Source organism: Leptonychotes weddellii, chromosome 8 (genome assembly GCF_054177405.1).
Source record: "Leptonychotes weddellii isolate Sample4059 chromosome 8, ASM5417740v2, whole genome shotgun sequence".
In the NCBI taxonomy this organism is placed as follows: Eukaryota; Metazoa; Chordata; class Mammalia; order Carnivora; family Phocidae; genus Leptonychotes; species Leptonychotes weddellii.
The window spans coordinates 80306915-80378792 of NC_138376.1; the positions used below are offsets into that span (position 1 = coordinate 80306915).

At 43.1% G+C, this 71878-nt stretch overlaps 1 protein-coding gene across 3 annotated transcripts; it reads left to right on the top strand.

Moving 5' to 3' along the window:
* The first annotated feature begins 25059 nt into the window (after window positions 1-25059).
* Window positions 25060-47908, top strand: PRDM1 (PR/SET domain 1). 3 transcript variants are annotated; one of them, XM_006739232.3, is made up of 7 exons: window positions 25060-25856; window positions 27462-27701; window positions 34232-34351; window positions 37697-37949; window positions 42835-43934; window positions 44387-44515; window positions 44896-47908. In XM_006739232.3, the coding sequence occupies exons 1-7, from the start codon at window positions 25815-25817 to the stop codon at window positions 45466-45468; spliced, it is 2457 nt and encodes an 818-aa protein (XP_006739295.2). In that variant the 5' UTR covers window positions 25060-25814; the 3' UTR covers window positions 45469-47908. The 3 variants fall into 3 exon arrangements, with proteins under 3 accessions (XP_006739295.2, XP_081684856.1, XP_081684855.1); XM_081828730.1 differs by lacking the exons at window positions 25060-25856; window positions 27462-27701; window positions 34232-34351 and adding an exon at window positions 34370-36604; XM_081828729.1 differs by lacking the exons at window positions 25060-25856; window positions 27462-27701; window positions 34232-34351 and adding an exon at window positions 37040-37480.
* Window positions 47909-71878: the final 23970 nt, after the last annotated feature.

Below are 71878 nucleotides of genomic sequence, written 5' to 3' on the forward strand. Positions count from 1 at the left end.
AAGTGGGGGTGACAGAGGGAGAGAGAGAGAGAGAAACCTCAAGCAGACTCCCCACTCAGCAGGGAGCCCAGTGCAGAGCTTGATCCCAGGACCCCGAGATCACCACCTGAGCTGAAATCAAGAGTTAGATGCTCAACCAACTGAGCCACCCAGGCACCCCAGGTCACTCTACCTTTTTAGGAGGAAGATGGGGATCTAGCAAAGGAGACTGGAAGCAGTGACCAGTGAGGTAGAGGGAAACAGGAGAGTATAGGGCTCAGAAGTCAAGTGAAGAATTTTCTCAAGGGGAGCATGATTGTGTCAAGTGGTGCTCAGAGACAAGCAAGATGGGAACAGAAAATTGCCCATTCATTTGGCAAGATGGAAGTCATTGTGAATGTGAAGAGTGACTTCAGTGCAGTTGTGGGGGTAAAAGCCTGATTGCATGGATTGGGGGGAGACTGGGATGAAAGAAAGTAGAGCCTGTAGACATAGATAACTCTCTTGAGTATTGGGGATTGGGGTAAGTATGACAGAAGAGGGACCATGTAATTGAAAATTATAATGCAAGAGAGGATAGCTCATAGGCTAGAAGTTGGGTAGTAAGGGAAATCAGGACAGCAGGTAAATATGAAAGAGTGAAAAAGTAGGGCAACTGCTCATTGAATTGGAAGATCTGATGTGATCTGAGGAATTTTTGGAGTCAGGATAATAAAGTCAATATAGGAAGACTGGAGAGGAGGAGATTAGAGACAGAGGCTTGAGGAAGGCTGCTTCTTGTGATTCCATTAAGTGGACTGTGAATGGGTGGGAGGGGTGGGAGATGAAGGGGGAGAAAAGATCAGCTGATGTCAGAGGTAATAAGAAGTAACAGTAGTGAGGAATACAGGGAGCCAGGTGTAAAAGCCTTTAGTCATGGGTGCCTGGGTGGCACGATTGGTTAAGCGTCCGACTCTTGGTTTGGGCTCAGGTCATGATCTCAGGGTCGAGCTTTCACGTCAGGCTTGCACTCAGCGCATAGTCTGTTTGAGATTCTCTCTCTCTCCCTCTGCCCTTCCCCCTATACTCACTCGCTCTGCTAAATAAATAAATAAATCTTTTTTTTTTTTTTTTAAGTCTTCAGTCAGTAAGGGGAATAGACCAAGAGTTCTGTGGATGATGGCAATGAGCAGAGGTGCAGCAGATGCATGATGTCTTGTTCTTCAGAAGAAGATCTAGAAATAGTCACAAGAAGCAAGAACCCCAACCCCTAATGCTATGCCCCCTGTTCCTTTTTTTGGTTTTTAGCCAATGTCCAGATTTAGTCAGAAGAGTTAAAATGTTCTACTAGCCTGTACTGAATGTCTTCCAGCAATTCATATCCACCCTGTCCTTAAACACCTGGCTCAGGAGTTACCACGCCATCCAGAACGTCCCTGGCTTTCCTTCTGACTGAAATCATCTGCATTGGACATGATAATTATGTCCCATAGCTCAATGTTATTTCAAATATGTCTTCCACTGTGCAATTAGATTCTAAGTTCCCCAACTTCATTCAGCCATCGTCAGCAACAAGTAACTGTGGTATAAAGACACACTACTTCTTGTTGAGTTTGAGAGTCTTAATAAGGAAATTGAGGCTCAGAGATATTGAATGATATGCTCGAAGCTTTCACGTAATTAGAGGCAGAGGCCTTCATGAATTTCAGAGGCAATGGGACACCATAATGATATCCAACAGGCAAATTCAGCCCTGGCCCATCCATGATCAGTTTCTACTTTAGAGAATGGGCTTAGAACATAGACATGTCCAAGGAGCCTGGAAATGAAATGGATAGGTTCTAAAGCTCAGTTGCAAGATATATTCAGGAGAGGATCTTTCCTGATATAAAACTAGCCATCCCATATCACTTTGCTTATCAGATTGGCAAAGGTAATAGCTGAAAAATGCAAGGATAGGCAAGAGTGGGGGGAAAATGGCTGTTGGTGAAGTTGTAAATAACAGGGTTAGAGAGCAAGTGGGACATAGCTATTAAAACAGAAAAACTGTTAACCCCCATTGTCCACATATCTTGTTTTTATAACTCTCGGGATGTTGGTAAAGAAGTTTTTGATTATTTCAAATTTGAAGCTAACTATAGAATCTTAAAAATAAATTTTGCTACATATGTTGGAACACATCATTGTAACATACAGTATGTCTTTTTATTCTTTAGGATCTAATTACCTAGAGTAATTTTCAATATCTTTGTCCTGTAGGGTTCATTTTTAATTTATTTTTCTTCTCATAGAGAAGGAAAATGTGTAACCCCTTCTTTCATGAGGTTAATCTACTTGAAAACTCATATCTTGAAACTGACTTTTCCACTGATTTATACTGCAAAACAATTTGAGATGCATTTCCAATGCTCCAGATACCACTGCTGGTAGAGTTGCTGATGGGAGTATGGAAAAGCAGAATCTCACCAGAGTAATTGTAGTGCAATGTATACAAAAAATATTGGCTGCTCCTGGCCATTTCCAAGAGGGAAACAGCCTTGATACGGAATTATTCTGATGGGAGGTATTCCTGTATAGAAAAGGTTATGAATCGATTTCAGACCTTCTACACTTCCTCTCCCCTCCCCCAACACATACACTTTTTTTTAATTGCAGATTTTGACTAAATCGTGACTTGCTGCTACTCACCTTACAACAGCTGGTTAATAGAAGGGCTGCTAACGTGTTAGGCCATGTTGATTCTCCCCTGGTTGCCCTAAGAGGATTTAGTTGGGGGTGGGCCCTGGGGTTGAAATGAATAATCACTGCTGGCTTCTGTTTTTAAGAGTCAAAGGAAATGGCAGGCCCCTTTCCTTCCACCCTCCCCCCCCCAAAAAAGAGCCTAATGAAGATGGATGAATTCCCTTACCCCTAAAGGGTGAAGAGGATGCCCTCCGTCTGCAAAAGGAATGGCGGGGTGACTCTTGGGTCCCCGCAAATGCAGTCTTTTCTTCATGATGTTTTCCCAGGGCTTTCTTTCTGTGGCCACTGCTCAGCTCTTAAAACCTCTACCTCCAGGTCAGGCTGAGGTCAATGTAAACCAACTCAACACCTCCTTTCCAGATCATTCTTCAAATGGCAAAAAAAATTGCCAGGGGAAATAATGTGCTTGGATTATCAAAAGCTGCCTTGTACAAGTATTTGCACTCCCAATATTTTCACATCTTGGCTACAGAGCAGGTAGTCTTGACACCAACTAGTCTGATCTAAAGTTGGGAGAGTTTTTCTGATCTTAATCTATATTCTGCCTCTACATGTCTCCCACCCCACATCCAAGAAATGAACAGACACATTTTAAAGGAAGGACAGGAATTACTAACATGTCAGGCGTGAGTTTTCTATACATTTTCAGGAATCAGGTGTGTTTACCTGCTCTGTGTGATACATTTTTTTCTCTAAGACATGATTTCATGTATAAAGATAATGAATCAATTTAGCAATTCCTGGTTCCTTGAAAAATATTTTCTAAAAGTTAGAAAAAATACAAAAGAAAGGCATTATGATCAACCGAGAAATATTTATTAGTCAATTCTGGAAATTCCATTTTAAGTTTTCTACATGCTGAATCAAGCTCTTGATCAAATCGTTTGTTAGTCTGAGATTTAAAAGGTGGAGTGAGGATAAGCTGAGAAGAGGAGAGTGGGAAACAGAAATGTATCAAAAAGCTTTTTTGTTATTGTGGTTAATTTCCCTCTCGTGGGCTAGTCTTATTTAAAGTGAATTATCTTCTGTCCTTGTGTCAAGAGTGTGGCTGGTGGGGATTTAGTGTATACTATGTTTACTTCTACATTTTAACAGAGCACAGTGTACAGGGGGCTTTGTATTTAAAACTGTCTCAGAGAACTCACTTGGCAAAGGGTAGTAATGCCCTCATATTAAAATTTTACCCCAAATCCAGCAGGGATGGACCCGACTGCAAGAGGAAGTACATTTCTCTCAGATGAAAGGGAGAAATCACTGTCCTGTCTAAAAATAGCACTGTGTTTTCCACCAGTTAACATCAGCGGGGGGTAGGATTAAACAGTAGTTGTCTAGGAGAAAGAGACGGTAATTGAGTGTGACTATTTCTTCCGCAAGGCCAGCCAGGGTGGTGAAAGTTAAGTATTGTCATGCAGATAAGGCCCAAAGGAGGCTTGCCTCAGTGTCTCTTTGGCTCTTCTGCACAGTGTCCTCTGGAGGTGTTGAGCCGTAGACAGACGAAACCCAGGCCAATTCACAGGGCTCCGACCGCGATCACTCCCCCCGGTTGCTGGTGAGATGCTTCACTAGCAGGGAAGGTGTCACTGGCTGTTGAAATACAGGCGGATGGTTTTACAATGGGTCCAAGTACGGAGAGCTGAGGAGTACTTAACAAATGATTTGAATCTGCTGTTTTGAGGAACACCTGAGTCATTGTCCTCCTGTGTGAAACTGGAAGAAGAAAGCGGTGCAAGAGCGAGCCCTTGTCGTCTGAGCACGTGCAGGTGGCACCAGGGGACCCTGACCTCTGTGTGCAGGAAAACCCTCTGTCCAGTTTTCCTGGCAGTGTACGCGTAAGTTGGGGCCTGCTATTTCAGATGTCCCCAGAGCTGGTTCTCCTTCATGAGGAGGAAAGAATGCTCACTTAGCCAGAGTTCTCACAGATTCGAAACAAAAGCTTGCACTGATCCAGAAACTGTCCACTGGGGTGCAGTGAGAGGGACAGCAGAGGGAAAGAGCCTTCGGTGCCTCCCAGGTTTGGGTAGGTTCTCAGCCCAGTCACTGAACTGCTCTTGGGGCAGTTGCTTCACTGAATTGCTGTTTCCTCACCTGTAGAAGAGAGAAGACACTCCCTGCTATTTTTTTTTTTAAACTCATCTTTAGCAGGACCTCTGCCAGCCATAGCTGCTGTTTATGTGACTAAACTTGCACAGACTGCAGGAATGGTCAAGGACTCCCATCCAGTTTATTCTTATCTCCAGAGTGCCAGGAGGATGTCTATAGCTTTAGAAATTTTTTTGTTAAACTTCTATGTCATTTATTCAACGAGTAGTTTTTGAGTATCTACTGTGTATAGACCTGTCCCCACACAAAGCAATCTACAAGAGCTAGACTGCAAAGACAGTACGTTTTCGAAGAGCGTCCTATAATTTCGCTCCTTTTACAAAGCCTTGTGTTGTTATGCTGAAATGAAAGGTGGCTGAAAGTCTTGAGGGAGGAGATCATAACCAGCAGTCCAGTTTTTCTCATGTGCATTGTGAGCATCATGTATCATCAGCAGCATGTTCAGGTTATTGTGGTTATGTGTTAAGAGGGCTACACTTTTGCTATGCAAATAGTTTTCAAAAGTGTGTTTTTAATGACTACACTAAAGTTCATATGTGATTAGGCTGCCTGCCCAGTAATGCCATGTCAATATTGTAGAATATAATTATAATGTCATCTGTACTTTATCAGTTTATTTTAAATAAAAACCGGGTCAATAGACCTTCAGATAAGAGGTTAGGATAAAAGAAGATTGAGACTTCATTGCTTCCATAGATTGAGCCCAGGACTTCCAAAATCAGGGGCCGCTTGATAATCCTAATGGATTGACTTCCAAAATTCCTTGGATTTGCCCTGCTGGACTTGTCTCTCTAGGGCTTAGCTGGATCCCTGCGGATAGATATTATGGTTTATATACAGTAATTCCACTTAGTCCAGCTGTAAATTTAAGTCTATTGTATTACTATAGCATTGAAAGGCAGCCTTGCTCATACCCATGGAAAGCTGACTCTGTCTTTCAGGCGTATTTAGCAGAAAATCAAGGATTTTCAATTAGTTAGCTGAGAGACCCTTGGAGAAACGCCACCCTGTGTAACCACACATTGTCTGTGGTTTCCACTTGCTCCTTCCAAATGGGACAAATGAAGAGATTCTGTTCATGGTCATTAGTGGGCAAGCTTTGGTGGGGGCTTTGTTCGTAAATGGGGGCTTTATCTTATCCCTGCTGGTTAAGCCCCTCCATGCACTCCTCACCTGTCATATCTGTCATACATTTAATTCATCACACTGTTGGACAGGAGCTAGCTGATCATGTCGAAGGTGGGAGGGAGCTGGGAGAAGGGCTTAGTTAAGTAGTCTTAGAACTTTACCATCAAAGATGATTACCAGATTTTTAAAAAGATTTTAAATAAAATTTTAACGAAATAGGCAGTTTTATGAAGGAGAATTTTCTGCTTCATCATTGTCCCTCAAAGCAGGTTGCATTTTAGAATCCAGAATTTCTGATGACAACAACAGAATCGCTCTGATTTTAGGAATCCAAATTAAAAATGTGATAGGTGTTCAAAAAAATAGCATTCTTCTGCTCCTCTCCTATCTAATTTTTAACTTCTTTTCTGATTATAAAAGTAATGTTCATTCTTAAATATTTGAAAAATGCAGAAAAGAAAAAAGTGCATAATATTTCCACCCCCTAGTTACAATTGATTATTAATATTTTGCGTATATATTTCTAATCTTTTTTTTCTGGAGATACACACACACATTTTCACTAAAAATCATTATAGTAATGTCAGCTATAAATCCAGATATTTTCTCCATTTTAACATATCTTCTGCAACACTCTTATTTATTATAAAATAAGGACATGCTTATTGTAAAGTATTCTAACCATATGTGTGGACATTTTTAAAGCATATTCTATGTGCCAGGCCCTTTTTTGATGTTTCATGTGTATTAACTGACTTAGTCTTATAATCTCCCAATGAATTTAGTGCAATTATTATCTCCATTTTGCAGATGAAGATTTGAGGAGTAGAGAAGGTAATTAAGTTGCCTAAAGTCAGACAGCATGTAAATAGTAGAGGCAGGATGACTTCGGAGCCAATTCTTTTAACCACTAACATGAACAACCTCATACAACTTGTTTGTATAAATTATACATTTAACCTATTCTATATCACTGATCATTTGGTTTGTTTCCAATTTTTCAATATTAGAAACAGTGCTTATGATCAATAACCTAGTATATAGTTCTCTGGGGGTATCCACAATTACCTCCTTAGAATAAACTCCTACAAGTGTAATTTCTGTATTAAAATGTATGTGAGTTTTCTTCCTCAAAAAGCTAGACAAAGAATTACCATATAACTCAGCAATTCTATTCCTAGATATATACCCACAAGAATTGCAAACAGGGACTCAAAACAGATCCTTGTCAATGTTCAGAGCAGCGTTACTCACCACGGTCCAAAGGTAGAAACAACTCAAGTGTCCATCAACAGATGAATAAACAAAATGTCATATACAGATGGTATATGGATAGATGGATATGGCAGATGAATAAACAAAATGTGGTCCATCTGTACAGTGGAATATTAGCCATGAAAAGAATGAAGTTCTGACACATATTACATGTGGATGAGCCCTGAAGACATTATGGTAAATGAAATAAGCCAGACACAGGAGGATAAATTTTGTGTTATCCACTCATATAGGAACCTAGAATGGGAAAATTCATAAAGACAGAAAGTAGAATAGAGGTTATCAGAGGCTGGGGGAGGGCAGTAGAGAGGAGAATGGGAAGTTACTGTTTAAAAGGTACAGAGTTTGTCTCAAGTGATGAAAACATTGTGGAACTAGATACTGGTGATGGTTGTACAACAGGGTGAATGCAATTAATGCCACTGAACTGTTTAGTTAAAAATGGTTAAAATGGCAAATTTCTCTTAACTATAGAGAACAGACTGATGGTTACCAGAGGGGAGGTGGGCGAGGGATGGGTTGAATAAGTGATGGGGAGAGCGCCGGACGGGGCGGGGGGGGGGGGCAGTGGGAGACAGAGGGAGAGGGAGAGAGAGAGAATCTTAAGTTGGCTCCATGCCAAATGCGGAGCCCAGTGCGGAGCTTGATCTCGTGACCCTGAGATCATGACCTGAGCCAAAATCAAGAGTCAGCTGCTTACCTGTGCCACCCAGATGCCCCTAAATGCAAAGTCATTTAAGTTTGCTTTTATAGAATCCTCTCCCACTTCAACTCATGCATTGCTTTAAAGCATGACTGAAGTTTTTCTCTCCCATCCATAGTCATATAATTGAATGCTGTTATTGAACACGCTGTACCAAGCTGGGGGTTTGGGCCAAGAGATGGATATCCTGGCCTGGAAACATAGTGCAGTCTTGGGGTAACCTTTCCAATTCTAGCTAGATATGATGATAGCCTCATGTCACCACCTGCAAAGAGAAGACAAACAGGCATGTTCTTTTCCCTCAAAAAGAAACTGACATTATCTTCTCTAGTTTGTGTTCGGGTGAAAATAGGCAGTTTCTTTAGGAATTTGTTCTTGATGAACTTTCTCCATTTGGAGGCTGTAGTATATCCCCATCTTTGGCCATGGTTTTGTCAGCATAGACAGTGCCTTCCTCAACAGCAAGTGACTTTCCATCACTTACTGATCTTGGTGCCTGATGGGCTGGCAGGTGGAGTTGCAGAAATCCCACAGGCACGTGGAGGTAAAGACTTCAGACCTGGTACCAGTTTTGCCTCCACCAGCTGCCACCTCTGGGTGGGTCACTTAGCCTCTCTCATAAAATGGAGGAGAAGATGATCTATAGGGGCTCTTCCAGCATCTAGAGTCTACGAGGTGGTTAGTAGCTTAGCATAGGGTTCAACCAATGAAAAAACTTAAAACATACACAAATCCAGTGACTCGATTATATAAAACTTTCAATAGCGTATGTTTAAAATAAACAAAATAACAGCTCCTCCTAATGCATAAAAGAAGATGCTAAAACTGCCTTATGATGCAGAGTTTCTTTTTAATCAAGGTTATCTGAAATTGCATATAGACTTATGCAACTCCAAAGTGGTGTTAAGAGGGGGAAAAATGGAATCATCTTTAGAATTTAGGGAAAATATTATAGGGCTTTTCTTCTGGTAGTGATAGATAGCTAGAATGCCCTTTTGTAACTGTATCACTCATGGAAAGAAAGCAAACTGGAACCTGAGTAAAATGCCCAATTTGTAAATTCAGATCACATGTCTCTTAATGATGTACGCAGTGACATTACTCTTCCTTAGTCTGGCAGCCCCTCTCCACTGTTCTGGTACCCTGGAGGAAAGAGAGACCAGCTTCTCAGATACTCTAAATGACGCGTGCCAAACACGTGGAAGGTAAATCCCCTAATTCAGTCCGTTCTTCCAGCATTCCCTGGCAGACAGCCAAGCTAAATATTTCTGCTGGATAAAAAAAATGCACTCTTGTGTGCTGCACTCTTAACGGGTTGTCTGACTTCAGTGGAAAGGGTTGCCTTCGCGAGCAGAACGGGAAAGAAGGAATTGGCTTCTAAAGCCCTGTGTATGTTTTTTCACCTTAAAATTTTCTCTAAGCTATTTATGGGCTGTGATTGGATTAATTTATGCTTGAAGGAAGGAGAAAAATGGGAAAACAGATTTAATGCAATTCTTCCATTTCACCTTCCCTCAATTTGTTTTTAACAATTATCTTTTCAGATTTCCTGGGTATCTGTCATTTTGTGTCTATTGCATGTTTTTTAGCTAAATCAATTTTCAAAGGCTGTCACATTTGGTTGACTAAGAGGCCCAACATATGGACCAGTGGGTGTGTGTCAGATGAGGATTATAATTAATTGTAATTTATGACCAAACTGTTGACTTCATTAAGACTAATTAGAGGAATATAATTGGGAATCAACATTCAGATATCCCTTCTAATTGTTTTAGAGTTTTTCCTTTTATATTAAAGACAGGGCATTTTTAGTAGTTGTAAAAAGAACACAAATGAAATCATGTCATAGCAGTTTTGCATCCTGCTGTTTTCATCCAGTGGTATATCACGGGCATTCTCTCCTATCACACTTATTTAAAAACTTGTATTGGCCCCTAAATACTCATATCATGTGGCCATATAATAATCTATTCAGCAATTTGAGTCAATTTGAATATTCAGACTATTTTTTATTTTGTCATAAATTGTACATAATACTACAATTCATATGTTTATGTAACATTGCTCAAATGATTTTTTTGTCAGTGTATTCCCACAAGTGTAATAATCTGATCGAAAGTTATGAATCTTTAAGTCTCTTGGTATATATTGATAAAGTTCTTTCCAGAAAAGATATAGCAACACAGTATAGTTTGTAAATATCTGGACATTTAGATTTAGCTTAAAATTTCAAGAGTTTCCATATTTTAATATTTTCCTCTATGTAAATATTGGTGGCGTCACTAATATTTGAAAAATTGCCCCATGGCATAGTGCTTCTATCCTTAGTTCATTTCATAAACATATTTGGGACCTGGCTATGTGCTAAGCACCATGTGATACCCCAAAGAGTAGCTTTTGCTGTTTTCAAATATTTATTCTTCCAACAATCTCCAGACCATTTCTTTAAATAATCACGATTTATAATGATAGGTTTGATCTGTCTACATTAAGAATGCATCTTGATATGACCATTCATTCATGTTCTAATTCAGAGAATGATCAGAATCCAGTCTGATAAGAGCAATAACATAAAGAACCAACAGAAAATTAATACACAAAGATGATAGTCCTGACCCACTTTCAGTAGGATGTAGAATTCTGAATTGATTTTCTTTTTTTTTTTTTTTTTAAAGATTTTATTTATTTATTTGAGAGAGAGAGAATGAGAGAGAGCATGAGAGGGAGGAGGGTCAGAGGGAGAAGCAGACTCCCTGCCGAGCAGGGAGCCCGATGCGGGACTCGATCCTGGGACTCCAGGATCATGACCTGAGCCGAAGGCAGTCGCTTAACCAACTGAGCCACCCAGGCGCCCCTGAATTGATTTTCTACCCATCAACACTCTTGGTGGTAGTTTCTTTCCCAGCCACCATATTCATCCACAACTGGAATTAGGGACACAATCTGTGGCCATAGACCCAAGCCAGCCTAAGTGACCCCTGTGAGTACAGAACTCATGTCCTTGACCTCACTGACCCAGTTCTTGGCTACTCTTAAGAGACAGATTGTCTATTACCCAATGATCAACCCAAGCCATACGTTAAGTTGATGTTCCTGTGAATGTTCCACAACCAACCATAGTACATTTTCTTTGCCAGGAGAGGATTGGGGAACATAGTACTGTAAGTATAGATATAATCTAAAAGATGGGCAGGCCCCTGATTAAGTAAAGCAGCTGGTTCCAAACTTGGCAGTACAACTGGAATCACCCAAGGATCTTTTAAAAATTAGCATGCCCGCTCCCACACCAGCATTCTGCTTTAATTGGTATTAGGTGCTACCTGGGCATCAAAATATTTTAAAACTCCCCCAACCATTCTAGTAGACAGAAATGTTTGGGGACCACTGAAGGCTTTGGGGGATCATGTTCCATTTGCCAGTGCCCTGCCTGGGCTTTTGCATTATGTGCACACTAAGTCCTAGGCATTGATCTTTACCCCCTGTGAGGGGAAGCTCTCCTTCATACTTCTTAGCTACTTCTTTGGGGATAGGAAGAGAGGTGACAAATGAGGAGTAAATTCACGTTCCAAAAGGTAGCTACAACTAATTTAACCTGGAACTTACTCTGCAGGTATACTTTGGGGAGTAACATATGGGATTTCAAATTATAAATGAGGTAGTTCTGGGAATTGTGGCCTTCTATGTCTTCTCTGCACTGAAGCACCTCACACAGTTGGGTATGTCTCATCTGCAATTCAGGGATTTCACATTCCCCAAACACAACTCTCCTCCCCTGTGTCTGGAATTTGCATGTTGGTTCAGTGCAGGCAGGAAGAGAAGGGAGAAGGAGAGGGAGACTTGGCTTCCTTCTTCTTTCCCGCAATTAGTTAGTCACACCGTCAGTCTTTTCTCTGCAACTCAGCCCTCATAAAAGTCAAGACCAGATAATCAAAGTTCAGTGTGTCCCATTTGGGAGCCTCTGCCCAGATGTGTGTGGGGCTTCTCCTGTGTCTGTGGTGTGGTTTGCGTGGGGGAGCTGCAGGACAACCTTCTAACCATTTATGTTGCGAGCCCTGAGTAAATGAGAACAGAAACATGGTGGGGTGGGTTTAGCTCTTCCCTGGAAGAGGGATGGTTTCAATACTCCTCAACCCACACAGACTTCCAGGGGATGCTTTGAAGGAAACCTTCTGCCAGCAGGCCTTTGAGCTTCCCCGGAAGACGTAGCCTGTTTCGTGTACAGATTTGACTCTGGTGGGCCAGGGATGCTAAAGTGTGTGGTAGAGAAGATGAGAACGGGCTGCTGGCTGTTGTCCTCACCAGGAGCCAGCCAAGAGGAGCAGACATCTTAAATAGCAGTGATAAATGAATTTGTGTGCCTGTGTGCACGTATCCGTTCTGAACCCACCAGGTCTCCCCATTTTCTTTTGACTGCGTGTGTGAAGGGCAATCTAATATCATAGCATATCATGTCATTTCTTCAGTCTCAGCAGTGATTAAGCTGTTCTATTGTCCTTGTATTTTGGTCGGCTGAACCGTGATAAGGAACTATTATTATTATTTTTTAAAGATTTTATTTATTGGGGCACCTGGGTGGCTCAGTCGTTAAGCGTGTGCCTTCGGCTCAGGTCATGATCCCAGGTCCTGGGATCGAGCCCCGCATCGGGCTCCCTGCTCGGCGGGGAGCCTGCTTCTCCCTCTCCCTCTACTGTTCCCCCTGCTTGTGCTCTCTTGCTCTGTCAAATAAATAAATAAAATCGATTTTATTTATTTATTTGACAGAGAGAGACACAGGGAGAGGAGGAACACAAGCAGGGGGAGTGGGAGAGGGAGAAGCAGGCTTCCCGCGGAGCAGGGAGCCCGATGTGGGGCTCGATCCCAGGACCCTGGGATCATGACCTGAGCCGAAGGCAGATGCTTAACGACTGAGCCACCCAGGCGCCCCAGGAACTATTATTTTAACTTCTTGTTTTGCCTAGATCATAAGTGGCTTAGTATCATGATTGTTTAAAAATTATTTGTCATTTTGAAGTTTGTGTAAGAAGAGAAAGTATTAAAACTGAGTAACTGACTTCAATGAAGATACGTGTTCGGGCCATAATCAGTCATGTCCATGGGATCGCAGGTGCAGTGGCCATCTGAGGAAAGAGCCTTGGCTCTAGGATTGACCCTGATGCACACCCCACTCCCTTGTCTACGTCCTTCAGGGCCCCATGTGACTTAGAATTCAGAATTTTTCAAATTTTAGGGAGGTAATACTGATGCATAATACACTCAGTGAGGTGTTGTTCCTCAAACATTAGTGTGTCTGCAGCAAAAAACAGCACAGAGGACACTCATTGAGGCAAAGACGTAGTCAGTCTCTGGTGGGCAGCAATGGGAGCCATGCAAGGTTCTGGGGGGAGGGAAGGACTATGGGAAGGCCGTAACCCAGAGTTATAGTTCTGGTGGCAGTGGTGTTGATGAAAATTGCAAAGGAGTGGAACTGGAAACAGAGCAATTAGAAGGCTATTGTAGCATCTTAGTGCTGAGAGTTGTTGCTTGGTAGTGGGAATAAAAAGTGAAATAACTTACTTTTCAGGGCTTTTTGGATTTGGGGATTACAGATAAGGTGTCCTGGGCCTATACTAGTAACTAGGTGACCAAAAGAAAATTACTTTTTCTGTCTGGGAGTCAGTTTCTTCCCTTAGAAGATTAAGAAATTAGGTAAGACTTCTAGGGCTTGTTTAACTTTCCATGGACTGAAGCTCCTGAATTTCATACTCAAATTGCCGGCTGCTCACAACATTCTGCATAATAGCTTAAAAATACAGTAATAATGTGTGTTTGATCACTGATTAAATAAAACATGGTAAACTATATGCACTTTGGAATACTCTATGGCAATCAAAAATGATGCAGACACGGGAAGATGTTCACAGTAGTAAGTGGAAAAGTAGGTTATAAGACATTGTTTATAATATGATTCCATCTCAAAAAATGATACGTAAGACTCTATGCCAAAAGGTTAACAATGATTGCTTTCTTGGGGTTCACTTGGTAGCAAGGAATAATAAACCCACTTAAACCATCTCAGGTAAAAAGCCTTCTGCTAAGGATTTATGAACAAGGCACATCAGATCATCTCCTGGGGGCATCTAAAAGCAAATGCAATAAAGCTGCTGTGATATTTTAAGAAATATTCATTTCTTTTTAATTTATAGAAATTTTACCGTGAACACTGATTTCTTATGAATTAAAATAAAACAGTAAAATTTATTTTTAAATGTAGGTTTTTTTTAGAACTTCTAACTACCAGCTGAATATTTTCTTTATTGGCATCACTACTGATTCAATTCCCAAGTAGAAGCTTAAGAGACATCTTGCTTCTGATTTGAGCTCTTTTAGTAACTATTTGTTGTTAAATTTAATAAACATCTCATACTTTTTGAAAAAAGTATGTATTTTTGTACGATACCATCTTAATTAAAATAGGTTTTATAGCTTTTATAGTACATCCTTTTACGATTTAGATCAGAATGTTTATTTTATGGAGTCAATATTTCAAGTTTACTAGCTATTAAAAATAATTTTTCGTAGTTCAGAAGAAATGTGGACAAAAAGAAAAAATTGAATATTTTAATATCACAGCTCATCTTGGTTCTTACATTATCAGCTGCTTCAAAGCAATTTATTAACCCAAGTAGGGTAATTAGAAGAATTCAGTTATTAGCTGACCACCTAAAAATGCTTAACTAACCTCATTAAACCAACTTGCTGTATGTTTTTATATTCTTCTTGTCCTCTGTATTACACACTGACTTTATATCTCCAAGTCTCTCTAGCTGGTTTCTCTCTAATATTTCTGAACATTTCTGCTTTATATTTTCTGATTTGTATACTTAGCAAAAGTTGTTTGTGTTTGTTCCCGAACTTGATGATGCTAGTTGTAATTATGTAATGTAATTAAATATTATGTAAACCAATGAACTATAAATATTAAGAGTTGACTCCTTTAAAACCAAGCAGAATTCTTTGGAAAGATGATAAATAGTATTTGAAAAATTCTGTAATTGAAATAGATGTGGGTGAGCCAATGATAAAATATTGGAGGGGTGGGAAATTAATAAATCTAGGAGAATTTTACACTCAGGTTACTTGGACTAAGTAAGGCAATCTATTATGGGAGGGTTTATGCAGAAAAGACACTGGACATTGAAGAAGGAAGAGGTTCATTCTCAGAGGCCTTGGCCCTGCATCAAAGACAGAGAAGTTGACATGCATTGATATATAGTAAGTTTCAAATACAATATTTCAGATTAGTATTTACCATTTTTATAAGTCTTATTTACCTGTTTGTATAATTTGTTAAATTTAGTCCCAGTTGCATTGACTAAGAAAGCACCAACTGGGGGTACCTGGGTGGCTCAGTTGGTTAAGCACCTGCCTTCAGCTCAGGTCATGATCTCAGGGTCCTGGGATTGAGCCCCACATCTGGCTGCCTGCTCGGTGGGGAGGCTGCTTCTCCCTCTCCCTGTACTCATCCCTCCAACTTGTGCTCTCACTCTCTTTCTCTCTTTCTCAAATAAATAAATAAAATCCTTAAAAATTTAAAAAAAAAAAAGAAAGCATCAACTGTACTATTGACCAAATTGGAAAGAAAAACTAACAAACAAAAGAAAGGTAATTTTGACCTTAACAAGCTAATTTTGATCAGAACAGAACTTGGTTTGTATCAATATCTCTTAATATATCAACAAAGAAATTTTTTCCAAAATCAAATTTTTATAAATTGAGCCATATTTTTTAAAGCAAAGACAGTTTGCTATTTAAAGGAATCCTTCAGTGGCTCATTTCTAAAGCAAACAATTTTCAGAACTCCTCATTTCCTAGACTATATTAGATTTCTAGAAGCTAAAATAATATTCTAGCCATGGTTTTCACTCTGGCTCTTCACCCAGCTCTATACATTTTGAGACAATTGGATTTTTATTTCCAGTGATCAGTGTCATTCAGAATAAAGACATAATACTAAGTAACAGTGGCAAGCTTATATATAGCCTTTATTAACCATTACATGTCCCTGGCTCTAGGTCTTTTCTCTCAGAAATGTTTGTTTTCCTGTGGTATTATCGTAGTTTTAACACACTGAGAATCTTACTACTGTCAGATGCTCATCAGAAATGGAAAGGAGATCATACTTTTTTTATTGCATGTAGGCTTTTCCTTTTCAGGTATAGTTGCAGGAAACTTATTTTTCCTTCATCACCATGTTCTTATTCCCCAAGTCCAGGGAGTTGGTGTAAGACTGTCATAAAAATCACTACAGGTAAAATTAAAGTATATAAAATTCCAAATATATGCTTGAAATTTTATGTGGCAGTAGCATCGAAGAATAAGCAAAGCCTTGGAATTGTGCTACATTTTTTTAGCGTACAGAAAAAAACTACGGTAATAGTGCCTATGTCAAAATTAGACTTGAAATCATAGTATTTTTGTAAAAGGTATTCAGGAAATTGGTTGGTATTACATTTACATCGATCTTCCATTTGAAAAACACTGAAATTCTGTTTATTTATTAGAAAAAATGAGGCATTTGTCTCAATCATTTAAAACTCTAACACTGGGAAAATAATCCAAATTAGATTCTTTAGATCTAAATTAATATTATATGAAGAAGGCCTCCTGCTTAGTAAAATGTAGCTGAAATGTAATGGTAATTTTAGACGGCATTACTTAAGACGTGGAACTGTGTCTCCTAACCACACATGGATTATATGCAAATGGTTGCATAACTTATTTGTCTTTGTTTTCAACTGCTTTGCACATCCTAAAACAATTTTGCAATCAGAATTATCAGCCCACTAAGCAGCATGGAGTTTGTTTTGTTAATTGCTCTTGTTAAATTTAATTACTGTGGGGTGGAGTGGCTGTGTAGGGGAGGAAGGCCCAAAGACCCGCAAGGGAAAATTTTAGGAAGAGGTCCAGTACTGGGATGTGCACATCGAGGAGAGTGGACAAAAGCAGACTCCACAAGAACTATGTAAATCACTTCCACTCGGAAAACTGTTATGTTTGTTTTTGTGTGTGAACTGATTTTCAAGTGCAATTGTTAGAGGTAGGTTCCTCCCTTCCCACATAAATATGCACGTTTTTAGGACTGTGGCTTCTACCTGGGAACATTTTTTTTTTTTTTAAGTTCTCTGAACAAGTGTTGAGCAGCAGTATACATTTTCTCTAAGAAAAGAGAAAGTATCTCCAGAGCCTACGTAATGCCTCATTCACAGGTGGGACCGAAGAACTATTTTTAATCTGTTTGTTCATCGCACATTAATCAACCATCTAATACAAGCCAGGCACTGCACAGAGTGCTGGGTTTTCAAAGATGCCTGGAATTGTTCACAGTTCCACTAAGTAGCAGACTGCAGAGACAGATCCTCATTGGGGTGCACGGGTTCTCTAGTAGAACATGAGAGGAAAGGGGGACACACCAGGAAATAGAGCCTGGAGACCCAGCCTGGACTGGAAGCCAGGTGCCCGCGGCCATGCCTAGCACTGTGACCATCTTCCAGCATCTCTGAGCAAAGCATGAACTTCAATTACCCAGTATTGTATATTGACCATCATGCTGGTCTTTGCTGGTTGGGACTTTGGAAATTAAAAATGTTTCAAAGAAGGTCCAAAATCATATGAATGAATGTGTAAGCTTCATACGCATAACGATTCGAAGAAGAATTTCTCACACTGTGTTTTCATTCCTAATGGCATTTTGGAAAACCTTCTCTCCTAAGAAATGGAAGAACAGCATCTCTTGAAAATTTTTCTTTCGTCCCGCAGAAAGCTTTTATGTTAGGGTAAACTAGTCGTTAATGAAATAGAAGTCAGCAGAGAAATAAAACTTTTGATTTGTTTAAATATATCCAGGGTAGAACACCAAGATGAATCAGTGTCACTTGTCCGATGAGTGAAAAGCCTTGGGTTTTGAACATTGAGTTAAGCAGTGAGGGACCTGATTGGTCCTTTCTTGCGGGTAAATGTGTTTACTTTTTTCCACTGGTATTTATACTAGTTAATGTATTGTGCCAGATAAATCTGCTTCCTGAGTCCATCTTTCAGCCTTTCCCCCTCTCTTTGGAGCTGACAAATGGTTTGGGTTTGACACAGTTAATCAGCTGAGCAGCCCTGCTGGGTGCTGCTGGCAGCTGGCTCTGACTACCGCGGAGAAAAAGCGAGCTCTCTGCAATATTCCCTTCTTACTCCCTCTGTCTAGCGGAGGGTGCTTTATTCAGGGACCGATTCAGATGTCTGTGAGGAGGTGTACCTTCTGTAACACGTATGGTTTCAGCCCATTGCCTGGTACGGTCACTGTAAAATTGCAACAGATGAGACAGTTTTCAATTTTATGAGACTGGGGCAAAATCAAACCTAGGTGGTGGCCGTTGTCATACCTCTGACGCTGAAGTTACGGTACTGGGGACGCCCTATATCTGCCCAGCACTGAAAAACCATGTCCCCCAGAATGATTGTGATCCTGGAGTTTGCTTCTTTTGACAGGGGCAGGACGGGAGCTCGGCGCCTTCTTCGTTACATACGCGTGCTTCTCAATTTAACACTTATTCACACTGATGAAAGGTGGTAAACTTGAGTTAAACAGCATGAGAAACTTGAGTGGGTCAGGCAGAACTTAGAATTTTATTTTTTAACCTTTTTAGTACAAAAAACAATTTTTAATACTAAAGACAGTCGTATAATGCACCCTTATGACCCAGTTCAACAATTATCAACTCAATTACCAAAACAGTGGGTTTTCATTTCTACCGCAACTTCACCCCTCATGATTTTGAAGCAAATCCCAGAAAGCGTGTGATTTCATCCGTAAATATTTCAGGATGTGTATCTGCAATATAAGGATTTCTTTTAAAAACAACCAACAACACCTTATTGTTGATTGTTGGAAATACTGTTAATTCCAAAGCCGTATTGTTTTTAAGGATAGATTGCTACAGACCCTTTAGGCTACTGAGTGGGGAAGTGTTTGGAGAGGTGGCTCTATAAAGATTTTTGAACATTAAAAAGTATACCCCGGAGGCCAAAATTGACTTGCAAAGACAATTTTGCTCCTTTCGTAGATTCTGGAAAGATTCTGCAAGGAGAGCACACACATGCAGGCAGGCACCAAACTGGCATTTAGAGCTCTGTTGTTTAGATAGAACTATATGCTTTGGGAGAATGAATGCCTTGCTCTGAGTAGCTGGTGGTGGCCGCATGGTTAGTGAGGCGGCTACAAATAGGATCACTGAGGCACACACTCCGCACGCATAAGCACACGCCGATTTGGCAGCTAACAGTGATCTAACAACAGTTGGATCCGAAGTGTGCCCCTTGCCACTTGTTGAGCCTAATGCCAAGTGCGGCTTCGTCACTGGTGTGCCCGTGAGCATGATTAGCTGTTACCGATTAGTAAACTGTCTGAGGCCCCAGAGTTAGTTAATGCGTTGGATGCAGCCTTCTGTTCCACTCCCCCTCCCTGCCAACACCCTTCCTTCTCCTCCCCTCAGGCTCTAAGGAAGAAGGGGGGAGGAAAATAGAAGAGGAAAAGGGGTCCAGATGGGAAGAAAAGAGTGCTGAAAAGATCCTGTAGGAAGTAGGTCAGGTATTTTGGAGATTAGAGTAGCGTGCTTCATCCCTGAATGCAGGAGCCGGGGACAAGTAGCATACAATTAGGAGGAATTAGAACAGCAACAAGTAGCTTGGATTTATCAGCTTTAATTGTCTATTGTCGGGACAGAGCTCTCCTCCCGAGGATCATGGTGGCCGTCTACATCCTAATACTTTTAATGGACCTCCATTGTGGGATTATCTCTCCTAAAGACAGTGCCTGTTCTTTTAAAAGGAACTGTAGGAAAGCCAGCCTGAAAAACACCCGAGCTGTTGCTTTCTCTGTGATTGGTCCTATTCTAGGGTAATGCAGTGTTGCCCTTCTGTCCCCAGGGGCACACCTTAAGGGGGAAGATACCTATTGAACCTTAAACCCCTCTGCTCCAGCTTCCTGTGTGTGCTTACAGGAAACAATAGGCCGTAAGTGGAGACCAGATAAACCAGGGATGGCAGCTTTAGAATCTCCATACTATCTTCTGGTTAGTAGAGGTTTCCTGGCTTATTCTGGGTCAACATTAGAGAGTTTTTCAAAAGGTAAAGTGCCTATTAAAGATGGAGAAAAAGGCATTTATGGTATCAAGCCAACCATCCTCCAAACCCACACACAGAATGAGGTTGGTTTAATTGTATTAATGTCACCACCAGTTAAACACTGAAAAGTTTCTACAGTAGGTGCATCCCTTCCTCCCACCCCCACCCCCACTTTCTTGGCCAACTGTACCTTGGGCCCAGGAGGTGCCCAATAATATTTGAGGATTCACTATAGAACTCTGGCCACCTGGCTGGGAATCCAGAGAGCCAAGCCTGGTTTTGCCCCCCTCCTGAGCTGTGGGCCATGTCCGTGGGCTGGCATCTACCAGGCTCACAGTTAGACGTGAGATCCAAGCATCAGAAGGAGGGCTAAGAGAGGTGACCTTTTCTGCTTCCTGACCTCTGGCCCTCAGTTTCCTCAGCAGGAAATGAGGTGTTGGCTGGATCTGTGGTCCTCAACTCAGGCCGCATACTAAATTCCCTTTGGAGCAGAACTGGAGTGTGGGGGGGGGGGGCCTCTTTCTATAAACGAATTACAAGGGTCCTTCCTACCTTCCCCCTCCCCCTTTTCTCTCTGCGGTTGGAAGTTCAAATGATTCTACTATTAACCTTTATAATTCTCTTCTCTCACACCTCATCCTGGAACATAAAAATCAAGCCTCTCCAATCTTGAATGTTTCCTTAGAAAGGATGAGCAGAAATTGTCAGTCCTATTTTTAAGAAGTCATTCTGCCTCGACCCTTGGTTTAACATTGCGTGGCTTCAGGGAAGCACACTGTGGCAGGCCTAAGCAGGGGACATTTTTCTTCTTCCCTGGGGACTGCCGTGCCCACGCTGGCGCTCCCGGCCTCGCCCCTGCGCTCCCTTCACCTCACTCCCCCCTGCCTTCCTCTTCCTCTAGAAAACCATTCCTATCTACAACTTTTCTTTTTATTTCCACTGTGGGCCCTCCCTTTCAGTGTGGCACCTCCACCCACAGTAAGGTGAGAGAAGCAAGCATTGGTCTGTGGTCTTCCTTCTCTTGTGTGGAAGCTACTCTTCCTTTTCCCTAAGCAAAGAGAAGAGGTTAGAGAAAGCTGAGTTGCAGATTGTACACCCTCCCTTACTTTACACTTCATCTTTTGCCTTCCGTTAGCTTCGTTTTATTCCCTTTCCCCACCAAATATAAGATTTTGAAATGTTTTCTGGGTTCAGAGAGGATCTTCCTTTTCCAATGACCTTCCTTGCAGCCTTTCCAGAAGTTTAAGTCCCTTTCTTGTCTGAATATTCTCTAAAATAAAAACATAGTTAGGAATAAAAACTAATGTTAGAAACCTACATTGGTTTCCACACATCATATGGAAAAGATTATAATTGCTTATTTATTAAGTTGGTGGATGTCAAACTCAATGAATAATTTAAAAACAGATGAATGATGTGATAAGAACACAACCGTCTGTCTGAAAGCAGTGCGAAAGAGACACTTGGGTGTGATGATACACAGGTGGTTTTGTAAATACTGAGACCTCAGACATTATGTGGGTTTTATAAGGTCCTCTAGATGGCACTTACCAGATTTTTATTTCTACTGAGGGCCAGGAGCTTGACTTTGGTTCTTTAATTTACTTAATTTTTGTTTCCCTTATTTAGGAAGTCAAAACACTGACCTCATTTCAAAACATCCACAGCCTCCCAGGATCCCCGGCCCAAGGTTTAGGCCTTGAGTATGTTTGTCCAAAGAGCTGGGGCGGCGAGCCCTGTCATAAGAAGGAAGGCTTGTGCTATTTTTAAACTGATGCAACACATCATTGAAACATATCATACACATATCATACCAATGACACACACACGCTGCATTGTAACATAGCATGTGTCATACATACATTCTCTCTCACTCACACACATACTTGCTCTTCTTGTCCGGCTTTACAAAAGGAAGGCAGCCAGAAAACTGAGCCCAGTGAACTGAGTTGAAAAGGCTGTTAGAGTTTAAAAACCAAGTGTCCCTCTAGTTCTCAGCGTGGCTTTGAGACATGTGGGAGGGCTTCAAAGCCGTGGCGCCCCTCTTTTAGAGCTCAGGCTTGCAGTTGGTCCCCAAATGTTTACCAGCATGAAGATGCCTAACTTACAGGAAGTGGGAAATGGGTGTGGGGGGTGAGGGTGGGTGGGTGGGTAGGGAGTGGGGAGAAGAGGGTGGGGGGTGTTCTCTTGATGTGGTTAGTCTGTCATTGACCTTGTTTGGGTATAGCAGGAGTTGAATTAGAAAATGAAAACATGTTTCATCTTGGGCACATTTCATCCCATTTTTTTACTTTCTTTAGGAAGAACCGCCCCCCCCCCCCCCGCAACCCGCCAAGTGGAGTCAAATCTCCAGATTTGGTACTCAGTTTCCCTTCATTCTACCATATCTTCTTCCCCATACAGTCCTCTAGCCACCTACATTGTAATTCCTAAACCGCCCCCACCCCCCCAGGACTAGGCCAAGCCCAGTAGCTCAGACTGAATAACACGGGCTTGTTGAGCCCTTGTGATGACACCATCAAAGGGAATAGATGGGGGTTTCTGAGAGCAGAGCTATCTGGATCATTTATGATTGGCTGCCATTGTGAACATTTTTTTTTTTTTAAGATTTTATTCATTTATTTGAGAGAGAGAGAGAGAGAGAGAGCACGCACAAGAGCAGGGGGGAGGGGCAGAGGGAGAGTGAGAAGCAGGCTTCCCGCTGAGCAAGAAGCCCAACTGGGGCTCCATCCCAGGACCCTGGGATCATAACCTGAGCCAAAGGCAGATGCTTAACCAACTGAGCCACCCAGGTGTCCATGTGAACACTCTTAATGAGAGAAATCTGCCTGACAACAAATGTTGATTAATAAAAGTAACTGAGGTTGTTTTGGTGTTCTAACAGGGAGGGAAATAATAGAGTGACTAAAAAAGCATCAAGTTATTATTTATAAACAAACATTTTAAGACTTAAGATTCCAGACCGTGGCAGCCTTAGATAGCTCTGTCTGCACAGCTGTACCAATACCAACGTCTCCCTGCTTTAGTCAGTATTCCAAATGTGGTACTTGGACTTCTAGAAGGGGTAGATGAAGCTCAGGGGTCACCCCTCTTCTCCCCACTTAACATTTTTGTGCTGGACCATATCTAAATATGACTATAGGAGCATGCTTGTTCTGATGGGACATGCTTCCTTTATTCCTTCTTTTTTTTTTTTTTTTGCATCTTTGAGTTTTAATTATATTATTGCCTATCCTTGACTGTGATCATTGCAATAGAAATGGTTTGATGGGGGGACATTGGGGTACTATTTTAGACAAGAAGGAAACATTTGAAGGATTTTCTAGTCTAACACTGTGTTTCAAAACTGACTTTCCTTAAAGTTCCACTCGTGGCCTTCTGCAGCTCAGCTGGAACACCTGGAACTAATTTTAGGGTTGCCTGGCTAAGCCCCACACTGGTATTTGAAGTTTGCCTCCTCCCCTAGACTCAGGCCCATTTCACCACCTCTGAAGGTGAGTGCAGGCTGATATTAATTAACAGCGAGTTGATTCACTGGCATCTTCCAGTCATTAAAGTAAATATTTGGCTTAAAATAGCCTCTTCCCACCTCAAATATCCAACTTTTTGCCTATTCCCTTACTCCACCATGGTTGACTCACCAGCACTTGCATGGTGTATGTGGCCCAAGAACAGAGTTTGATTCTAAAAGGGAAGTGAAATACTCTTTAACATCTGCAGGCGAGACTGCTGCAACAGCAGGCCGGCCTTCAGTATGACTACATTGTTTTTCTGTCCATTGTGGCGCTGACTCAGCATCAGTTAATAAACCCTCTCGAGAAGGCTGGATTTCTCCTGTTTAATTATCATCTTGGAGCTTTCTGAGAACTCTTAGGAATCGTTCATTCCGTTTAGCACATCTTAGCACATCTGCCGATTGAAAGTCCTGTTTCCTCTTGCTGCTAGCGTCCCCTCTGGCCTAACATGGAATAACAGCCGCCCCGCAGCCAAGCGGGGGGAGTGTGTGTTACTTATGTCCCCTAGTGGGAATGTAATTGTTTTGTACTACAGAGATTGTGGAAGGACTTTATACGCAAAAAACACTTCCTGGCAAATAGTCTTTGCCTCCCACCCACCCCAAAAAATTCTAGAAAGGTTTCCTAAAAGAGAGAAAAAAATTCTAGACAAGTTTCCTAAAAGAGAGAAAAGAAATGCTAAAGATAAACAGACCTATTTCTATGATCGAGTTGGGCTTTTGTTTTGCTTTGTTCTGTTTCTTCCTGTAAACAAATACTCAAATGTCCACTTCATCGTATGACTAAGTTGGTATCATTAGGTTTAGGTTGGGACTGGGTGTGTGTATGTGGGTGTGTGTGTGTTGGGATGTGGGTGTGTATGCACACGTGTATTTAAAATGTTAGAAAAGACATTGCAGCCTAAGGTTGAAGGAGAGACGATTTCAAAAACAACCACCTCTATGAGGCAAGCAGGAAAAGTGGGAGACTTTGTTTCAGTGATCTAAACAGTAATTGTAATGGGGTGCCTGCTATAAATGGACCCTTTGCATCATTGTTTCTCTGAATTAGAGGATTCCTTGCTGAAGGCACAAGACCATTGAAGGAAGTAAAGCATCTGGTTTGTTTTGTAATGAGAAGCAGGAATGCAAGGTCCACTCTCTTAATAATAAACAAACAGGACATTGTATGCCATCATCACAGGATGTCCTTCCTTCAACAGAGGACTGACTGGGGCTGGAGGAAAAGCCGGACAGGGCGTAGAACGAGCCCCACTAATTACTGCCTCCGTCTGCCCTCCACTTGCAGTGATCAGTTCAACATTCTCTTTAACTGTGAAACGATGAATGTTCTACACTTTGCTTACACGCTCCTCCTCGGAAGTCTGGCTGTGGGTTTGGGGAGGGGAGCAAAGGCAAAGACTTTTAATCTGAGGGATTATAACTTTTCCCTATTTCCCTATTTATTAAATGGTTGAAAGAGGGAAGCTAGTTCTACCAAATCTGAATGTATTTCAGTTAGCAGGAGACATGGAAGCAGACAAGTTTGGAGGGTAGGGGGATGTGCATTTCACGGGCTATAGCTGGAAGATTAGACAGCTACATTTTATTACATGAAGTGCAAAAATAATTCCGCACGCTCTTTTCAGATACATTTTGTATATTCTTTAAAGTGTGGATTGAGCCGAGGAAATACAAGATTTTTAGGTAATTTTTAGGTTTCCCTTAATTTAAGGAATGTGCGCCCCCTTCGAAAGCCTCAGCGGGAAGGAGGGCGGGCTGAGTATTTAGAATACAATACAGCCCGAGTAAACGCTGAGGTTAAGTGCTTTCAAAGGGAAGTAGGAAGATTCCAAATAAATGTTGAAATTCACATGCGAAGAGATGAAGCTCTAGGCGGCTCGCGATCTGGGGGAAAGCCCTGGGCTGAGCTCTCTGCGCGGCTCCGGCGAGTCCAGGTGTGGCCACGCCCCCTTCAGCAGCTGGTGGGAGTGAATCAGACGAATGGGAAATCTGCAGCAGGGAGGGGAAAGGAGCCTCCGGTCTGGTTAACACAGACTGAAAGTGCTGCGGTGACACTCAGCCCTCCAGTGCTGCGGAGAGGCAGAGCAGCGCGCAGCACCTGTCCGCCGCAGAGAGCCGGGACGCGGGCGCCGGGGCGGCCGTAGAACAGGAGGGACGGCCGAGGTGCGCGTCAGTCCTCAGCCCGCGAGGGGACGCGGAGGAAATGTGGACTGTGTAGATAGAGATGAGCGACACTTATCTCAGATGTTGGATATTTGCTTGGAAAAGTGTGTGGGTACGACCTTGGTAAGGAACTTGATCTTGTTTTTAATTCTGAAATTGATCAGAAATTGTTGTTGTTGTTGGCGTAGTCGCAGTAGAAACCAGGACAGCTTCTGCTTTAGCGCTCTTAGAACTGTCAAACATTTGTAAGACTTTTTCCTTATGAATCATTAACCCTTTCAGTTCGAGGCGTAATTGATTCATTGAAATTTCGGTAGTGGCTCCTGCCCACCCCCGTCAAAGTGACTTCTCCGGGTTGGCTTAATTTTGTAAATTTTGCTTTATTTGAACATTTATTTGGCATCATGACTGTACATGTTGGAACTAAATAAAAACAAGCAAGTTTGTCTAAATCGTCACTCAGGAAAGACAACTTTGCATCTGACTTCTTTTTAAAAGAGCATCGTATTTAGGGAAGAAAGAGAAGAATGTGAAAGCTACTTTGAAGGACTTTCCACGGAGAGTTGTGTTTACATTCTAAGGAGGACACGTTCTTACATGGAAATGCTACCCATATTCCTACTTTTGATCAAACATTGTAGGGAAAAGCATTGCAGAAGTTGTTTACCTTTTTTTCTCTTTGGAAAGCACTTTTCTGAGTGTGTGTGTGTGGGGGGGGATTTGCGGGAATATCCTTATCAGTTTACAAGTGGAAGCAAGAGGCTGTCCTCTGACTCTTCTATATTTGTTATAACTTTAGTTACAGTAAACTGAAGCACATCAGTGACTTCTGGGAATTCGTACACTTTCAGATTTAAATGGAAAGTGCTATTTGTAGCTGAGGGCTCCTAAAGGAATTCTCTCCACGGAATGCTATTGAACAGTTTTATGCTTTGTTTTTGCTTTTTCAATTTGGTGTGAGATGCCCACCAGTCAAAGGAAACTGCCAGGAGTTTTCCCCCTTCGCCCATTTTTCCTCCACGTTTTCCTGTGCTCCCAGACCATTTCTGAAAAGCTGCAGCTCAGTGATGCTGGCAGGATGCAACCCTTTCAGTCTTCCATGGGAGAGGATGAAAGGGAGCGCGAAGCAGAGCTGGGGGGGGGAGGGGGGGCGGCGAGTTGTTTTGAAAGTTGTTTTGCGTTGGGAGCTGGTGGGAAAGTTCAGTCTTCCCCATTTGGAAAAGGCCGGCTGGGTTCCGCTCCTGCCCCACACGCGCTTTCCATTTTTAGCTTCATTCAGAGGCAGACAGAGCTCCTTCCTCTTCCTCTCCTTGTTTGTGACACTTTTCTGAGGCAGCTTTTCCACAGCGCTGAGGGTCTGGCGGCCATGACCCCAGGAGTTCTGGGACATAGGACTGAGTGCCCACAGCATTCTTCTGCTGTGAGAGGTAAAGCCAGGGATTGTTCGGAGGTGCTTCTTTTCTTTCTTTCTTTCTTTTTCTTCCCTTTCCCCCCCAGTGAGTTTGCCACAGTCTTGTCGGTCTTTCTTTTTTAAGAACTAAGTAAGAGTAGCATTTTAAAACCTTGCTTCTTCAAGGCAGTCTTCTTTATACAGCTTTTTGGCTCTTACTCAACTGTACCAAGCACTCTGCATCTGCTTTTAAAGTCTTGAGACTACTGTATTAGTCATAGCCTCTAGAACGAGCCACAGGACAATGGGGATTCAAGGCCTTTTCCCTTCTCTTCCAGGCTGCCCCGAAGTGTAGCTCCAGCGCTGTGAGGTTTCAAGGGTTGACCGACGGGACCATGAAAATGGACATGGAGGACGCAGATATGACTCTGTGGACAGAGGCTGAGTTCGAAGAGAAGTGTACATATATTGTGAACGACCACCCCTGGGATTGCAGCACTGACGGAGGGACTTCAGTTCAGGCAGAGGCATCCCTACCAAGGAATCTGCTTTTCAAATATGCCACAAACAGCAAAGAGGTAAGCCTCTGGTTTCTTGCTGAAGAAGATTGGCACCTGACGCCCAATCTCCTACCACTTGCCCTTGCGGCCTCCTATTTCTGTGAGAATCTGTAAGTATCAGGAAATAATTGATTTACTTAATTCACTTCTTTCATTGCTTTCTCTTTTCCTAAGTCTGTCCTTCTCATTTCCTCCAGCCCTCCACTGTTCCATACTAATTAGCAAACAGTTAAATCTTTTGGCAAGTTGACACATCTTGGCAAAGTGCAACGGCACCACAAGGTGGGCGAAATTGTCAACAACCTTCGAGAGAGCCACTGTCCACCCTGGACTTGCTGACCCTAGTCCTCCAGGTGTACCGTAGCTTTTGAGGGAGAAAACTTTCTTAGAAAAAAAGTTTTACATGTTTCCTTTGTCTCCTTTTGGTCATTAGATGGCTTTATTCTTTTTAATGAGCCAGCTTTATTAGCTGGGTTTCTAAGATTGTTCTCAAAACCTCGGCGTGTTTATGAACTGAAGTGATGGTATAAACCAAGAAGAGGTTCATGTAAAAGTGTCCTCCATCCGGATGACTTCAGAGCTAACCACTGTTTATCTGCCGCAGCTCCTTTGCTCTGGCTAGGCTGGCAGGCTGATTCCTTATTGGCCTCTGAAGTGGGTACACTCTTTGTTGTTTCAAAGGGGCTGGAAACCCAAACTTGGAATGAGCAAAGGATTTGTGTTTACCCTTTTATATAATGATTATAGCTAGGCGTGATGTTTAGCTGTGAAATAACTTGCAGAACCACCTCTTGTTTTGAGAATTCAGCTACTGCAGTGGTTCCTACTGGTCTCTGCAGCGGAGCTGAGTTGAGGGAACTGACCCCTCAACAGACTTCTCACCACCAGAACTACCACAGGTTACCATCCTTTCTGTCGCTGCCTTCAGAAAGAAGTGATTCCTTGCTGTAGGAATCCATGACTTGATGCTGGGACTATTTATTAGAGCCATGTCAAATCACTTTTCCTCCTTCCCTAAGGAACAGTATTTGAAGGAGTCGGGGGAGCCTGTTGTTTGGGAAATACTTTGTCTCTTTCCTATTTGTGTGTCTGAGTTCAGTGTTTTTGGTGAGGGGGAGACACAGCTGTCTAAAATTAAATAGAGCAGCTCTGCTTTGAGTTTCATTAAGCTTACCCCTTTTTTTTTTCCCCCTGCTGGAAGAATAGAGGCAGATTTTATAAAAACCAAAATTTAAATTGTAGTTGTACATGAACGTTAACCAAAAATTTAACCCCAGAGGTCGGCCTTAATTATACCTCTTTCTGAGAGTAACACTCTTTCCAATAGAAAGCTTCATGATACGTGGCCTGTGGAATCAATGTAGGATTTGTTTGGCTATGTAAGGTTCTAGCTGTGGCTTTAGAAGGTGTCGTGTGTTTTTTTCCATATCATATTTGACCAAAATAGTGGTCTGTTCCCAGGGTTCATTTGTGCCTTGTTGCACTGTCCTGCCCAGTGGACTGAAATAAAGACCTCTATTCTGTGGGTCATCTTTGCCTTTTCATTCTATAATGTTCTTATTCTCTGTTCAGCTCTTAGCTTGTTTTTCAATTTCCATCATTCTACTTAAAATCATAGCTAAATAAAGGAATGCTCTCAGATCATTAGTCCAAGGTTTAGAAAGATAGTCTCACTACACCCAAGATGTGTAGTGAGAAGCCTGAGCCAGGACTAGGAGCAAAGTTCTTCTGACTTCCCCAGCCAGTGCTTCTTGATTATGCTACACTGGCCCCTCTTGGTGTCACTGTGGTTTTATTTATCGTCTTTACATCTTGCAGACCGATCCTTTATTAAGCTTGTTTGGTTTTTTTTTTTTTCTCCTCTGAACGTAGAACTTCCTATTTCAGTATGTTCTTGTAACCCTAAAGAGGGTCCTTCAAAACTAACCTAATAAGAGATCAGGGTCCTCCTATTTTCCCATATTTTATTTAACTGAAACACTTGAATAACACATCTCCAGTTCCTAATCATAAAAGCAACCAGGAAGCCAACTCGAATGCAATGCTGTCTTACACTGATTCTGGAATTTGTACCTATTTGTCTGTTTCTTTTTCCTTCCTTTCTGCACTTTGGGAAAGGACAGCTCCCTTACGGGGGTGAAAGAGGCGCATGGAATTGAGCCATTGAGGGTGTGATACCTGAAAGCCAGTTCTCGAATGGAAACCTTCAGGATGGATGAAATGTTTACATTGACATTATTCAGTTAGTTCTTTCAGTCCCACCGACCATGGAAAGAGGGGAAAAAAGCCTTTCTATAAGGGGTTTTTATCTCACTGGTTGATCTTGCCCTTCTTTATATGTTTTCATTTAAGTAACAGAAGATGTTACATGGTGTACTGTTGTGCTGACATACTTGGGGATTTTTTTTTTAACAAGACCATTTTTCATTATGAATTTGTGCTATGTGTCAGCACCTTTTTTTTTCTTTTGGTTTAAAAACAAAACATACGAACCAAATTTCTGATCTTGACCCTCATTTTTAGATTTGGTTTAGAATCATTCTGCACCTTTAATGAGCCTGTTCTTACTTCCTATTTCCAGAACTCAAACCAAATATAGACATACTATTCAAAACTTTTAAAACTTTTTTTACTGATGGGTTATTCTTTTAGGGGGGATTTTCCCCTTGTCTTCCTGAAATAATCTTTTGTGAATACATGAATACAGACAGATCAATTTAAACAGTTATATTTTAGAAGCAGTAGCCTGTATCAAGTTTGCTTATATTCAAGAGGCATGGTGGCTCTAAGTCTGACCTCCGAGAGTCATGTGGTGATAAACATCAGACCGATGATGGGGACTCACCAAATGTCTATTTTGATTGAAGTCCATTATTAACTCAAGCCATCTGTAAAAAGTATCTCTCCATAACATGCAATTTCTTTTTCTTCCTACTACCTTTTATTTGTGAGACAATGTACCAAGGCATTACCATGTTTCCTTTAATATAAAGATAATTAAGGAGGAAATCTTCCAAAAACATCTCCATCCATCCCACTCCCTTTTTTAAAAAATGAAGTGAATTACAAGCTGAAGTCTTAGTCCACTACAGAGTTCTAGTCATCTCAATGTAAATATCCTTGTATTCAAAATAGAATTTTAATCGAATAAGTCATTTTTATGGGGGAGTGGATTCGGGGAGGGGAAGAGATAGCTAGTAATTAAAGTCATCTTAATGTCATTTGGGGTGAGGATGCTCATACCACATTTAAACCTGAATAATGTTTCTGCTTAAAGCCCACTGCTATGTGTGTGTGTTTGTAGATTCCCTAAAGGAGGAATTGTTTTAAAAAAAAAACCCCAAGTTCATATTCTCCTTGATATCAGACTTAAATTCAGCAACCCCCCCACCCTAAGTTGTGAAATCTCCCATTTTTATACAATGAAAAACAAGCCCTTTTTTTGTCTGGAAGCCTTAGACATCAGGGTGTGTCCTGTAACTGAGGCCACTGACAGAGACAGATCTGCCCAAGTGGTGGAAGGGCTCGCTCCCAACAGAAGGCACTGCGTGGAAGAGCTTGTGGGGCAGCGGGAGAGGAGGCAAGCAAGTGTGGAGACCAGGGTCTTCTCCCAGATAGGATTATGGGAGGCACACAGACAGTAGTCTGTCCCTAGTAATAATTCTTTAGGACCCTGGTCAGTTCCTGTGAAGTTTCCTTCTTGAGCTTAGGTGAACACATTCTTAATTAGTTTTTTTAGCACTGTGATATCCGAGGTACACACCAGATTCCTCTGTCTCATGTGTTTGCTCCAGGGGTAGACTGTTGTTGGCTAAGGTTCACATCTGGATCTTTCTGGGGCAAGAGGGAGAATAGGACTTGGTCTTCCACTTCCCATTAAAAACAACCTTGGTTCCTGTTCCCCTTCCACACTTACCTAGCCGAGTGCTGTAATCTTAGAATTGCAGCTCGTATGTCCTCTTTGAATAATGTCTCGGACATGGGTTTGAGATGAAGGTACTTACCCTGTACTAAAGTGCTGGGCTGGGAATGTATAGTGATGGTATTTAAGCTATACAATTCCTTCCAACCTTGAAATTCTATTATTTTGTGTCTCTGTGTATCCACTTGTGTGAGTTTATGTGTTCCCAATAGCTCTGTGTATAATGGAACTTAAATAATAGGGTTCTGTCCCACTTGTAAAGATAATCTAATATTGGTTTTTTTTTTTTTTTTAATTACAAAATGCTCACCACAATAAGTGTAGGTTCTTACATTTGTTTGGGGCTTGAGGATTTTCAGACTTCTCTTCCACCACAGACCCTCCTCTTTTTAATTGTTCTCCTGTCTTGCTTGCTTAATTGCATTTGTAAGGTTATAGATGGCAAGTACTGTACTATAGCTTCCTCGGTGACTTGCTTATAGTTGTTCTCAAATAGGTGCTGGATGGTTATGTCTTCTGCAAATTCTTTTGTAGAAATAAGATTCCAGTTGATTTCTTTTTGGCCATAAGAAAATTTTGTGTGTTTTCTTAGTGTAAGATTGATAGATGAGAACCAAGAGGCCCACTGGTTTAAAAAAAGAGCAATTTGGAAGAAAAAAAAACCCAACCTCAATGTAATGCTACTTGTTGGTAATCAGGCTCTGACTCCCAAGACACTGTCTGCAAGAGACTATAATTTAAAACAAAGTTGATGAACCAGTTGAGTACGTTTCTTTAAATCACTGCTTTAAAGTGGATATGTTGAAAATATCAACTGCTAATTATTGGCTCACCAACAAATGACATTATTTGTTTTTCCTGTTTGTCATTTTAATATTATGGAATAATCACTCGAATGTGAATGCCAATTGATTTGCGTGTCATAGAAGTCAATTCCATGAATTTTTCAAATTAATTAGGTTCAATAATGCATCGTAAATAATGAGTCTCTGCATAAGTAAGTCTACTTAAGCTTTAGTACGCAGTTTTATCTCAAGACTGCTCTGAGCTACTCCTGTCCCCAGTAGCTTTACTTCCAACAAATACCAGTAACGATGAATTGTATTGAAAGGGCAGATAGATGTAAATGAAGGCAGAGGAGGAGGATGAGATGAACATCTGCTTTTTTCAGCTCTCTGCCAGAAATTCATAAAGTACCAAAAATAACACTTTAGCTCACAACCTCTTTTTAACTTGTGTTAGGTGTAGGAAATTTTCTTTCTTTCTTTTTTTTTCTTTCTTTCCTTCCTTCCTTCCTTCCTTTTTTTTCCTGTCTTTCCAGTCTGGGTATGCTCCAGTGGCTTGTATATTGAATACTAAATTGTTAAAAAAAAAAATAATTGGCTGATAAATGTACATAAGAAAGATTAGGCTGTTACAACCATGGAGATGTGCTTATTCCATATCCATTTAAACAGGTTTTAAGTTCTTGATGAGATTTATTGACATATCAATGTATATCATAACCAAAATCTGAGATTCCACTGTACACAATGACTGATACATATATTTGGACCTACCACGGCAGGTACACAATTACTCAGGAGCCATCCGGCTTAGTAAACCTGGAAGTAAATATCTCTTTTACCTCCCCTCTTGGTCCATTTCAGTAAGGTATTCAGTAAGTAATTTGTAGGCGGTTTTGGACAAAAAAAAAAAAAAATGGGAAAGTGAATAAAAAGCAACACAAAACTAACTGGGAAATGATGCAGAGGACCACTTACAGAGGAGTTCTTTTGAATAGTGATGAATTGCTTCCTGATTCCTGGTTGGTGATTTTTTTTCACTCCCTTAAAGAAATTTACGATCAAGGAGGAACTGGCATAGTTAACATGTTTCTTTAGCAAGGCCCTAGTGTGATACATCCAGTCTGAGAAGGTCATTTCCTCAGATCTTAGAACCCACAGCTCTCCTCAGTATAAATTCCATTTCAAAGGACAACTTTTGACCACTGTTGAATAGAAGATGGTAGGGCAGAACAAAGTTACTTGAAAGATCTTTCTTCTATTAAAGAGAACTTACAAGCTATGAAAAAAAAAAACAAACCTCATCTGGAATGAAAAAAAATATAATGTGTTTTGCTTCTGGTTCCTTAGGTCTTTGTGGAACAACCAAAGAGCACTATTTTGGTTTTTGAGGTTAAAACTATTTTATTCCCCTCAAGCATGCTATGTTTATGGTTTGATGGAGAAGGAGAAACAAGAAACTAGGAGCAGGCTGAAATAGTTTAATCTTGACCGTCTAATTCTGCAGTATCTGATTCTAAAATCAGATAAAACAGAATGGTTACCCTCTCTGTTCTTCTAGTATGAAAAGTAATAATAAAAATGAAAAAGTCACCAGAGAATAATCCTTTAGACTATTTTAATGCTTGGTTGGGTATTTGCTTATGATCTGGGAGCTTAAAAGATGGTTTCCCCCTAAGATGAACTTTGTTGTTAAAATTATGTTGGCACCATTGATATCTGCTCTCCGTATCATAGTTTTGTCATTGTTGATTGTATTACCACTTGACAATTCGATTCAATAAAATCATCGGTTAATATTTTACAGTTGAAGTAATTATTTCATGTTTTATCTCCTTTAGGTTATTGGAGTGGTGAGTAAAGAATACATACCAAAGGGAACACGTTTTGGACCTCTAATAGGTGAAATCTACACCAATGATACTGTTCCCAAGAACGCCAACAGGAAATATTTCTGGCGGGTAAGTAGGGAAAAATTTTTCAGACTCCTTAAGAATTAAGGAAAAAAATGGAGCCACAATTGCTGGGTCACTTCCTTTTTCAACCTGTACTGGGGCTTACCACAACTCTTCAGGGCCCCTGTGGATACAGGGAGTTGTAAGCAAGTGTGATTGAAACCGGTTAATTGTTTGGCTCTAGAAATACAGCCTATAGGTGATTAGGGATGGAGATATGGACTGTATGTGAATCTTAATTTTTGCAATTCATTAGAGCTTTGTGATGAAAGGAAACAGTTTGCTGCTTGCTTCAAGGGTAGGTTCATTTGCATTTCTCTGCAAGGAAGTAGTAATGAGTCACCAAGCCTTAGATTTCACCCCTTCTTGATTTCTTGCTGAGTTAACTTTAATTGAATGGAAGAGTAATCGTAAATGAATTAGCGTGAAAATAAATGCCGTTAAGGAAGGATGGGTAGAAGATGACACTGGGGGAATGGAGATGACTGGGACTGGTCTTACGTCTGCATCATAAAACTGTCGGCTTTGACAGTTTGTACTTTACTCCCATAGCATAAGGGAAGTGCTTACAATCGTGAGAGCATAAAAGTCTGGCCCATACAATTTCCTTTGGAATATTAGGATTAGGAAGGGCCGCAAAGATGAACTACTTAGACGGAACTTTTGAGTAAAAGACCCCAAATTAGAAGGGAACAGAGACAAAAATTAGACTGCTTTCCATCTTCCCACAGATCTCTCTGGGATATTCACTTTTCTCAATTAGGAAATAAGGACATGCTTACTAAATTTAAAAGTAATTTTTTTATACATACTTGCATAAAATGTACATGACTACCGGGGAACCATTATTTGAATTCTTTTAAGAAACAGCTGCATGGTAACAACAAAAACTGGATTATACTTATTTTGGCCAGTTTTTACCCACCATGCTTATATCTTTTGGAGAAGTATCTTTATAAAAGACTTCTATTTGGGGATCATTCAGAAGCTGTTCCATAGAAACAGGATTTTTTTTTTTTTTTAATCCAGGGAGTTTTGTGTTTTTAGAACTTTATTTTACTATTTTCCAATCAAGAGAGTGCACTAAGAATTGTTCACTAAGAATTGTGGGCTCACAATTTTTATTTAATAATTACACATACTTAAGATATATTTACTTTGTGACTTATAATGGGCAAAATGTTAGTAAGTGCATTTTTGCCTTTATTGCCAATAAAGTCTTCTCAGAAGTGAGCCACAGAAGTGTGTCATTCTTGGCGTCAAAAGTCTGAATTAATACGATCCAGCATGAGACTTATTAATGCAGGCTCATTTTTTAAAAAGGCAAGAAATACTTAAGAACCTCCTATCTCTGTCCCAGTTCCCTGGTTCATTAAAGATTCACCCCAAGTAACTGAAATGCTTTCCTTGGGAGGATTTATTTGAATCAGTCTTTCACATACAAAGGATATTGTAGGAGAAAACTCCCCACATGTTGTTAAAAGTATCCTGATTTTGCTGGCAGGAATATGAACATCTGTTGTAAGGAAAGAAAAAGTTTCATGCAAATTACACAGTCAAAGAAGAGTAGGGATGTTCAAGTTGAGAAACCAGTGACATTTCTTGTAACTGTACTATGAGTCAGCACATTTTTTAATCTTCCTGATAATATATGGCAGTGTAGCGAGGTGAGAAGGAGCAGTGTTCATTTGACATACGCATTATTTTATTTTCGTGTGTGTGTGTACAAATGACTTCATGGCACAGACGTTTCTGTTTTTAAATGAGCGTACAGTAAATTGTAGTCCATGGAAGGCTGACTGGAATCCCACACCCTTAGCTTTAGAAAGCAGTCTCCGCCCAGCGAAGAGTGCAGAACGATGGAACCCCATGTTCCTGGAAGTTTGCACATCAGAGTAAACAAACTTGAAAACCCCTCTTGATAGCAGAATTCACCCAGCCTTGTTCCATTTTCTCTTAACAAAACACACCGCAAAAGCTCTCACAAGCTGCTTTGATGAAGCCACATGTATTTCCCCCTCCACAATTTACAGGAAGTTACTCTTAAAAGAAAGTGATTCTGGTGTTTACTGCCCGTGTTAAAGGGACAGAGTTCCTTTTTGTTTCTGATAGGTGTGAGTGAAATACAGACATGATTTATAGACTATCATAGTCAGTATGTGACTAGGAACAAAGCCATAACCTCCTGTCCGGTTAGAGCAAAATTTCTGCTACGACCAGTGCCTTCCTACTTGAAGACTACGAGTTGCAGATAACCAGGTATTGATTATAGAGGGATAAAGAAATTTCTTAAGTCTGAAGAAAAAGTGGTACACCTTAAAAAGAGGGAGAGAGAGAAACTTTCTGTGGAAGGATGAGGAGTGTTATAAAGTAGTTTCAGCAAGAATGTATGTTTTAATTTTTCCTATTCTTACCTCTGCCTTTTTACGGAACATAGCCTGAGCGCATCTGTTAACCAGAAGTAGTATTACCGTGAAGATTATGCGTTGCCTTTAAAGAAGAGCACAGTTTCTTCCTGTTCTTTTTCGAAAAACACATGCCTATGGCTCTGTCAGTTGGTGTTTTAGCCAACCACCTTACAGATAAGAGGGTTCCCTCTCCCCTCCTTCGGCTTGAAAAGAGAAGTGCAAGGCTGAACATGTTTATCAAGAGGAAAAGTGACTTCTTAGTCGACTGTCAAATCCTGGCTTCTGTCCCGGTATTCACTTTGTTATGGCAGGTGAAGTTCACCTTTGCCCCACCCAGTGTTTCCACAAAAAGGCAGGGTTCCAAGTATTCATATGAATAAGTGTTACTTCTGGACTTGGAGGCTTGGGGGTGGAGGATGTTTGCATAGTTTAAGCCTTGGGCGGGGGTGTAGGAAACGGCAAGTACAGAGGCCATAGAAAAAGTTGAGACTCAGTTTGACGTATTCGGTTGGCTTGGTCTTCTACCCAGTGACTCAAAGCATTCAAAGTCAGCATAATCGGAACTAAAGTTAGTAGCTTCGCCCATTTGCCGTTCACGGCTGTAGCAAAAGTAATACTCTCTGGTGGTTTGATCCGTCCGAGGCAGCTCCTTAAATGAAATGTGGTGTTTCATTCTTCTGTCATTTTCCCCCAAACACGAAAAGATGATAAAACTGAAATGGAAAAGGTAACTGACAAAGTGTGCCTTACCTGTTTCCGTCCTGATTTTCTGCTGATTCAAGACTACTCTGGCTAAACCGATTTCTTTCTTTTTCTAAGTGGCCAACAGGGAATGAGAAATCACACACGGTCCTTGCCGTGTTTATTCTTAGAGGTGCCGGGGTAGCTTTCCATTGCTTTGGGGCTGACTTTCTTTTACACGTCTGTCTTTTCATTTGGACAGATCTATTCCAGAGGGGAGCTTCTCCACTTCATCGATGGCTTTAATGAGGAGAAAAGCAACTGGATGCGCTATGTGAATCCGGCGCACTCTGCCCGGGAGCAAAACCTGGCTGCGTGTCAGAACGGGATGAACATCTACTTCTACACCATTAAGCCCATCCCTGACAACCAGGAGCTTCTTGTGTGGTATTGTCGGGACTTTGCAGAGAGGCTTCACTACCCTTATCCTGGAGAGCTGACAATGATGAATCTCAGTAAGTGGATTATAGAACAAAATAAATAAATCAATAAAAAATGCCAGTAATGTCAGGTCTGCCCCTAAGAGCTAATAACATGTTGTTTAATTATATGGCTTCATTTGTTGGGCCAAGTAGGTGACTTTAAACAAGGGACGAGGAAAAGGGAAAAAAAATTATTTTAGTCCCTGTTGCCCATTATGAAACTTGATCATGTAAAATATTAAAAGCTATTTTGAATGTTTAATTCAGAAAGTTACTGGAAGAAATATATGTCCAATTCTAATCTTTCCAAAAGGGGGCAGGTAGGGAGTATAAAAGGGATTGGTCCTGACATGCCTAGTATGCAAGGTATAGCCCTTGTTGTGGTGATTTGTTGGTGCTTACAATGTGTGTTGGAATATTGTGGAGATGCACATTTGGTTGTCAACATATGGTCTGATGTAGAACTTATCAGATTGTTTTTAGAAAAACTCACAGCTATAATTTTAAAAATATTATTTTAAGTGGATAACTAAAGATTTTATATCCTAGCTTCCTTAAGGCAAAAACCTAATTATCTAACTTCCTGATCACTATTACCGTAGCTATGTATCACTTTATTTTAACAAATTCTCAGTTCCTTAAATAGCTTATACTTTTTTATTTGGTTGAAGTTATTGTCATAACCCCTCTGCAAAGGGCTACCTCATTTTAGTCATTCTCAAGTGATCTCTAGGAACAATTTAAGAATGACCATAAAACTCCAATCTGTTGTAATTATGGTTGTGTGTTCTCAGTTAGACTACTACGTTTTAAGGAAGTTTTTAACATTAGATCCTTGTGGTGTAAAGGTCTTGGCGTCTAAATTCTGAAATTTTTGTAACTTTTTGTTTTGATATGATTTAAACTTAAGGAAGAGTTGCAAAAATAGTACAAAGAATTCCCAGATACCTTTTACCCAAATTTACCAATTGTTGATAATGCAGTCCTCTTTGCTTTATCTGAAGGCTCAACTGTTTTAGTTCACATTTCCACCTTTGAAGCATTTGGAATGAATGTTAATTTTAACATAAATTAGAATTTTGACTTCAACTTTAGGACCAATTAACAAACCCATTACCTGTCCTGGTCAGGATAAGCCAAGTCTGTAGCTAGTTGGTGCTTATCCCACACTGTCTAGTTTACTTGATCTCCCTACGATCTCAATACTATATTTGCAGTTTTCTGAAAAGCTGGGACTATAAAAGCTTATGAATCTCCCTCTCAGGATCACCTTTCAAGTGTGCGTTCATGGTCCTCTCTCTCTCACACACACACACACAGGCTCTTAGTGCACCCTTGAGCTTTAGGAAGAGGTCTTGGAATAATTGGAAACAAGCTGGCTTCCAACATGAGCATGAGGGGTGAATCAGGTCCTGACCAAAGGTGTCAGTTCTTTTCCCTCCTATCTCTTCTGAGCTCCCAAGAGTCTGTGGTATGCGCCGAGCATCCCAGGAGCCCTCCAGCTGTTTTGGCATCTGCACGTGCCAGGCCCACCGCGCAGGGCCGAGTGGTAAAAAACAGCTTATATTCTAGCAGAGCCTCTCACAGGAAGATGTGCTGCTTCCTCTTGACTTTCTCAGCATGGCAAGGTCTCCTTACATTCCTTGAGCTTCATCATTCGTGGATTCAGAGAAAGACCTTGGTTGTTTTGTTTTTTTGGTTTTTTTTTTCAAACAGTAACTCCATTTGGAGTGACCCACCCCGGCGACTTTGCACCAACCACGAAGAAGCTTTTTCACCTACATCCTTCACCTGGTGTGGTTTCAAAGGCCCTACATTTTTATTCCCCGAAGGCTTTGCACAATATTTAAGAGTCAAGTGCTTATCCTCTGTGTTCAGAGCAACTTCCATGTATACTGTGAAATGACACTTTTGTTCCCACAAATGTCCCTTTTTATTTATGCAGAATTTTTTCTAAATGGTGGCTTAACATTTTCAGGGACCCTTTCCTTCTCCAGTGTTCATAGTAAAGAAGGAGAGTGAACAAATAACCAGTCACATTAAGCCAAGACTCCTGCTGCCGATTGTGAAACCAGTTGTCTTCGGTGTGGTAACTGATGATTGAGCCTCTGATCAGGAAAATTTCCACTCTTTCATCAGGCCTAATAGGTAGATTGTGTCTTCAAATGAGTTGTGTTGGGTTTCCATGCTTTGAGCACAACAGAGGTTTGTGCCAGAATCTCCGTGAGGACGTTAAATGGCAGTGATGGTTCAACTGGTAGAATTTTGAGAAGAGATTCGAATTAAACCGAGGTTAAAAAATAATAAGTAGCCAGAAATCACAAATTGGCGGTTTTTTTTAAGAAACAAAAGAAAGGGAGTAGAAACTATTAAATTTAACTCTTACCCCTCCCAGGTTTTTGGTATTTTTTTCCTATGTATCTAACCAACCCATCTAGAAAACAGTTGACCAAATTATAGACTTCTTAATGTTAATCTGCTTTCTCAGTTTCAGTTGAAAACAGACTTTGTTTTGCCTACTGCAGAACTTCTAGGTTCTTTCTTGTAGTCTTGGGGGTTCTTATTATAGATCGAAAATGTGAGTCGGCATAATTAAGCCATTCAGAGCCTTCAGAAGCAGTTCACTCTTGAAATGACTCCGTCCGCCTACAGCCATTTAAGATTTAAGAACAAAAACAGATCTTGATTTTCTTCTTCATGTTAACTCAAGCTGCTGCTGAGTGGGAGAGTCAGAAATGACACCAGCTCTACTGATTACTCAGCTGCTGAAGGATGATTTTTTAAAATGTACCTTCACATAGATTCCATGACTTCCACCTTTGAACATCTTAGGGAGCTAACGTTTCCCTCTGGATATTGTTTTGGAGGAAGATAGAAATTTATTTCTATGGAGGCATAAGAGATACCAAACGTTGATTGTGGATTTACTATATGCTGGGCCCTGTGCTAAGTCTTTTGCATGGAAAATTATAGATTCTGACTTTCCTGTTTATTGGCCCAGTCATTAGCTTTGTTTTCAGTTTAATAACCGAATTATTAAGGTACCTAGTGAGAACACCTGACTAAATAGGAGGGACAGTGCTACTGATGGACGTGCACTTCTTGTTTATGGGCTTACTCTGTTGAACTTTAGAACCAAGAGAGTACTGAAGCCACTGGAAAAATTCTGAGACTGCGGTGTAATTGGCCACATGAAAATGGTGAAGTTTCTGTATGTTTTATGAGGGTGCCATCTTTTTTTTTAAATGTGGGCCTACACGGGTGCCTCCAGATTGTTCTTTTTCACCTCCATAAAATTCCTTCCTGTGGCTGTGAGATGCCTCGCCTATCAGTTTCCCAACTTAGTTGTCTCTCTTCCTTTACCATTTCAGCTTTAAAAAACAAAAGTGACAATTTGAACTTCCTGCCTCCTGGGCCTCACTGAAAGACTGATATTGGCCCGATAAGGGCTTATTTATTTTGGTTTAGTGGCTTCAGAAATCCCTCTCCCTCAACAAGCTTTCCATCACTGCCCCCATCAGCATCTTCCCTGATAGTGTCTTGGCTGTGTTTATTCTGGGGCTGCTGGCTCACCCGGGAGTAACTGATAACAGCTAGCAGGAGATAACATTCTCCGAGGGCCTCTCAAACTGGAATCGAATCCCTCAAGCCTGTCAGTCCAGAGAATGGATTTGAAGGGTTCAGAATCTGGACTTCCACAGAGTTCATTTCTAGACCTATCAGGTATCAAGCCTGGAGTGCTTTCTCAGTGAAATCAAATGGAAACTTTTTTTTTTGTTGAGATGACAAATGATACTTTTTCAGAGGCTTCAGCATGGTCCCACAAACCTGTCCCTTTCCGATGCGGAGGCCAAGAGCTCCCCTGCCTCCCAAGGCATCCGCACACATGGCTGGCTCATGCCTTCAACCTACTCCTCCTTGTGGGGCAGCTGTTCAGTTGGAATGATTGCCCTCTGATAACCAGAGCTCCAGCGAAGCAGCGTTATGTTTTACTTTTGATTTCCAGGGAAGGCTAAGCGGGGACTTTTTGGTGTTCCCTGCTCTGACTGGTGTTTTCAAGGCGTCGTTTTTTCCGTGTGTTTGGAGGGGCAGGGCTGCTGATGGCCTGGAGAGCCTGAACTGTCCTCATTGCTGCTCTTCCTAAATAGTGTATTTACGGAGTAATAATATAGAATAAATGCTTTCATCTTAGCTGCCTGTTTTCTTTGGTGCTCTAAGTAATTGAACTGGCTTGGGAAGTGCCTGTTGTGGTTTGGCAGAGATGAGTATGTCACGCCTTGTGATTCCAGGGGACAGCATTGCTAGGAGCCTGGTTAGACCAGACAGAGCCTTGGTGCCATTCTTGTGTTGTCAGCAACTCGAGGGGAAGGGGTGGCATCCATGTTGCTAATCTACTTGGCATAGGCAGTTTGAACAGGGTTTTATCAAATTCGTATTAAACAAGAATCGAGGCGAAAACTGATGACTGTTTGTTACTTGAAATGAGACTTAATCTTTCACATCTAGTTCTCAGGGTGTGCTGATTTCCTTTCGGTACAATGTGAACACCAGAATGACTTTTATTAACCTCTGACACCCCCACCCCAGGATTATTTCCACCCCATTTTAATGGAAGCTCTTCCATTCTAGCTTGAACAGCACTCTTCCATCATACAGTTTTTACTGGTAGAAAAAAAATAATCCAGACGGTGCTCTTGATTCGAGATGTTGTCACCGTTCCTGTTTTGCCCAGAAGGAAATGGAGCGGTGCGTTTGAGCGAGTGGCCCCGAGCCCTCTAGAATGAGAGGGCGTTGAGAAGCCAGGTGTGTCTCGCTTGTGGCCAGCTGGCGCTCAGGTTTTCTCAAGGAGAGAGCAGCTTTGGCAATTTCACTTCAGTTCTCTATAACCCTTTGAGTAACCGTCCTTTCTTTATTTCAGCACAAACCCAGGGCCATCCAAAGCAGCCCAGCACTGAGAAAAATGAACTGTGCCCCAAGAACGTCCCAAAGAGAGAGTATAGCGTGAAAGAAATCCTGAAATTGGACTCCAACCCCTCCAAAGGAAAGGACTGCTACCGTTCCAACATTTCACCCTTCGCGTCAGAAAAGGAGGCAGACGACTTCCGAAAAAACGGGAGCCCGGAAATGCCCTTCTACCCTCGGGTTGTTTACCCCATCCGGGCCCCTCTGCCGGAGGACTTTTTGAAAGCCTATGGGCTGGAGAGGCCGACCTACATCACTCACTCCCCCATCCCGTCCTCCACGACCCCGAGCCCCTCGGCGAGAAGCAGCCCCGACCAAAGCCTCAAAAGCTGCAGCCCGCACAGCAGCCCGGGGAACACGGTGTCGCCTCTGGCGTCCTGCCCTCCAGACCACCGGGACTCCTACGCCTACTTGAACGCCCCCTACGGCCCCGAAGGCTTGGGCTCCTACCCGGGCTACGCGCCGACCCCGCACCTGCCCCCGGCCTTCATCCCCTCCTACAACGCCCACTACCCCAAGTTCCTTCTGCCTCCCTACGGCGTGAATTGCAACGGCCTGGGCGCCGTGGGCAACATGGGCGGCGTGGGCAACTTGAGCCTCTTCCCCAGGCTGTACCCCGTCTACGGCAGCCTCCTGGGCGGCGGCGGCTTGCCGCACCCCCTGCTCAGCCCGGCCTCCCTGCCCAGCTCGCTGCCCTCGGACGGGGCCCGCAGGCCGCTGCAGCCCGACCACGCGCGCGAGGTGCTCGTCCCGGCGCCACACAGTGCCTTCTCCCTCCCCGGGGCGGCCGCCAGCATGAAGGACAGGGCGAGCAGCCCCACCAGCGGGTCGCCCACGGCCGGCACGGCCGCCTCGGCGGAGCACGTGGTGCAGCCCAAAGCTACCTCAGCGGCGCTGGCGGCCCCCGGCAGTGACGAAGCCATGAATCTCATTAAAAACAAAAGAAATATGACCGGCTACAAGACACTGCCCTACCCTCTGAAGAAGCAGAATGGCAAGATCAAGTATGAATGCAACGTTTGCGCCAAGACGTTCGGCCAGCTCTCAAATCTGAAGGTAGGCCTCCCGGCGGGCCCGGCCACCGCCGCGCTGTGCGCGTGCGCGCCTGCGTGTCGCCCGCTCTGCGCAGCTCACGAGGCGCTTTTGCGACAGTGTGAGACTCGGGCCGGGAGTAGTGGATTGGGGGTGGCGGGGTTCCTTTGCTTTTGCCATTTCTGGCTCTGTGACTTCGGACTCGTAACTTCTCTGCTGAGTTTCTTCAGAATAATGAAAATGTGGGGTTTGGGCTAGAAGATCAGTTTAAAGTCCTGCAGGTCTGTGACTTCTGTTCCTTTGGCGCAGACGAAACGAAGCGTTCTGAAAATATTGGGGCTCCGTTTGTTCGGTTTAAGATTTAACTTGATGGTTTTCTTAAGATGTCCGCATCGTAAATGCCTGAGTCCTTGAGCAGAAATGTGAGGTCTCCCCACCGACCGAGAGCAGGGCTAACGCACGTGGCTTCTTTCCAGGTCCACCTCAGAGTGCACAGCGGAGAACGGCCTTTTAAATGCCAGACTTGCAACAAGGGCTTCACTCAGCTCGCCCACCTGCAGAAACACTACCTGGTACACACGGGAGAGAAGCCACATGAATGCCAGGTGGGCAGTGTTTTCCGGTAGAAATTTTAACCTTTGTAGAGAATGTCTCAGGGGCGGTCTCCCTGTGTCCTGTAGCCCATAGATTAAACCGACACAAGAATTCTGCCCGGTCACGGGCTGGTAAGCCTGTATCTGCTGATGAGCAGAGATGATGACAGGGCCGGCTTCCAGTGGGTGGAAAATGGCAGGGGGTAGTAAACACCTCCGCGCGCGCCGTGCCCACATTTGCCTGTTTGCTTAATGCCACACCAGAGGTCCACCGGGAGGCTTCTCGCCTCACAGGTTGCTGGGCGTCGGTATGTAAGCTTGCCCTTCCCACTGGCAACTCTTAATCTTCTGGTCTTCCCGCTTCCCGTCTCTGCCCGCTTCCCCACCTGTAGGTTTGCCACAAGCGATTTAGCAGCACCAGCAATCTCAAGACCCACCTGCGACTCCACTCTGGAGAGAAACCTTACCAGTGCAAGGTGTGCCCTGCCAAGTTCACCCAGTTTGTGCACCTGAAACTCCACAAGCGCCTACACACCCGGGAGCGGCCCCACAAGTGTGCCCATTGCCACAAGAGCTACATCCATCTCTGCAGCCTCAAGGTCCACCTGAAGGGGAACTGTCCCGTGGCCCCAGCCACGGGGATGCCTTTGGAGGATCTGACCTGGATCAACGAAGAAATCGAGAAGTTTGACATCAGCGACAACGCCGACCGGCTCGAGGACATGGAGGACAACATTGATGTGACCTCTGTGGTGGAGAAAGAAATTCTGGCTGTGGTCAGAAAAGAGAAGGAAGAAACTGGCCTGAAGGTGTCTTTGCATAGAAACATGGGGAATGGACTCCTCTCAGGGTGTAGCCTTTATGAGTCATCAGACCCATCCCTCATGAAGTTGGCTCACAGCAACCCACTACCTCTGGGGCCTGTAAAGGTCAAACAGGAAACAGTTGAACCAATGGATCCTTAAGATTTTCAGAAAACAAAAAGTGTTTTGTTTTGTTTCTTAACTTATGACTTGGCAAGTCAGGGTGCCTGTAGCAAATGCTTATACATAATTCCAGTTCTGCAAAGCTCTCCTGACGGCAGATGGTTTCCCCTCACCTCTCTGGAATTAAAGAAGGAACTCCAAAGTTACTGAAATCTCAGGGCATAAATGAAGCAAAGACAATATATATACATATTATATATACTTATTTACACCCCCATCTATATATTTGAACCTGTGTATTTTGAATATTTGTGTGGATATGTTTGCATAGCCTTCCCATTGCTAAGACTATTGCCTAGCCATAATTATTTTTTCAATGATAATCCTTCATAATTTATTATACAATTTATTGTTCAAAAAGCAATAATTAAAAAAGTTTACAATGACTGGAAAAATTCCTTGTAATTTGAGTTATAAATGTTATATTTTTGTCTTGTGGCCATTCTTTGTAGATAATTTCTGCACATCTGTTTGAGTCCCTACGATTTAGTAAACAAATACATTACTTCAGTTGACCTCCCTCTACAATAATGGTTTGAAAATGAGGTTTGGTATTGCCAAAGTTAGACAGTTGATGTGTTAACTCATAAGATCTGTCATTTGAACAGCATTGTGTAACTTGGGGGGGAATGTGTGCAGAATTACCCAATAATAACTTCAGTAGAAGAGACAAGAAAGGGAATCTTGTATGTTTGTGTAGATAGTTCAGATTCTTTTCCCCCTAGCCATGGATTTACCAGAAAGGAGACAAGAAAGCTTTGCCAACCTGTCTTCCTCTCCAAAGAGCAGGGTTACCCCACCCCCAAAGTCACATGACCATTCAGAGTGGTCACGTGACCTTTGCATCCCAATGTATTATCTGAAAATGTGAATAAGACAAAAATGCCATGTTTAAAACCACCGCGAAATGTTCCCAAAGCACAGGTGGTTTTGTATGTGTGAGGTTTGGGGGCTTGAGTCTGGGTGTTGTTTTTGTTATTGGGGGGTTTTTTTGTTGTTATGTCAAGATTGCACAGACATGGTGCTCTACCGGGAAGGATTTGAGGTAGATAGGCTCAGGCCACACTTTAAAAACAAAAAAAATGAAAAACGGGTATTCTTGTTGTCTTAGGGTAAAAGCAGGCAATGCACATTCCTATCCCCAACACATCAATTGTATTTTGTTCTTTAAAACTCAGATTTTCCTCAGTATTTGTGTTTTTACATTTTATGGTTAATTTAATTAAAGATGAAAGGGCATTGCAAAGCTGTTCAACAACAATTACCTCATTGAGTGTGTCCAGTAGTACAGGAAGTGATGTCTTATCTAATGATTTGCTACTCTAGAGGAGAAACCAAGTGCGCTCCAGAAAGACAGAATGTGTGCCGTTCTGTCTTTCACTCTGCTAAGCCCAAAGATTACATGTCCGCATTCAAGGTGTAGCAAAGAATGATGTATATTTATAAATCTATTTATACCACTATACCATGTGTATATATAATATATTTATAACCACTTAAATTGTGAGCCAAACCATGTAAAAGAACCTACTTTTCCTAACGGCAAAAAGAGAAAAACAATCCTTTCTGAGGCTTTGCTTAACACTTGATGGCCTCACTGTCATAGACATTGGTGAGCTTGGGCACCTCCTTGCTATTGAAAGGGACCCCAAAACCTTGGTGCAAAGATGGGGACTGCATAACAACCAGGGGGAGAGATACTCACCGTCTTTCACCGGTAAGGGCAGTCTAAGATGGCTTTATTTTTGTTTTGCCACATTATGATTATGTGGTCACACCCAAGTCACGGAAATAAAGTCCCATTACTCCCTTTACCACTGTTAACTTTTCTCTCTCTTCCTCTCCTTCCTTCCTTCCTCACTAACTGATGCATCACTAATCAGTCTGGTTTCTATATTCAGCCTTTTATTGATGGCAACTACTGTCAACCAGCAGCAAAGGACGAACTTAGGAGAATCCAGGGAAACCTCAGAGCCTTACTGATCTGTTCCTCTAAGTGGCAAAACTGACAATTTTTTATGGATCAGTGCTGGACCAACACAGTCCTTAATTGTAGGTAAACCAAAGCATCGCACGCTGACATTGACACCAAATGCTTTCGGTTCTGCTCATTTGTTCTCTTCTTTTCCCTTTTGTGCTTTCTTATTTGTGGGAATTTTTACCAAGACCCGCGTTGCTTGAGACTTCTTGATTCTCTTTACCATTTGACTTTCCCTCGTAGGCCTCTTACATGTGAATGCTGAGCCCACAATCAACAGTGGTTTTATTTTTTTCCTCTAATCAAAGTTAAAACTGACCAAAGTTATTGGCTTTTTACTTTGCTAGAACAACAAACTATCTTATGTTTACGTACTGGTTTACATTGTTATTTATGTGCAAATTGTCAAAATGTAAATTAAATATAAATGTTCATGCTTTACCAGTGCTTGTCTGATGTCTTCAGTGAAGGGCCAGTGAAGCGACATCTTCACCGTGCCGTTAGGGAACACTTTTGAACATGACAGTGTTTGCCTCTCTCCTGCCCGGCCCACCCGCCCCAGCAGCCATGCGCCCCTCATCCCCCACCTCCATCGGGGACCACGTTTGTGAGTGATCTGAAGTGTTGATCTGTTTTCTCTCATAAGCGAACAGTTTAAGATTTTTCAATTATGAGCTATAGTGAGGAAAGCATTTCAAACATTAGTAATGAATTTTGATTGTCTGTTTTACTTTGTTGATGGGGATGGGATGGTGAGGAGGTAAGGAAGACTTGGATCCCTAGCCTTCCTAGCCTCATGACAGCGTGTACGTGTTTTGCGTGTGTGTGTGTGTGTGTGTGTGTAGACCCAACTGACTCGGGTAAGGGGCCTGGAGGAAAACTGGGTTGAGGAACAACACTTTGCCCAGTGAGGACAACGTTTTTGCCTCAGAAGCTAGCACTGAGCATGCCACAGGGAATAAGTTCTTTTTGTGCCTCTGCATAGTCTTCTTGCCCTACATCCCACGGTATTTTTTTCCCTTTACATCTTAGCTCAGAAAGTAGATCTGCCACTTGTTCATTTAAAATGAATTTCAAGACAGCTGTTGTTTTACCAGAATCTGGGCATTGTTAGGATGAAACCCAGAGACATGTTGGTATGGCCATGCAGTCCCAACTGTCATGTGGTGGGAAAGGGTCTATTTGTTTGTCCATGGAGGCTCCAGAAACTAACCTGTCTCCAGGCACAAATAAATTTGAGTCTCATTTGGTAGATATGAATAGGAGATGCTTTTAGAAAACTGTTAGTGTCCTCAGTGAAAAAATCCAAAAGTCCCTTGCAAATAGTGTTCATGCTTGCCATGTCATCTATTACCAAGTTCATGGTTCCATGTCCATGCTAGCCACATGTTAGGAATACTGCTCCTTCTTACATTTGGATACTCGAAACTGCCCGATGGTTTTTTTTTTTTTTTCATGTTTCTTCTTTATATTCACTTAAACATCTGTGCCAAGAATTTGAAATGCTGCCAACATGTAACTGTGGAGTTAAGAAAACCAGAACCCTATTGTCATAAACGTGCCAAATGGTGCTGGTTTCACTACTAAATTCTACAGAATCATTGTGGTAATAATTTTTCAAAACAAAGCCCAATAAGATTCAAAGTGTAACAGTTACTACCATAAATCATAGTTCTTTACTTGGCAAAGCATGCCTTTTTTTTTCTTGAGAGTTATGTATCTTGGGAACTCTTGTGGACTTAGCTGTTTAATGAAACATTACATGAAAAGATAATATTCACTAGGAGCTCAAGTCCACCCAGCTGACATCCACACAGTTGGATCAAGGCTTCATGCAGCTGTTTTCAGGGCAAGGCAAGACTGAAGAAGTCATCTTTTTCTGAGTCTTAACCTTAAAATAAAAGCTCTGTTCTGAAATAATACATTCAATTCCCCACCATAAGGGAATATACAGAATGTATGGTGCTATGGGAGTTTATGGGCACATTTCTAGATTATTTCTTCCCTTGGGGGACAGCAAATCCATTTAGGACCTGTAAGTTTGTATAAGTGAGCTCATTCCTCTGTGTGTGTGTGTGAAGCCTTCTCTAAAAGGAGATAATGAGCAAAGGCCAGAGCAGAGAAATGAAAGTAATTAGAGGCACATGGTGGAGGATTTCTGATGTAGAACCAGGCCTCAAGGATAATCTGGTCTAGAAAGGAAGGGTGTACCACAGACAGTGGCAGCTTAAAAAAAAAAATGAATGAACAGGAGAGAAGTTACACAGAACGTGATCCTTGAACCAATCTGGAAGACACTTCCACTTCCTTCAGGAGACCATGAGAACTTTGTCCATAACATGTCCATTTCATTATCAACTTCGGGCCAGAAGAAATCAGATCATTCTGAGCACTGGCCACCTCTCTGGAGTCCACTTCTGGGTGTGCAGCAGCTGCAAGAAACGTTTCAGGACTCACAGATAATTCTCCCATCACTTCCTTTTCCAAACTTCAAGTCCTCAGAGCCCCCCGGTCCATTTGCTCAAAGCGCTGCTGACAGCGACTCCTTAAATGAGAAGCGATTTTAATCTCAATACAGCCTTAATTATGTAATTTAGGCATGTAGGCAGAAAAAAACCACAGCAAGATTCCAGAAAGTTATTTTTAACCTGATTTATGCAAATATTCTCCATGCCCAGTTTCACAAAATACTGTAAACTAACAAGCCCTCTCCCAGTTTGCTCTCCCTGCCAGGTTTGACAAGTAATGAACCGGAGTCGTCCACATATACGTTTCCCTCTCTCCAAATTTAAATAGAAGCTTTTATTTAGTATAAATGTGAATGTAGTCACCTTGTAGTTTTCTCCTACCCCCATTAAGAAAGTGGACACAACAGGTAAGTGCCAATGGTTAATTTTCTTTTTTTCTTTTTTTTTTTTTTTTGAGACAGAGAGAGAGAGAAAACACAAGAGGTGGTAGGGTGAGAGGGAGAAGCAGACTCTCTGCCGAGCAGGGAGCCTGATGCGCAACTCGATCCCAGGACTCTGGGACCATGACCTGAGCCGAAGGCAGTCGCTTAGCCAACTGAGCCACCCAGGCGCCCCAGTGGTTAATTTTCATAAGAAATTCTTCAGCGTATTAATGAAAGGTGGTTGTTTTCATGGAATTGTGGCAAACCTTCCCATCTTGAGGTATGTGAAGAACTCACCTGTGGATGAAAGCAACCAGCAGTTCTCCATTGCAGGTGAGGAGCAGAGCAAAGGAAATCTATTAAACCACAGCAGAGGGGACTTGGGTTTAAATCACAGAGACTAACGCTTTCCATTAGCGTTGGTATCACAAAGCTTCCTTTCCATGGGAGGGAGGGAGTAGAATCTCCTTCCTGGGAGGACTCAGAGAGAAGTCAGCTTGTTTGGAAGTGCAGGATGTGCAAGTTGCTCTCGCAAGCCCTTCCTAGCTCTATAATTCAAAGATTTCTATTGACCTTAGAAATGATTGAACGACTGGGGACAAGATGGATACAAGGTTTTGGTAGAAAACTTGAGTTGCCTTAATGTCCTTGAGGCCTCCTAGGAAACTGTATACACACACACACATATATATGTTACTATACATATATAACTATATAGAGATCTATAGAAGGCAGATCTGAAGAGCTTGTCTAATCCGGAGAATGAGTCCATGATACCGTGAAAGGAAAAGTGCTGTCTATTTTGTAAAATACTTAAAAATACATTCCACAGTTGAGTTCTTCTCAGGGATTCTAAAAGGGGAGGGAGAATGAGAAGCAGTCCCACTGTCATCTGGCACCTGGCACTCTGCAAAGCAACCTCCAGGCCAGCAGCCCTGCAGTGCAGTGACTCCTTGGGAAGAGCAGGGACCAGCCTCTCCCCACTCCTCCCATCAGCACAGTTTGGCTTCCCTTGAGTACTATTTTTCACCCAGGCAGGAAAAGGAGGGTGGGCACACCCTTCCCCCCTTCCATGTAACCACTTCTTGCCCCCCAGGTTAGTACAAATAACCTGGTAGTGACTTGCTGTGAGACCAACCAACAAAGAATCATTAATGGGATGATTTAACTCCTCCTTCCATGGTTCCCCAGGCCAGAATTTAAAAATAGACCTGCACTGAGATTATGAGTGCCCACTCTGGTGGACAGAACTGGGGCCGGAGACACTGAGTTCTAGCCCAGGGTCAGCCCCTGGTTGACTGTGTGCTCTCAACAGACTCCTGACTTCCCTGGGCCTCAGTTTACTGACCCACAAAATGAAGGAGTCGGTCCTGGGGCATCTTCCCCCTCTTTCGGAAATATTATATCTCTTTGTATGCTAAGATTCCATCGTTTTCTCTTATTTCCTTTTGGTTTGTTTTCCTTGGAACTCTGATTGTTGCTATAGGCAGATATTTGTAATTTAGAGAGCAGATGTCCTAGGAAATGGAAATGAGGGGCAGGCTTGTATGGAAACCACTATTGTGGCTTCTTTTGGCAAAAAGATTGGGCTCACAAAGGTCCTGCTAATTTGTGAGAACCGTGAACTTTCCCCAGGAATTAATATGCTCATCTGAAAGGAATCAAGATTCTTTTAATGGAAATAATGGGTTGTGCTTAGAGCAAACCTCTGCTAGAGTAAAGTATCATGAATTCTAGGATGTTTAGTTTAGTGGGGTTTTGTTTTTTTGTTTTCATCCTTTTTTTTTTTTTTTTTTAAACCAAAGGCATACGTGTTCTAAGACTGGGAAAGATTTAAATTTGTTGCCATGAGAAGGCAAGAGGGACAAAAACACTGGTAGCTAAAAAAGAGAATAAGAACCCAATAAAGAGAACCCAGGAAGACGTTGAAAAGGAAACCTTTTGGTTAGCAGAGCCATGGAGGCCTCAAGACTGTTATAACGGTTCAGGTTTAAAAAAGGGAATAAAGAAAAATGAAGCAGAGAGAAGGAGGAGGAGAGAGGGAAAGGTTACACCAAGACAGAAACCGTGAGTAGATAGATGTGAAAGGGGCTGAAAATAAGTGAAAAGTGAAAAATTGCTTTATGAATAAACCGTTAAAAACGAGTGAGTGAAAAAGCACTTGTGCTTCCAGTTATTACTGAATCACAAGCTCGTGGAAGGCAGCGGCTGACCTAAGCGGCGCCCGGGAGCTGAGCCCCGATGCAGCAGTTGGTGCAGGGCAGCTCCTGTGGGCGGACCCCGCTTTCTACTTGAGTGTCAGTTTCGTTGTGATTACCCTCCTCACAGGCGCCTGTGGGCCACCTCACTGCCCTGAACCCAGAAAACACGACGTGGTCATCTCCCCAACGTGCTGATGCTCCGGGGCAGGCGGTATCCTCCAGAGGACATCTAGGACACAGGCGAGCCGGGGGGGGGCAGAGGGGGGGCGCCGGGGAAGGTGAGCACCTCTTCTGAGGGAAGGAGAAGCCAGGATGCTCGTGAGGCCTGAGGCCTCAGCCTGCTGCTGCCCTTTTCTGAAAATCAGAACGTGATTTCGTTCTTGGTGCTCCTTGTCATTCCTGGTGGTGTGTTCCCACAGGGACACGGTGGCCCTCCCACAAGTGTCTTCTGTGTGCGTCAAGAGCGGACAGAACACCCTTCTCGGCAACACACGTGGGCTCAAGGCTAGCACATGAAGGGCCATCAGAACAGTGCTGCCTCCTCCCTCTGCATCCTTGAGGAAGGATGTCCTCATCACCAGTTGTCCCAGTGCGACCCCACCCTCGGAGCCTCCTTCCTGGAAGAGAGCCCAAGAAGGGTAGGGATGGGGCCCCCACCAGAAGACAGATCCAGCAGCATGAGGAATGGCTGGTACAGTTGGTACAAGCCATTTCCAAAGCTGCACGGACACCCCTCCTTCTCATTCCAAGTGTAGAACACACCTCTACATCAGAGCCACCTGCATGCAGCCAACTTTTGATGATCTGCTCCAACAGGAAGGAGGTGGGGAATGGGGGGGGCGGTCACCAATTCCAAGATGATCTGAGTGGGGGTGCTCTATGGGGGGCGCTCGCCCCACCTGAGCACACCCTCGTGTCTGGCGGACTCCAGGGAGGCACGTGGCCTGCCGGTGTTCTGGGGGCTGAAGGAAGCCAGCCCGGGGGAACATTTGACCCAAGTGACCCATGGAGCCGCTAGCCCATGCACACAGCTGGCTGCACAATCAAAGAATGAGGTCCAATCTTAATGAATCTGTTTCATTTTTAATAACCAAAGTAAGACAGCAATTCTATGCATCTGGCCAATGGGGCTGAGGTTTTCCTCAAAGCCCCACACAGATCGTGGTGTTCGCTCCTGCTGTTTCTGCAAAAGGCAACTGGCCTCGTGCTAGCAGAGGCTTGAAGGCAACCTTCTTTCCTCGTTCGAGTTTTTTCCACGAAGGAGGTAGGTAGGGTTGGCCTTTAAGTCTCTCCGTCCTGGAAATGGGAATGTCAAAGCATGGAAGATCAGCAGAGACACCCAAGCCGCCTGACAGGTTCCTACCGGACCTGGAAACCAAATCCCAGCTTCCTGACTCTGCTGCCTACGTTAGCAGATGAGTCAGTGCTGCTACTGCGAGCTGGGCAGGGCCCACAGGACTCTCTCACGTTGCTTGGACTCAGGGCCGGCTTGCCCAAACAGCAGAGCTTGGTAGCATTGAATTACCGTCTTCTGCCTTGTCCGGAGCTTGACTCTTAACGAGTTCTGCAGACATTTGAGGAAAGAAAGGAGGGGAGAGGGGCTTTAGGAGCCTGTGCCGACAACGGCCCATTGTTCCGCTGCATCCACCCCACTTCGAACTCCATACAACCACTCAGTCTCTGAAGCCAAGCTCCTTCCAGGTGCCCCCTCACTGGATGGTCCTCATCACCCTGGGGGTGGCTATTTCCCCTGCAAAGTGCCAGGTGGAGTTGGCATTTCCTTGTGTGTTCCCAGAAGGGTAGGTGTCAGACTTCAACAGTTCTGTGTCAGCCTCAGGTCACCAGTGTTCCAAAGAGGAAACTGAGGCACCGAGCTGACCCCACTCTCTATCGGAGCATACCTCAGAGAGACGTGGCGAGTGCAGCGGAAGGGCACAGTGATCCTCGGATAGAAGACATCGGGCAATTGCAAAAATTCAGATGCTCTTTGGGATAAAGTGCCTTTAAGTTCATCCCACTTCCAAATATGGAGAATGTGTTTTCTACAAGAGAGGAAACATACAAATGAACATATTTTCTGCTTCAAGTGCACAGTAAAAAAAAACAAAAACAACCTTGTTGCTTCTGAGTTTACAAAGGTATGTTCTGTGTTTTAAATATCGCCCATACATAGTTAACCAACGTTCCCAAAGGCAGAGAGGAAAGTTGAAAAGAGAGCAGCCTGCTCCACCTTTATGTTCCCAGGCGATGTCATCCCAGGAGGCACAATTCCTCCAGGAACTCTCTGAAGAGCTGCAGTATGCCCACCTGTTGCACAGCTTTTGCAACCAACAGAAACCCTACAAGATTTATAGTCACATTGCTTCAAATCGGTAGTTCTTGTCTTCTCTCGCTCTGACCTACACGTGGATTCCAGACTGAAAACTGCATTATCTGAGGCAAACCGTTCAGCCTGGCTTAGATGGCTTACAGCTGTCTCAGCCCTCCCTCCAGCTTCAGTGTAAGAGCGTAATATATTATGGGTCCTCTATAGCCTGAAGAATTATATGCTCTTAAGAGGATTGACTGAAAAAAAAGAAAGAAAGAAAAGGAAGGAAGGAGGGAATCTTTTAAAACTAGCTATGTACCTTACAAACGAGAGAAGCATCTCTCAAACTCAGGTCCAACTCTTGTTCACATCAGAGAAACGAGAGTTTGAAAGGGGTAGAGTGGAGACGGGCATTTGCAGGGAGCGACCTGCAGCCCCGGCTCTCCGGGGGTCCTGCTGAGGCCCACTGGGCTGGGGGGGGTTGCCGCGCGCGAAGGGCATCTACCTCTGAAAGACAAAAAGAGGCAGCAATGGCAGTGGCGGGGTAAAGCCTGTGACCGAGGCGCATAGACTTCCTTCCGTACTTGGGTTTTTCTCCCTTCTAAGGCGTGCTTGAAAGTTTTTCCTGTGCTTCTAACTGAGTAGAAACCACATCACGTCTTTTGTCATCTTCTTTGCTCACCACTGGAGACCCTGGTGGTTAGAGAGGGAAAGTCCCTTTTGATGGTGCATGTAGGGGTAGAAGGTGTTGGGGGCCAGGCAAGAGGGTGGTGGGGAGGGGGGAGACAGGGGAGATTGTTAAGGTTTCCTCTCTGGCCTACACAAGGTACCCACCCCGGCCGGGCTCTCCAAGCCTTAGAGCAGCAAAGCCTATCTTTAATGCCCCTGATCATCCTGGGGCGATGGAGGAAGAGATCGTTAGACACAGGAAAGGGTATTCACTTCGAGAACTCCGTGGTTTTGGGAAGCCCGAAGAGTGGCCACAGGGACCTCCATGTAGCCTGAGACTAGCTTGTACCTGTCTCCTTAGTACTTGTCCCGATGGACCGGAAGGACAAGGGGAGAGGTTAGGGCACAGCTCTATATTTGCTTTGAGTTGTTTTAGGGAAGTGTCTGGGGTGACAGTTCTTTTCTTTTCCTTTTTAATTGTGGTAAAAAAAAAGCCAAAAAAACATAAAATTGATCAGTTTAACCATTTTTAAGCACACAGTTGGGCAGTATTAACTACATATGCACTTTGCGGTACCGCCAATCCCTGGAACTTTCTCATCTCGCAAAGGTGAGACTATGCCCTCGGAACAACTCCCCTTTCCTGGCTCCCCCTCGGCCCCTGAGTAGTGACATTTCTTGATCACACTGCTAAATTATGAGTGCTCTTCTTTGGTTAAATCTGTAAGCTTGATTTCCATACCAAGACCTGTCTGGAGTTCATGCACCAGCCAACCCGTTTGGGGAGCAGTTCAGATTCACTCTGCCATGAATATTCATCACTCGCTGCGGGTCACGTTCACAAATGCATGTCCTCAGCACTCCAGTGGGGCTTCAGCAGTTTATGGAGTTGTTATTGGCACCACCAAACCAGTGAGGAATGAAAATAACAATCAACTCCTTAAATGTTTACAAGCCTCCTGGGCTATTGCACATGTAATTTAGAGCCGCCATCTTGTCTCCTTCTCTCTCTCTCTCTCACTGGAATGGAATGTCCTCTCCAGCAATGTGGTGGCTGTCGGAACACGAGGAGGAGAAGGCCCTTTGCCTCCAATTTTCTAATGGAACCTGGGTTGCAGTCATCTTCGGTAGCAGGTTGTTTGGGTTCTCATGGCTCCGAGACACTTCCTCTTACAAGTTTGCTTCTAAACAAATCCTCCCTGCAAGTTGTGCTTGGAAATGGGGCAGGAGGAGGCCGGTAAGAACTCTCACCCAATCAGCACAATCAATTTGTCATTCCCTGAAAATAGAGTCGTCCCTCCAGTCGGTCCAGTTCCTGCCCCCAGCACTTGGTGTTGGGGATGGGGAGGAAGGCCGGCCTTTGAGCAAGGCCACATTCCAGGGGGAGTGGTTCCTCCACATTCACCACCGCACGCACCGAGAGGGCCCCGCCTGTTGGGCCTCCTGCCCTGTAGCCACCCTTGAAGTGTTGTTGTTACACAACAGCCATGAACTCTGGAATGTCTCTGGTCATTTACAGAGTGACTGTGTCACTCTGTAAATGACACTGTCGAGCTCCAAGGCCCAGAATGAGGTTGGCTTGTTTTTCAGTAGACCCATTTTCTCCCGCCCAGAACAAAGCTTCCAGGTTTTTACAATGTACTTCTTACTCCTTGAGAGCATAGAAATTCAGGGGAGGAAAATCCAGAGAAAGATTATGAATCATACTCCGATCATCACACAGACACTTTAAAACACACTGAACGATTTGACCATGCTATTTGCTAATAAGAAGCTTTCTAGAAATTAGCTGGTCACTTCTTAGAGTAACTTTTTGTCTCCTCTCACTCTTACCTTGGCTTTTTCCTTCTTTGGTTCATTTCCTTCGTGAGATAAATGAAGAAAGCAACAGATTAAGGTTCCAAAGAGCATATGATTCATGAGTCATGTCTTTTTTCTATAGTGTTCATTTTAAATGGCATTGTTCCAGCAGAAGAAACAGAAAGTAAAAATGTATGCTAAATACTAACCTTGGTGCTTCTGTAATACATTCATAATTATGAAAATAATGCCTTGTATTTGGTCTATACTGTATAGGATATGATGCCCTGCTAGGGTCATTTTCTCATTTTATCCTTACAAATACCCTCTGAGGTAGGTTCTACAGTCCCCATTTTACCTACAAGAAAGCAGAGACCCAGAGTGATCAAATAAACTAGACGATGCAGGAAAATACTTTCACTCACTGCACACAGAGTCTTCCAAAACACTTACTATTCGTAAGTAACTTGCTTAATGCCACCCAACTAACGACTATGACCTGAACCTTCTTAAACCATGGCTGATCACTTCTCTCTGCCCCTCAGCATAAGCAGCCTTAGTCCACAAGATATAAGAGATATCGTTTTCAAGATGTTCTAGAAACTCCACTTTATCATGTACTAGCTACAGAATCAGGGGGCTTGTTGAAGACTCGTACATGTAATTCACAGTCTCGTGTATTTTCGACCCATTTCCCTCCAAGAAAAAATACTTAGAAAATCTTCCCTACTGTTCCTCTTATTTTTACACTTGATCTTAGCCAAAAGGCCGAGAAGCGATCCTCTTATTTTTAAATCCATTCATCAGATGGATGATCCAACATACCAATCCTGAGTTTTGTGGGAGTTTTTTTAGTCTCAAATTGTGGGGTTTTCATCCTAACAATAAAAGATAAATCCCGCATTTTTACTCATACATTCACTCATTTATTCATTCTTAGGACATTTATGGCTTGCCTTCTATATCTCAAATATCAGGCCAAGCTGGGGGTGATGTTCAGGTATGAATAAGACCAAGACCCTATCTTAAAGAGTTACTTGCTTCCAGAGAGAGAGAACTATGTATAATCTGTTTGTTTTGTTTTTTAAAGATTTTACTTATTTATTTATTTGACAGAGAGAGACATAGCAAGAGAGGGAACACAAGCAGGGGGAGTGGGAGAGGGAGAAGCAGGCTTCCCACGGAGCAGGGAGCCCGATGTGGGGCTCGACCCCAGGACCCTGGGATCATGACCTGTGCCGAAGGCAGACGCTTAATGACTGAGCCACCCAGCCTCCCCCGAACTATGTACAATCTGATTGCTGTTACTCACCTCTTTTAAATAAATTATTTCTATTATTATCTGCTAAGAGGGATCAAATTGAATTAGAAGCAATAATTCCTAGTTTTTATTTTGTAGCATTTAATTTTATAGGTAATTTTGGGTATCTTCTGCATTTACTTCACCTTTGGCTCAAAAAGTTTATTTAAGTAAGAAGAGTGTACAATTTTGGCTACATTTGGGTTTGGATGTCCAGATGAAAATTCCATGTTCCTCTTGTTATATTTGTACTAGCCCCCATGGGGCAATGATAAAACAGAGTATCAGCAAAACTCATTGCTAAGTCTGGCTATGCCTGCAAGGAAAATTTTTAAATTTTTGTTATAAATCAGTAATAATTTAGGAGTTGGTGGTTAGATCCTTGAAATAGGACTGAAGTATCATTTCAATATACACCTCCAGAAATGTATTTCTCGATAAGGTCATAAACAAAAAGAGCTCTAAGTCACGGTTGTTTTTTGTTTTATTTTGTTTAGTTTTGTTTTGTTTTAACATTATATAACATACTATGCTGGGGCACCTGGGTGGCTCAGTCAGTTAAGCAGCCAACTTTTGATTTCGGCTCAGGTCATGATCTTGGGGTCGTTAAGATCTAGCCCCACATCAGGCTCCATGCTCAGCGGGAAGTCTGAGCCTGTGTGAGATTCTCTCCCTCTCCCTCTGACCCTCCCCCTGCTTGTGTGCTTGCTTTCTCTCTCTCTCTAAAATAAATAAATAAATCTTTTTAAAAAGATTTATTTATTTATTTATTTATTTGACAGAGAGAGAGAGCACAGGTAGGCAGAGCGGCAGGCAGAGGGAGAGGGAGAAACAGACTCCCTGCTGAACAGGGAGCCCTATGCAGGGCTCCATCCCAGGACCCTGGGATCAAGACACGAGCCGAAGGGAACCGCTTTAAATCTTTAAAAAACAAAAACAAAAGAACAGTCTATGCTGAGATGTCCTGGGTTTTATCTTCAACTACCCAAGCACCTTATAAGAATTCATAAAATGATGTCAGAACATTATTTTATTTCAGAAGAGTTTACTCCCAGAACAATAGCAACAATGCAGGGGGAGGGGAGTTATTAGCGTCATGAAATGGAAAGAACACTCTGCCAGGGGCGGGTAGATGGGGGACAGGTCATCCAGGGATTTAGGCTTACTCCTGGTTTGGCCAGCTGGGTGACTTTAGCAAGAGGTGTGACCTCTCTAGGTCTGTTTTCAGGTTTGTAAAATGCAGTAGTTAAGCCCGATGCCCTCTACGTCCATTTCTACAGATCAAAGAATGTAAAAGCATGTTGCTTATTTTAATAAAGCTGTATTGACATTAAAGGTCTTGTTGAAACCTCAGCTGGTGGCACTCCCTTCTAGCCACTCTGCCTAGCACAGTGTTTTGGTCAGGGTGCCCAAGGAAAACAGGGTGGTGTTGCCCTGCAGCTCCTAGCCCAGAGCTTTGGGAAGTATTTATTGATGACTCGGCACGTGGCTCTCTGCCCTGTGGGCCAGGGCTCCAGGTGCCCAGGTGGGCCTTGTTATGAGCAAGCTGCCAGCACTTTGGGTGAGGCAGGAACTTGAAATGCAGACCATTTATAACCACTCAGATTCCAGGACACTTTACTCAAGCTTAGGAGTGTCAACCTCCATCCCTTCACCATCTGCCACCTTGGATAATTAATGCTCCTCAAATGATTCTTGCATTTCAATGCCGTGTGGCATCCATCCTTCCTGTCCCTGGTGCCATGTCATTTGGTTGTTGTCTTCCAACCCATAAACCCAATGACAAGGCTTTTATTGGTTGGGGGGTAGGAATGAGGGTGAATCTGGGTATTCTTCCTAGACCCAATGACTTCGGTCTTTGGAGACCCAATGACTTCAGTCTAAGGAGAAAAGAGAGAAAGGGCAAAGAAAATAAGCACTCCAACACTCTTCCCATTTTGATGGCAAAAGACACTTCCTGCCTTGAAGCACTCATGTCAACACTCGAGTCACTCTAGGTAGTTAGGAGGTCTTAGAAATCCTGGAAAAGTTTCCAGGGACGCCTGGGTGGCTCTGTTGGTTAAGCGTCCAACCCTTGGTTTTGGCTCAGGTCATGATCTCTGGGTTGGGAGATCAAGCCCCCTTGGGGTGCCGTGCTCAACGGGGAGTCTGCTTCTCCCTCTCCCTCTGCCCCTCCCCCACCTCTGAAATCAGTAAATCTTAAAAAAAGAATACAACACTCACCTGCATGGAAAACTTTTTGTTTTTAGGGGGTAGTAAGTTGTGAAACTACAAAACTGTATAATCTTTAAGTTATGAGATGTTGACATAATTGTTTTGAGATCAACCAATCAGACCACACATTTCATACTACCAGGTTATAATGAGTGTTCATGAAACATCATGATAAACATGCCCGCCTTGTTTGCTAACAAAGGGGCATTCTCTTCATGTATCACTGATGACAGCCGATGCAGCCCCAAATCATCTCCTCAGTCCCTCTTTGGCCTGATTGATTCCAGAGTTGTCATACGGTCAGAGAGTCAGAGAACAGTTTTCCTCCACCTGATTGTTTCTCCTTTTCTTCTTCCTTCTTCTTCTGTTTTTTAATCTTCCTCTGGGCTGAACTAGATTTCCTCTTGTGAGGAAATGTCTCCCTATTGACCAGTCAGGCACCTTGGGTGATGCTTGAATTTTCCAGGTCACTGGGACACCGTTTGGTGAACTGGAGTCAACACTTACCAAGTGGAATTGCAGTAGTTGGAAATGCCTGCCTCCCACGATGGCCGATATTTCCAGAGGAGTTATTTACTCACCTTGCAGAGTTAGCCAATGGAGTTATCTCTTCCAAGGGTGCATATAAACTTGGAAAAATATTTACTTTTGGAATATATTCTAAATATCTAAAGTATTATTTTCATCTATTTTATTTTATTTATTTTATTTTATTTTATTTTATCAGTGTTTCCTATGCCTGGTCTCTGTGATTTTAAGCAAGTCATTTAACCTTTGAATTACCATTTACTCATCTCCCGAAGTATCACTGGCACAACTAAGGAGCTTTAATTCGTTCACCCAGTATTTATGAAACCTGAACCACGTGCATGATGCTTCGCTTTGTGTTTTTGCCATTACAGGACAGCACAATGTCTGCTCCTATTCCCTCGGGATTTACAATCTAATTGAAAAGGTAGACATCTACACGTGCAAATAAAACTAGTAGCACAAGGCGATACGTGATAATGCCCAATGAGACAATGTGTGTACAAGAATATTCACTGCAGCATTGTTTGTTATAACAACATTTTGCAAATGTCTAACTATCCATTAATAGAAGACAGATTAAGCAAATTATGATAATCTATACAGTGGAATACAATGCAGCTATTCAAAAGAAGGAGGTGGGTCTACCTGTACTAGAGTGGAAGAGCCCTAACCTATAGCTTTAAGGGGAAAAAAGCAAATGTGTAACAGTGTGTACCACACTACCATTAATAAAAAGAAAAAATAGCAATATGTATGCAAAGTCTTACGTGTGCATTGAATATCTTAGAACATATACACAAGAATTTGGAAAAAGTAGAAGCCTCTAGGGAAGACAAGGGAGACTAAGGAATGGGGTAGGAGGAAGACTTACTGGAATATCTCCTTGTCTCTTGTGAATTTTGCACCAGCTACACATATTATCAAAATTTTTAATAAAAAATAATATTTAAAATGTGCCTAATCTCAACAGTGAGGGCTGGTAGTCATTAAATAAGGGACAAATAGAGAACTTTTTCCATAGAGGTCTGAAAATGGAGCAAATTCTCTGCACGCAGTCTGGACATAGCTTTACTGGAAGTTCTACAGCTCTGTCCCCTTCAAATCAGTTCCAATCTGATGCTTCTGACATGTAGAACAGGACTGAAGGATAGGATTTCTATAAGCTACCAGTACACTGGACTTGGAGTTATAGGTCACAGTTTCAACGTGGTTGCTTGAAAGATGTGGGAAGGAGGACATTTAGGGAACGTGGGAGAGCAGGCTGGAAGCACCATGAGCAGTTCCTCCCCTAAAACTTCTGCGGACTCTCTCACACTCGGGTGTCCTCTGTCTCCTGAACACATGTGGTCACAAAGAGAACTGGCAGCCCTGGCTCTTGTCATATGGAGAGTCATGTCTTCTTGGTTCGAAGTACTTTCTAGCACATTCCCAGAGGGTATGGCAGCTTGTCAGACCTCGGCTACCATCGATGATAGCTCTTCATAGACTAGTAGAATCTCAGAAGGAGGAGGAACTGTGGCCATTGTCCCCAACTCCCTGATCTCACAGGCCACGGAGAAGAGTGACCCTTCCATGGACACATCAGGCATCAGCTGCAAAGCTGCAACTATACTCTTGGTTTTCTAACTGAGTCTAACCCTCTTTTTACGACCCTTCTATGGTCTCAGTCCTCTTTGGTTTTCAGTAGGGGTGACGCTGGGGCCATGACAGCTGTTCCCCCAAAACTGATCGATAACTGAGGGCAAACTCAACAAGTCAGGCTCAGGATTTCCCTAAGTCCAGGCTGCTGAGACAGGTTTTGGGGGTGGGAGTAGGGAGACGAGAGGTTCCCTCTTTCTGCTGGAGAGAAGGTGAATGACACAGACCTCCCAGCAAACAGCCGGGACAGATACTCTTCAGGAAACCCAAGCCCCCCACCGTGAATCAAGTCCAACTGAGAAATTTTGGCATCAAAAATCTCCACCCCAAAATGTTTTTCAATTTTTGTCAGTGTTGGGTTACAGAAAATCTCCTACAAGTCTCAGACCTGGAAACCATATACTGCAGGACTAAAGAAAGCACTAAGGAAAATAGACAACTTTTGCCCCCTTTTTCTGTGGGGAAAAAAAAAATAAAACCTCAATAATTGTAACAACTTTAAATAATGTAATAAGGACCAAATGTCCTCCTCATTTGATACCATTTCTCTGTTTGCTATTCATATCTCCCTAATCAGTGGGGGCAGGGGATTGGGCATCAGAGCCGACTGGGTGGGGTGGTGGATGCTCATCATGCCTTGGCTCATCACCTCGAACCCTACTGACAGTCTCACCTGTGGAGCTCTGGCGCCTTTTACTTTCTATTTACTAAAATAAATTTCCCCTTTTATAATGACTGCAGAAAATGGACTGTGGACTTGGTGTTTATAAGGAAAAGAAGCAGCTTATCTTCATCCTGGCCATGAGTCACAGCTTCTTCCCACCCATTTCCACAGACACCTGAGTTAGTTTAGTCTCATCTAATTCCTCTGCTGTTTGCAGTAGGACTTCCGCCACTGAGGCAGCATGAGTCAAAATGGATCATCCCCCTCATCTGACTGCTTAATGAATTGAGGTATTTGTTTGGAGCTGAATGTTTACAACGAAAACCACCAACCATCTTTTTTTTTCATGTTATGACAGCCTGGAAACTGAGAAGCAGGGAGAGGGCCTCCATTCCTGTTTAGAAGGCAGGGGTCTTCTTATTTCTTGATCTTCCTTGACTACCATTCAGCTTTCATTGAAAGCTTTGGAAGTTCCACCTTATGTCCAGTGTCCCACGTCTTGATGAATAAAAAAGTGTCAGCACCTAAGCTAATCATCTTCATTTCCAGCCACAGTTCAAGGGTTTTGCCATCTGTCTTTGGAAATGACTCAAGTCCCAGATGGGGGGAAAAGTGCACCACGAAATTAATTATGCCACATCTTCAGGCTTTGTCCTTTCATTTACTGAATCGGTGTTTAATTAACAACTCAAGACTGCACTTCCTTGCACATGAGTTTGCATTTCATGAGATCATAAAATTAAAGAAAAAAGTCTGCCAAGCTCGCTGCTTCCTGGCCCTTGTCCCTGGCCTGACCTTGGTTACTTTCATGTCTGACTCTATTTCTCTCGGACTTCCCTCCAGACACTGGGAAAGGATCCCAGAAGGAGCAATGAGCTCTCCCTGCTACACAGGTCCTTTGGGGTATTTGCTTCCTTGGTTCTGTTCCGGTGACTATTTTCACCATCCTCTCACTCTCCCTTTGTCGTTTCTACAGGTTGTTTGCCAGATGTTGGTGGATGCGTGAGTCAACATTTCCATTACGCTTCTGTTCAGGCGATGGTCATTAGACACGAAGAGTCACAAAGTGCCTCCATGGCTTCTTGCCTTCATCTCCATTTTCACTATCCTCTTTTCTCTTTTTTCCCCTTCCCTGAGGAGGAAGAAGGGGGCAAATGTACTCTTGTTCTGATTCAGAAACTGTCTTCAGTCTTGGCTCATTCTTCTCCCTGCCTAAAAATAAGAGTTCATGTTCACCAAATACTTTACAAATACCAACTCCCATGGCACCCAACAACCGTGGGCTTGTCCCCACTTTACCACTGAGGTGGTCTAATACCGTGCTGCCCTGCCTCTCACCACCTATGCGCTGCCTAATCACCTCTTGGGCAATTAAAACACACACACACATACATACACATACACACCCTTAGATGTAAAAATAATAATTCATTTGGTGCAATTTGGATCCATGGACGTTAACGCCCTTCAATAAGTTGACATCTTTGAGTCTGGGCATTGTCTATGGTGTGGCAAAGTCTGGTGTGGAAAACACTAAAATGTTAATAAATGAGAAAAAGCAACATAGAGCCTAAAATATGACACAGAAATGTTATACTTACCCAAACCATATAAGTTATTTTGATGGGAAGACCCTATCCATTCAGTATACTAGCCTCTGATCCACCAACAAGGGTTTTCTAGAAGTCCAGTGCTCAATCCCAGTACTTGGCTTATTAGGCAAACCCCTCATTCAGAGTCATTGAGATTCCACTTACTCCTAATTTCTACACAATTCTAAAAGGGCCAGGGATCTTTTTTCTAGTTCATAAAAGGCTAGAAACAACAAATGAAAAGGCAGAGCCCAGAGGGAAAGACACTGGAAACCTGCATCCTGGAGTGGATAGAAGAGGGAGCTGTTACCTGGACAGACAGAAGAGCTTTATGAAGGCATAAATGTGAGATCAGTTCGTGTAGGACATGATAGCCCAACCACAGCCTCCTTGACATTGAGAAATGCAGTAATTGTGTAGGGATGACATCCCTTAGTCACTGACACACATGATCAACTGTAACATGTTGGAGAGCTTCACAACTTTCCCAAGAAATTCCTGTACTTAATGGTTAAAGTTTTTTTACCTGAAGGATATCGGTATCACCAAAATAACAAAAAAATGACTCCCTCCCCAAGATTTCTGGATGGTCAAGTTTTACTTTGTATATTTACAATGCAAGATATCCCTGAGATAATCCACACTGTCACTATTAAACTAGTTTCTGATGACCATAATTTTATATCATCCAATGACAAGTTCTCAGATTATGGAACAATAATTAACCTTAACTTCATGAGTCTCTAAAGTATGTATGATTATTTCAGAAGACCCTGCATTTCTGCTAGTACAGGTTTCATGAATGACTGTGACAAGAGTTGGAGTCAGCCTGGACCTGTGGTTATTTTTCATACAAGAAAAGTTTGGTAAATTTTTTTGGAGGGCCTGCACTGTGTACATAGATCCCTCCCTTTTTTGCATAATGGTGCTTTACTTCCTGGATTATAAAAATAGTATTTTACTAAAGAGAAAGGAACTGGATTTGTGGCATATTTTTGTGCAATGACTTAATTCCTCATGTTCAAAGTGAATTTGTCAGTTATGAACTGACTAAATGAAATTATATATTTCGCTCTTTTTTCAAATCTTTTTACTCACTCTTCCAATCTGCACAAAGTCAAAAGCCCAACATAATCACCAAACCAGTTTTTGATTAAACAGCATTTTTCAACTTTCTATTATGAAAATTTCCAAGCATCCACAAAAGTAGAGACAATAGTATATGAATCTCCATGTGCCAATCATCCAGCTTCAACTGTTATCAATATTTTGTCAGTCTTGAACAGTATGAATTAGTGTGCCTACATGAAATGCTTTCTATTTTAATTTTCCAGCAGGCAGCAATATCTGGGGCCAGCCTCCAGCAGAGTAGAGCAACCAGGCATCCAAACAACCACAAAGTATGATCGGAAGGATGTCAAATGCTCTTTACCCTACAGATGATGAATGCCATCATTAGTGGTTCATTCTTGGTGCTAGCCATTATACGCTCTCTCTGTCTCTGTCTCTCTGTCTCTCTCTCTCATTCTCTTTAAAAATACCCTCCTACTGGAAAAGTCCTAAAATCTTGTTAAAGGTTGGTTTTGTTAGAGTAAGTTGGTTTTTATGAAAGTATTTTTATCAGAAAAGACTTGGGAAGGACAGTCTAGCATCCCTGTAGCCTAGGGGTCTATAGACAGGCCCTGAAATGGAGAAAGGGAATAAAATAATGTGAGGTAAGAAAGCCAGGGCTCTCCAGGATTAGCCCCGGTAGTATTTCCTTTAAGAGGCTGCCTTGGAAAAAAGAAACAAACAAACAAACAACAAACAAACTATAATTCAAACATTTTTAGGAATAATAATCAGGATTTGGGAGTGGTAGAAAGAATAAAGTAGAAAGTCCTTATATCATTAAAAATAGAGTTTAAGTCCACATCATTTTCATACATTTTAAGGTAGGATGACATTGGAAAGTTTCCAGCCACCTTTGAGCAGCTGTCCATTGGTGGGTCACCTTGGGGAGAATCACTTCAGGGGTGATTTGGGGGTTAGTAGGACTTTTGAGTTGCGGGGGGAAGGCTTGACAAAGGTGGTCCCTGTCCATACATTTTAGGACATTCCTGTAGCAAGGAGTGGACACATTGTCAGAACTACCCAAGAGGAAAGAGATTGAGGTGTTGGCTGTTATTCTTTGAGGTTCGATATTGTAAGAACATCTCTGATGAACTGACTGGCTTCCTAGCAGTGTTATGGAGTCCTCCCGCCTCAGCGGCCATGTCTAAGCTCTTGTTCCAGCGGGGGTATAGAGGCCACCTTTTAAAATCAAGGAGACTGACTGCAGGCAGGCAGCAACAACACATCCCAACAGCTCCGCATCAAGGAACTAAGACCAGAACTGAACAATAGCACTAGGACCAAGTAAACTTCTTAAAATTATCACAGGAAGCTACAGACGCATTTGCAGGATGGGGGCCCAAATGTGATTAACCTTAATGTTAAAAGAGCTGTGATCATTTTGTAGTTTGAACTGGTAAGATAGAACATCATGGTCACAAATACATGAAAAGGAAAAAAGATTTGAAGGGAGTTTATTCATATGTTCCTTATTATGTCCATAGCGTGAGTTTGTGGTAGATTTTTGTTTTCCTCCTTGTTCTTTTTTGGGCCTTTTAAGTTCACCTTTCCTACAATAAAAACTGCATTGTTTTCTATTTAGGAAATACAAGGACTACAGGAGTTTTGTGGGGTTTAAAAAAAATTTTTTTAAAGATTTTATTTATTGATTTGACAGAGAGAGACAGCGAGAGAGGGAGCACAGCAGGGGGAGCGGGAGAGAGAGAAGCAGGGGGAGGGGGAGAGGGAGAAGCAGGCTTCCCGCGGAGCAGGGAGCCCGACGCGGGGCTCGATCCCAGGACCCCGGGATCATGACCCGAGCCGAAGGCAGACGCCTAACGACTGAGCCATCAGGCGCCGCTGAGTTTGGTGTTTTTAACCCAAGCATCCGGTTATAGTGGAATCCCCTTGTCCCCATCATGGCACCCGTACCCTCTCCCTCCGGGGCCATAGCAGAGGCCAGCCCCCACTAGAGTGGCCACTCCCTACCAAGAGGCAACTCTAACAACTCTGGACAGTTTGCGGTGACAGCAGGGTGGGTAGTTTTGGTGGCAGACCACAAGCTCTGGGGACCAGGGAAAGCAAACCGCCACCTCCAGTGCAGATTAGAGGGAGGCAGGGCCGACAGCGAGGGAAGGAGAGGAAGGAACCCCGGGAAGGTTGGGGCTGCGCATGCTCAGCAGCCGTTCTCAACCCTGGCTCAGTTTGCACAAGTGCCCAGAGACACCCTGGCGGCAGGCAGGTTTTGGGTTTCACCCCAGACCTGGTTTGGAAGATTTGGGATGAGGCACGGGAATCCCCAGATGATTCTAACCGGAAAGTAGCCTGAGGGCCTCTCTTTAAAAACCTGCTGCCCAGCCTGGTGAGTACAGTATGAGGAAGAAAACGCAAGTTATGATTTCATAAGCTCGTGTTCACTTTAAATCATGAAACGCCTCACAGCAGCTAGCAAGAAGCTCACTCCTTCTTCTGGTTCCACAGAAACTCCTCGTGGATTTGCATGATGTAACGCTGTGTCTCGATGGGCGATGGCGTCACATCGGTTCTTGTTCCCCATGCTCCCCAATTGACAGCCGAGGGCGGGACACCATGACTTTGACAGGCATCACCCACCATACTCCGCTGGTGATAATGCTCCCCGTCAGGACAACTTCTGGGTGGCGTCTGAGTCCCTCAAAGGAGAAGAGGAGCCATCGTTTCCCTTTCAGGGCCCTCCCTCTGGAAAGAGGGTCTTGCCAGAAAATCTCAAACATGTTTTTAAAAGTGTTGCTCCTAGGGGCGCCTGGGTGGCTCAGTTGGTTAAGCGACTGCCTTCGGCTCAGGTCATGATCCTGGGGTCCCGGGATCGAGTCCCGCATCGGGCTCCCTGCTCAGCAGGGAGTCTGCTTCTCCCTCTGACCCTAACCCCTCTCATGCTCTCTCTCTCATTCTCTCTCTCAAATAAATAAATAAAATCTTTAAAAAAAAAAAAGTGTTGCTCCTCAATCAAAGAATTCTACTGAGTAAACTTGTCTCTACGGTCTTGGGAGGAATTCACGGGAAGGCTACTGCCATTGAACGCCTTGCACAAAGCCTGGCGGGGGTGGGCCACACCCCGCACCCCGACTCTCTTGCGGCTGCTCAGGCATGGAAAACCACTGACCACGTGGGTTGGAATAGCCCATCCGCTTGTGATGTTTTGTCACCGATAATCTCTGCCTAGACGTCCCTGAGCACCCACCACATGCGGAGCTGCATGGTAGGCCCTCTTGGGGAGGTAAAGACGTGACTCTCATCAGGAGCCTCCACCCGAGGTGGAGAACAGGGTTTAAGGAGAGCTAAGTTATGTTTCTCTAGCCCCGTTCTTCATAGCCGTTTCCGAGAAAACAATTATTTGTATAAATATTTCCTCACCAGACAGTAGACTCCAGGGGGTAGGAATGGCATCTGCTTATGTCTCCAAAGCATGGTAAGTGCAAGACACATCCTCGGCCTTCAATCTATGTCTGTGGAATGAATGAGTGACCCATCAGCCGGGCTGAACTGTGTGGAGTGTTAGGCAAAAAAAAAAAAAAAAAGTGAGGGAAGGAACTGGGGATCAGAGTGATGAGGGCCTTGAGTCCTATGGAGTTTGGGATTTATCCTTCGGACAGCAGAAACTCACTGAAAGCTTCTGAACGAGGGAGCCCCATGGAACCTTCCACGGTTCAGGAAGGTGAACGTGCAGTGAGGCTGAGAGATGGAAGAAAGGAGGTCTGCACACAGCGACAGTGGGGGGCTGCTCCAGGAACAAAGACTCAACAGGAACTCCCGCCTGACCTCCCAGGAACTGTGGTAGAGTCGTGAGCCACAGAGGCAGGTTTTCAGCCACGTCTGCATTAGAAGAGATATCCCTGCTGGAACTACTTCTGATGCCCGAAAGAAAGGGGTTGCACAGACACATTGCTAGCAATTTTTATATCCCTACACGTGTGCCTCTGCGCATCTGCGTGGAGGTAAGGATGACATCGCCTGGCAGCATACTCCTTCTGCATTAACTCTTTCTGAATTCAAGGTATCATTTCGTTCCCAGACGAGCTCGTTTTCCACACACACACGCACACACACACGCACACACTCTCCAGCGCCCTGAGCTAATGGGTGCGCATCTCACTTGCAGGGGCTATTTCACTCACTCTGGCTCAACAGATGATTACTATGGCTATTATTAATATTGGGCCTAACAATAGCCACAGTAATTAACATGTTTCTTGGGGGCCACTACACTGATAGCAATTAAGGCCTAAGAAAACATAGTCCCTGGGGACCTGTAATATAGGCTAATCAGGCAGTTAGGAAGGATTAAAAAAAAAAAAACTTTCCTTTTAATCCAATCTTCATTGTGTGGGTGGAACTCACCACTTGAAGGCTCAGCCTTAAGGCCATGTTCTGGAGCTATTTCAAAGAGGCTAAGGTGTGGCCTTGTGGTCCCCAGGAGCCCTGTGAAGTAATGGCCAGTGTCTCACCCTAGCTGAGCACTGTCCTATAGCAAGAGAATCCAAGCCACACGTGTAGTTTTAAACATTCTAGTAGCCACATTGAAAAAAGTGAAAAGAAACAGGTGAAGTATTTTTAATATTTCATTTCACCTACTATGTCCAAAATAACATTTCAACATGTCATCAACACAAAACCAATCAGTGAGACATTTGGGATTCTCTTGTTGTGGAGGTTCTCCGTCATAGAAATCTGGTGTATATTTCACACTGAGAGCACGTTTCTCCTTGAGCCGGCCGCTTTGCCATTGTGGCTTCAGGCTGCTGGAGCGGACAGTGCAGGCAGGGCCCCTCCAGCAAGATGCTGGTGTGTCACTCGGCTGGGAACACTACACACCAGCGACTTGAGGAGGCCCCTTTCCGGCACTGACCACAGGAATTTAGTGCTGGGAGTCAAAGTAAGAAAAAATGTCCAATGCTTGTCCCTCCTGGTCCCCGCTGAGCAGAATAAATACTCTTCCAGTAGAGAAGGGTCGACAATGGAAGAAGTGTTGGGGCAGAGAGGGGACAGAAAGGGTGTGAGCGCCCTTTATGGGTTCAGAGATTCCGAGACTTTGCAAATCTAAGTCACGCAAGCCTTTAGGACCCTGGGCGGTCAGGGAAGAGGCTGACAGGCCCAGGCAGGGCCAAGAGAGGAAGAGGAAATGAGGCAGGGCATTTGCTGCACCCGGAAGTGGCGGGGAGGCCTTTTACTGACTTCAGGACTTCCTTCGAGATGATCCTGAGCACTTGGGCTCACAAAGGCTGACAGGGAAGGGAGAAGCCACCAACTGCACCAGAGAGACCCTCATCTGAGGGATGAGAGGAATGCCACTGACCAAGCCCCAGGGGAAGAGCTGGTCAGGGGGCTTCCTTAGACACGACGAGCAGGTGAAGCAAACCGACCATAACTGACCAGTGGCCCATGCTCCCAGTGCCCCGTCTCTAGGGATGAGGACTTGGCGATGGGTCTTGTCTCCCCTCCAGCTTTCATAAATAAAATGTGAAATAACACAGTG

What these genes read in the sequence shown, in the direction of transcription:
- PRDM1 (XM_006739232.3), top strand. Translation starts at nt 25,815, where the DNA reads ATGTTGGATATTTGCTTGGAAAAGTGTGTGGGTACGACCTTG. An exon ending in GCTGACAATGATGAATCTCA is followed by an intron (nt 37,950 to 42,834) that starts GTAAGTGGATTA and finishes TCTTTATTTCAG; the next exon opens with CACAAACCCAGGGCCATCCA. An exon ending in AGAAGCCACATGAATGCCAG is followed by an intron (nt 44,516 to 44,895) that starts GTGGGCAGTGTT and finishes CCCCACCTGTAG; the next exon opens with GTTTGCCACAAGCGATTTAG.